General features: G+C 30.8%; 3 protein-coding genes across 3 annotated transcripts in view; all 3 read right to left on the bottom strand.

The window, feature by feature from the left end:
* Positions 1 to 3,769: 3,769 nt before the first annotated feature.
* LOC131847128 (uncharacterized) lies at positions 3,770 to 43,682 on the bottom strand. The gene is made up of 5 exons (XM_059196594.1): positions 43,574 to 43,682; positions 33,519 to 34,002; positions 7,692 to 7,810; positions 4,970 to 5,063; positions 3,770 to 4,554 (listed from the first exon to the last, which is right to left on the bottom strand). Exons 2-5 carry the CDS (start codon positions 33,669 to 33,671, stop codon positions 4,393 to 4,395), a joined length of 528 nt encoding a protein of 175 aa, XP_059052577.1. The 5' UTR covers positions 33,672 to 34,002; positions 43,574 to 43,682; the 3' UTR covers positions 3,770 to 4,392.
* A 2,636-nt stretch (positions 43,683 to 46,318) lies between these two features.
* LOC131847203 (uncharacterized) lies at positions 46,319 to 48,397 on the bottom strand. The gene is made up of 3 exons (XM_059196690.1): positions 48,240 to 48,397; positions 47,583 to 47,687; positions 46,319 to 46,606 (listed from the first exon to the last, which is right to left on the bottom strand). Exons 1-3 carry the CDS (start codon positions 48,384 to 48,386, stop codon positions 46,508 to 46,510), a joined length of 351 nt encoding a protein of 116 aa, XP_059052673.1. The 5' UTR covers positions 48,387 to 48,397; the 3' UTR covers positions 46,319 to 46,507.
* Positions 48,398 to 62,412: 14,015 nt separating this feature from the next.
* The window catches only part of LOC131847141 (cytochrome P450 4c3-like), an 11,379-nt gene continuing 1,702 nt past the window's right edge, over positions 62,413 to 72,089 (bottom strand). Inside the window, exons 3-10 of the mRNA XM_059196610.1 lie at positions 71,734 to 71,844; positions 69,327 to 69,512; positions 68,489 to 68,685; positions 67,292 to 67,358; positions 65,336 to 65,507; positions 64,840 to 64,991; positions 63,128 to 63,316; positions 62,413 to 62,561 (exon numbers count right to left, since the gene is read on the bottom strand). Coding sequence (XP_059052593.1) covers positions 62,413 to 62,561; positions 63,128 to 63,316; positions 64,840 to 64,991; positions 65,336 to 65,507; positions 67,292 to 67,358; positions 68,489 to 68,685; positions 69,327 to 69,512; positions 71,734 to 71,844 — 1,223 coding nt within the window. The remainder of the gene's footprint in view (positions 62,562 to 63,127; positions 63,317 to 64,839; positions 64,992 to 65,335; positions 65,508 to 67,291; positions 67,359 to 68,488; positions 68,686 to 69,326; positions 69,513 to 71,733; positions 71,845 to 72,089) is intronic.

The raw sequence follows: 72,089 nt of genomic DNA on the forward strand, positions 1-72,089 counted from the left end.
AAATATGTAAACTTACACACCTTTGCTCAGGAACCGATGTGTAGTACTGTTTAGTGGCCACGCACTCTAGAGTGTATATTTTCATCAAAAACAATTAAATTGTGTTAAATAATTCCTTAATTATCTTGTTATATATAGATAAAAATACGGAGCGTCCTTTTAATTCCAGTTCTTATTTTCAATTGTTTTATTATTCTTTTTTTGAAATTTAAGTGGCCACATGTTTTTATATGTGGCCAGTATTACCGAGCGCCCTTTGCTTCAGTAAGCAAGCCGGTGATACAACCTGCTTAGACTGAGGAGTTTCGGAATACGGAACAAGGAGTATACATCTTAGAAATATGTAATATGTAACAAAAAAAACTATACTTTTGTTTATATAAAATAAGGTATTCGTGTATTAATTGTTTCTGCATTAAGTAATTAGATGACTGGCTAATCATGTGTTATGTATATAGATGTGAGAGTATGTTTACAATTACTTATAATAATTTTATGCACTGAAATTGATCCTCGGCTCTATAACAAGGCGCCATTAAATCACCTGCACCTAAACTAATTATTTTGAGTATATTTATTGAAATAAGTAAACTTTGAGTATTATATCTTATCTCTGTATTTATAGCAAATACAGAGATAAGATACATTACATTTACTAACTATAGAATTTTTCTTATTAGTTTTTAAATTTGTTGTCTATTATTTTACGAAATGAATCTTTCAAAGAACATTTTTAGAAGGCGGAAAATCTAATTATTTGATTAATGTATTAAAATTAATCAGGTATTAAACAAAATTCTTATCATCCTATTAAGGTCGTTAACCTAATTACAACGAACAGAGTTTAAGGAAAGTATGAAAGAGATAAATAAAATAAACTTATTTTGTATAATACAATTTATTTAGTCATCTTATACGAAAGACAACATTTATATTTGAAGCGATTATTTACATCACATAATTATGTAAAAAAATGACATCATAAATTTAAAACTTATAATAAAAGCTCCCTAAATTGTTTTTGGCACTTGTATTACATAAATACTTTTATTTCAATTGAGTATCTAAATACGTATATAAATTGGAATATACTCATTTTAAATGCTTATAGATAGGTGGTAGGTCCACCGAAGGAAGAAAATGACTGATAAACAACGAGGTAAGGTTTTAAGAGTCAATCGCTTTGGAAAACTATCTATTATCCCTAGTTATACGTAGACTATAGAACAATGTGTTTACATTTGTATAATAAATAGATTACAACACAAATTGTTTTCCTTTATTTTGAGTTATAAGGTACGAATTTCCTTATTCAATATTGACAAGAGCTTCTGTCGAGGCCATGACAACAAAACATTATGAAAATTGTTTCTTTGAAGGTACCTTGATAGTTCTCGCAATTACTGTTACTCGGTTTAATTAGACAGTAATATTAACGGTCATTGCTTAGTTGGAAAAATTAACTGTAAGATTGGTTGGATTTGAAATTTGCTGGAACAGGAGTCACATGCATCTACAAGTTTTCAAAGCAACTGTAACAGTTTAAGCACTCAGTCACCTGTAGACGTTAACGATAGCTATAAAAAGAAAGAAAAATTAAACATAGTGATAGCCTCTTCATTTTCTTATTATTATTGAATTATAGTATTTTTTAAGTACACACAGTTTTATAGCAATAGTTAGTAATAGTAGTAATGTAAGTGATATACATAAAATATTTCTATAAAATTGATTACTGAATTTGCAATAAAATAGCATGAATACTTTATTATTAGTAGTAGAGGTGTAACAATATACCTAACTTACATAAAAAGAAACAAACATGTAAGTAAGAATTCATTATTTTTTTAAAACCTCATACCAAAAATATCCTTTTCTATATAAAAATCAATTACATACAATCAATTAATTACACGGAGAAGCTTCTTTATGAAATACTTACTTCGATTAAACCCTGATTTAAGTTCGGATATATGTATATTTATTTATGAATAGATATTATATATTCAATTTAATTAAAAAATCAATAAGTGTAAATTCATAATTGAACTAAGAATTGACACAATTAAGACAAATTATGGAAATTGACCTGTATTGGAAATATTAAGATAACTAAATAAAATCTTGGCAAACTAAAACTAAACTGAACCTCATTATTTTAACTAAAAGGATCGTAAATACGATAACTCAATATTAACTTTAAAAAATAAATTGATTTGTCTATTTTAATTCATATATCGAGAGTAGATTTAAACGGGCTTTTAAACTGTTGTTAGGTTATTTTTACTATTCGACATAAGTTACATTTAGATCAGTAGATCCTAAAATCTTATACGATCTATTAATCATTAATCTGTAATAAGTTAAACGATGAGATAAAAGAGATCGCACTACTAGTTACAGTCAAGCAGTAGAAGCCAATACAATATTCATAATTTTGTACATAAATGATGTGTGTAAACACTGGAGGGAGTGCGATACTGGACGTTTGTGTTTTTCGACCCTTTATATTTAATTCTTAGATCGAACCACTAACATACACAATCGTAGACGGCGCAAGAATATCAATCCACGTAAAAACTAAGTTATTAAGTATATTTTTTCTTTCATACTGACGAGGTTATGTTTTCGTAGTAATATGTATTTTTTACTATATAACCTACAGTTATCTTTTCGACTTTTCTTTAATATAATAGATAATTTGGGAATCAATCTGGATCAAATTTGACTGAAAAGCCGAAAGATATCATTTTAGTATTTCGTTGAGAACGTACAGAATGGGGTCAGTTACATGTATTAATTCATAAAAAAAGTCTAGTACCTAATTTATGAAATCATGATTTCCTTTTCTTCCTTTATGGATATAAACTATTTTGAACTGAAAATTTACCCTCCAATCTAAATTTTGCCTGTTTCCAAGTAAACTCTTTTGAGCTTATTTAAATGAATAAATGAGTACGCAAAGTAGATTGATGAAATTACGACATTTACGCCTATCAATGTATGTCTGTGGTTTAATCAACTTTTCAGAAATATGTTTAGATGTGCATTTGATTTTACAATTTCTGCGTAACTTTTCTCTACATATTTCTGTGAAGTTAGATCTTATTCTTAAATCTATTATATATATCTAGTTACTTATAATTATCATGAATGTAGTAAAGAACAATGAGTACACACTTTTTGTTAATTAAAGTTCTTTCGATTAGATTGCCTACAAGTTTGTTAGTTGTTGTTAACGCAAGTAAGGTAATTGATTAAGTACTACGTGAATGTGATACCTATCACAATTTACTTGTATTGTACTGTGTACAATAAAGCAAACCAACAAAACTGTATTAAAGCCACTAGATAAATAAGGCTGATCTGATTTATTGTACACATTTGGCTTCTGTAAACGAAAATTTGTTTTCATTTACGAGATATAGACTAGCAAGTCCGGCCACGATCGATATTAGGCGCTTGACCAATATATTATTATTTTGCTCAGTGGAACGTGAAGAAGCTCCACGAAAATATCTCGCTCACAGCCATTTTAAAATGAATTTCAATCCATTTATAATTTTTCGATGAGCAGATAAAATAATGAAAGTTACAATGCGATGTAAATATTATACAATGGTTTTGATTTATCTAAACGATGAGACCTAAGGCAGGTACGTTTGACTCCTGATTAATATCAAGTAGGCAGATACATTGTGATATATTTAAAACAGAAGCCTACTAATTAGTTTTCTACATCATTCCATAATTTTATTTACTATATATAAAATAAATACTTAAAATCTACTTAGGTAAGATACTGCCTAGTTGTTAGACGGTACGGCAATGATGTCAAAGTATGATAAATATATAAAAAATAATATTTCTAGGTTTGCCACTACACGGCCATGAAGCGCTGTACATATTACCGAAATTATTTACAAGATTATCCTACAGCTTCTGTTTATAGATAATACTATTAATAAAGAGACTGTTCGTAAAAACCTTATGGCAAATTTTCAGATGTCTGAGATCACAATATCGCTTGGCAATATACCCTTAAAAACTAAACTTATACTCGAAGTAGACTAGCAATTTCTATGAGATCAATCGTACTTCCTACCACTTATATGAAGAATTTTTGAAGCCAATACTTTACTACTAATTCAACTGGGATAGATACTCGGCTGATACTAATGTCATTTTGTTGCACTACCGGCACATGAATCCAACTTATTACAAAACATCTTACTTTTTTAATAATATTCGAAATTCATATGTACGTTTATTCAGCACCTAATTAGATTCAACATTCTGTCATACAAATTATTAATAAGACCTGTAGAAAAGCATATACTAATGGTTACTAGTAGAAGTATTTAACATAATATGCTACTCTAGTTAATGCAACTAGGAAGTCTTGAGGTGGTGCGTGTCGTGATCACAGCGGCGGAGTACGGCGAAGTGTGTCATTTGGAAGATATTGGTTGACCTGCTACCTCGTTCCAATGTTCCAGTCATGGTGTAACCCATGTTGAAGTCGGCTTGTGTCACATTTGTTGTTAGGTATAACTATTAGAAAATAATCATATTGCATCTGTTAAGTTATGACATTTATAAATATATTATTTTATATTAATTATAACCAGATCCAAAATCACAGCTATTGCATGGTATTTAGTTTCCTCGTTATTGAATTAGATATAGAATTATATCAGTTCCAAAAAAGAAAGGAATTCAAATAAATGTTGCATTTAAAAACTAACTTCCAACATTTCAGGCAATTTAACTCCATATACTTCAACAAATAAAGGTACTGCTACAAATAAATAAAAATTACATGTTTATGCTTAGTTAATACATAAATGCAAAACGGGGCAGACTAGTCTTATAAGACTAGTTGGAATGGAAAAAAGAACCCACAAACAATTTCATATTTAAGACTGATTGATTACACATATAATGAAATTATTATTATTAGTCTCACCTTAAAATCGGCATCGGTACCAAGGTGTTTGAACGTGCCTACGATGTACACAGCATTTCCACCACTGATCACCATCCGAGCGTGCGTGCTATGCCTGTGATCAATATAATAATTATAAAGTACCTATATAAGTAATATGAGTTGTCTAAGAAGTTTACCCAGGTAAATATACACAGGGATATACTTAAAGGAACTTGGTCAATCAATGATCTATCATAGATTTACCAATTACACAGTCTGAATTGATTTTCTACAGTATTTACAGCTACAGCAATTTTAAGATAGCTTTCTTTTATTAGCTTTCTAAGAACCCTTGTAAATTATTGTCTTGGAAAGGATATAAAATTTCCACCATTTCGGAGATTCTTAGATGTGGGTGTTTGTTTCAAGGTTTACATAATATTTACTTTTTATTTTATACATAATGTGTAATTTACATATTATTATTTAAAATAAGTATAACGATAAACCATAGGATGGATTAAGTAGAATTAGAAACTTTATATAATTGCTGCACCCTACCAATGGCCCTTACCTTCCCACCTGGTATTCTGTGTGCACATTATCTGTTTATTGCACCCCATTAGATAGTGTAGTTCACACAGATCTGTTTTATATATAGAAAAATATAACAAGTTACGTGGTGTTCAGTGCCGTGAGGATTTGTGACGTTCGGTGCATTTGTAGAGTTAGCCGGATAGTCCGCATGCCCGGCACGTCGTCCTCTTAGTAGGGCGCGAATCCAACACGTACCTACCGAAACCCTAACGGTCGATGTAATGGCAGCCGCCCTATAATGGCCCCGAACACCGCGCAACACGCTCTAGGGAACGCCTGAACAAATTAAAAACCTTTATGCGCACTTTCGCACTACTTTCTTCGGTGTTATCACCCGCTATAACGCGTCCTGAAATTTGGAATGAGCACTGAAATTAAATTGGTGTAGGAGTTGCAGGTAACCACCAACAGGGCGTTTAGGAGTAACAATGCTAGATCGTTTTTCTTCTTAATGGTTTGCTAAAGCGTAGTGCGAGATTGCCATGATAGTTTTAAAACTGCCACTGTCGGAATGAGACAATATACGCTTCCCTCAGGGAAGAGATCTCTGGGCTAGTGTTATCATGAAATAGGGGATCATTTGTGGAAAATAGTGAGGCGGGTGGCAATAATCGTTAACGCTAACGGTGCCCGTTTAGCTCCGGTGTCGTAGCATCGACATTTTTCCGCGGCAAAAGTTGTTTTTAATAGTTTTGTTAACATAGGGCAACTTTCATCAACCGACTATTACTGCAAAGCGAGAAGTTTTATGGTTGTCGCATACTTAAGTGACATGGAGACGACAGGGTTATTTAAAGTTTAAGTATAAATATAATAAGATTTTTTAGGTAGTAGATACTTATGTACATTACTATCTTTTTCAGTAAATACCTATACAATACATATTTACCTCTTCATATACAGGTAATTAACGTATCTCGATATCACAACATTGTAATAGTCTTATATTGGATTGTTTTAATATTGTGAGTAATATTCCTAATATCATAATGATCGTGTCGCCAAAATGAGAATACATATACGTAGGTAGGTATGTCTATTTTATTTGTTTTGTTTAATATTAATTGAAGGTCCTTATTGCTGTACGTAGGTGGTGGTTGGTGCCTGTCAGTCGTAGTAGTACTTTTTAGAAATATTTTTTATGCAACAAGAAAAATGTTATCGTTAATTAATACAAATAATTTTTTTTCTAATAAGTAAACAAAATATATTAAAATAAATTAGGCCATATATCAAAAACAGTTTTGTAATAACTAGCATCTTATCCGCATTAAGCCCTTTAGCGTCGGCCATATTTATTTGCGGCACGTTCGCGCCACTTTTCAGTGTTTCGCGGCAAAGCGCTACGATCTCACGATAGTGGCGCCCCCGGGCACTTCCGGCCGTTTGTCAACACCTGAGGATTGCGGGCTCAGCTCACCTGAATATGGTGTTAATTGCGAAAAGCGCCGTAACATAATGTAGAACAGAGATGATAAATATTTCCTTTACGACACCTTGAAACACTGTTTTAACTTTTTATCTATCTGTCTGCTAGTGTTAAATTATTATAGCTATTAAAATAACTCGAATGAAATAGTTATTATTCCGATGCGAGTGAACTCTTGTACTTCACTCCACTCTTTATTTATTAAAAAAATACAAAGCCCATGCACTACAGCCTAAAATTTTCAGCAATGACAGACAACATCTGAACGTAAAGTTATATTCAACCTGAATATGACGACTGACTAAAATCCAAAAATCCACCTCACTGCTTTGATTGAAATCGGGTTCAGATTTTCTATAAATATTATTGGTATATTTTTTTTATACTAGCGTAAGTTGTGTAAGATAGACTCACTTAATAAATACACTTTGAAAAATCTTTCTAAAATTATGCAACTATTACAATTAATTATTAATTTATAAAAACAAATACTATCACAGTATTAACTAGAAAAGGATGTACATGTGTTGTCATTAAAAAAAATTTTTAGGATTTTATCTTATTTTACATACCTGTCTATTGTTGTAACGGTATATATATATATGAACTATTATATAAATATTATATATGAACATAGTCTTCAATATTTTAAAATATCTTCTATGCACACATATACCTAATAATATGTTTTATTTGCATTTGATGACGTAAACTGAATAAATTTAATTTAATTACCTTCTAGTTCCAGCTACCTCGACAACTTTACACCGAGACCGCCGCCACCAACACGGTTGAAGGGTCCAGTATGAGGAAGATGCGCTCCGAGCCCAACCTTCTTCCGGAAACAGTAATACCTATAACGAAAGGCAATTTGTTTTTAAAACGATCATTAAGGTACTTATCTACAGAAAAAAAAAACATTTTCATGACGAATTTCTGTAAAATACATTAAATGATTCAATTGAAAAGTCCTAAAGCATACAATTCGTTCAATTTACAACGATAATATCTTAACAATTGCGGTGAAATTCAAGCCTCTTTATTTTATCAATATTGGTATCTTCAATTTAACAGACGGGGCTTCACGAAACGTTGAGTACGAATTAACTAAATTAGAAAACTTCACAAGACCTTTCGACGGCGGGTTGAAAAATAGCTTTTTGTCTAAAACTAATATTGCAGGCTAGGAACAAAACAGAACGGAGTTGTAACGAAGTTGTTTCAAGCGCCCGCGTTTACAACCGCGGGCGGTGGGAGTTTGTACCGTGCCGACACTCGTTTTCGTTACAAGCCGGTGCACATCCGGTCGGAGCTTCATCGATAACGTAAACGCAAGGTAGTATCGACGTCGAGACTCGTTCGCTAGATTGGCTTCTGGCGGTATTCGGTACGCATTTTCTTCGCCGTCACTTGAGAAACATTTTTTTCGTAAAGAGTTTTCCTGCTTTCGACAATATTGCGCCAGTTTCAAAGCGGCGGAATAGTCGGGGATGAAATCGCTTTCACATTGAGTGAGCACACTAATGATGGAGTTCCGTGGAGGACGGCGGCTACGTCTGGCATGGGGACACGACGCGCTCACTGTCGTCTGTCGGTGGCCTCCGACCTGTTCCGTCCCCAGCACCCGTCCCTGTCGAACTGTGACCCTTTGACGAATGTAACTACGGTTTAATGGATTTAAAAGCATTTCATTGTAGCTCTATTCAAATGGAAATGAAATAATTTTACTGGTTTAGTCCGGTGCACTAAATTTAATGTACCTACCTACCTACCTACCTTACTATGTAATGAGGATACACTTACAGATGATGCCTTATTAATAATGGCACGTTAATGTGGTATTTTTTCTTGTTAAATATTAGGGATAAAGTTATAGTGATTACAATAATCAAACATATTTAATATTTAATATTAATTATTATTATTTCTCTAATTCTCCTAAAAATTTTAAAATAGATATATATAACAATAGCATTTTTATTATATCATAAACCCTGTTGGATACAAGAACCTAAAAGAGAATATTACTGTTTACTCAGAATTTAAAATTCCTTTTAATTATGTGGCATTATATTGAGATTTAAAGCATTTATATTATGAAAAACCTTTGTGAATTACAAAAAACAAATGAGTTATGTATAATTACAAAAATAAAATCTCAATTCTGAACAATTTTTAGAATTACATATAGATGTTTTTTGTTGTATCAGAATTAGATTCAACAAAATTAAATGAAAATTCTAGTATTTTCAATAGAAATACCACCAATAATTACCTCAACTGCCTGTCCACCAAAATAGTTGCATATACTAACTACTAAGCTACTTGGATAGGTAAATTAATTCAGATGTACCTGGTACATAGGTTGCTAGGTGCTACATTAGTATATTGACTATGTGGTGTATGTAGTTAGGAATCGGAAAGTCACGTCTGTTCCCAACGGTACATGCCAAGTCGATGTAGTCCATTTCGAATTTTAGTAGCTTAAACTAACATCGTATATCAGAATTTAATGATGTTACGAGTAGTTTGTCTGGATATACCTATACCGAGGGAACGTCGATATGCAGTAATCGGCTAATAATACTACTTCTTAATACTAATCTATAAAATCATAACTACTGTCAAGTGGTTTGTTAGAAATTCAATGAATTAAGCAGCTATGGATTAATATTGCTAATATCTTAAGTTTATGTAAATATTACTAAACAAATAAGTTAAGGGTGGTTTGTTCGTATATAATTTATCTTTATTAATATTATTACTAGTATAAAACAAAGTGGCCGCCGCTCTCTGTTGACTTATATCTTTTAAATTACAAAGGGATTTTAATGCAGTTTTCAGCAATAGATAGAGTGATTTAAGTGCAAAGTTTATATGTATAATACATGGATGTTATAATAGTTAAGAAGCCGAGAAATTCATAGATTTGTAATGCATCGCTGCGAAGCCGGGATGGGCCGCTGGTAATTATTATTAAATATACTAATTTTATTCGAAGCTATGATTATAAAGTGGGTACATGCAGATAATTGTTAAAGTTTAATGTCATTTAATACTTTATTTTTTAACTGAAATGTATTTTGGAAGATATTACCACGAATGTCGTTGAGGCCAATCTTAGAACTTTACAAGCTGCACAAAGAAGAAATCATTATCTTGGGTCATTCATTTATCATCATTATATTAAACCACTCTGCACTGATTTCATTTTGTTACCACTACACTCGGCACATACGTAATAAAATTTGGCAAACATGAAATGTATGTAATGAATAAATTATTACAGAACTTGAATTTACAATAGAACGAGTAAACATTTGAATTGAATTCTAGTTAAATATTTGAATTGAATTTTATTATATTTATTCGAGTGGTTGTGCCAAAACGTTCGCAAATCACGTCGCATCGATGGATGCACAGACTTCAGTTAAATATAGTCGTGCATTGATGTATTATGTACTGGAAGAAACACTGCCTCGTGCGTGCAAAATGTAAAAGGTAAAATTTGAAAGGTTGTTTCTGATAAAAGTGATTAAAAAATACGTTTTTACATATTGACCACTTTGTAAATATCATAGCTTACTTATTAGTTCGTCTTGTGTGTAACAAGTGAAGCGTCGCGTCGCACCCCTTTAGGTTGGTAGGGCGGCAGCAAATACGGTGAATTCGTTCAAATCAGATGAGATCAGATACCGAATTCATTAGTACAGTCACGTGTATTAATGTATACATATTTGAGTACTGACTCATAGTACCATCATGTAATGTACCTATATGTATATAACCATAATATGATCCATCATAATATGTGGTGACAGGTTTTAAAAGTTATACACGTTATTGCATGCGACTGTACGTAATACCTCAATGCAGTTGACGTCCCGAGCTGTCAATGAGAGCTCTCCAACGCCTACCATTAATATTCAATAGACAGCTCTTGTATCCGCCCTATCAATACCTTTTTTACGAAGCAATCAGTTTATGTAAGAGTGTCATCAAATTAGATTTCGTTCACAGAACCTGTAAAACGACGGTTTGTTAATTGCTTTATAGACAGCATTTGAATTCCATTTTATTTCCATAAAAAATAAAATGTACAACCAATTATAATATAGTTACCACATATACGGTGTTTAATGGATATACACATTATTTTCTGCTATCTTACTACTTGAATTCTATTAAATTGCAAACAGATAACTGGTATGAGTTATTAAATCAAAGAATAACAAATAATAGGCATAGCATAAAATAAATCTTAAATATTCATAGGTATTTAAGAGAAGACAACTTCTATTAAATACATATGAATACGTAAAGCAATTTCCAAGTACAAGACATTTACAGTTACTAACTGTTATTTTACTAAAATTAATTTTTTCTTTGTAATGTAGACTTGGAATTATAAGTGAAATTAGGTATTTCATATTCCCGGACTTTATAATTATTTTTTATTTATTATATCAATTATTTGGTAGTTTATGAACAGTGAGTGAAGTCCAAATATTCAATGAAATGAAAATAATATTGTTTAATTAAACCACAGATAAGATATGATTGAACCAAAACAAAAAGAAATCCCCAGTAGGTATATTGAATTAAATTTTTTGTATTCCATATTTTCGTTTCTAGTTTGAACCAATGTAGATTACGTTGAGTCGAGTCGATAGTCACGTCCTGGCACTCGACGATACTTGACAGTTCGCTCGTGCCCGTTGCTAGCATTTAGCAGAGCCGCCTTAGGTACATTTTACATAGAAGTAGCGGTACTGGAAATGTAGCATCGAAATCACCGAAATTTAGATATTTAAACAATTCCGTGTTTTATACCTATTCTAATACAGAAAAAAGCTAACCATGCTTATTGCGATTTCTATTAACCAATTACGTATCAATTGCCGAACAAATTTTAATTTCCAATATAACAGGATATTATATATATATATATATCACAAAAAGTACTAAACATTTTTAATAAATAGAGATAGAAAATACTGAAATAGTCAATTTGGGATTGCCTAAATATAATTCTTAAAAACCTACCACTTTCTCATGTCAGTTGTAAATTTATTGCGACCGGTAGTCATTATATTTTATTCAAAGTGTAGTAAAGTGACATGCTATGTATCTGTTCTCGACAGTATATAAGTTAAGGTAATTCCAGCGCTGTAGCGCTACGATTCGCTGTAATTGGATTTAGTCTCGACTATGAGTATGACGTGAGGGTTACCGCTATAAAGGATTTGACTAATATTGTGATTTTAAGAGTAAGTTGTTAATAATAGTTATACTAGTGGTAACTATAGTAGTATTTGTTAAAGTATGAAACGATTATTTTGCAGATGAGATGAAAAAGGTAAAAGCTAAAGCTTTCGTTTTTCATCTCTACACTATACTTTATCTTTTCATCTCTATACTATATCTTTTATATCTCTATAAACAAATGGAATTAAGATACCGATAAAAAAATATTTTTCAAAAAAATATTTAATCGGTTTTATCGGTACCGATTAAAAGATTTTTTTCCAAAAAATCAATTATGACACTGCATTCACAGTTTTTTTTTTAAACAAATACCAATTAAGCTAGATTTGGAACCAAATTACACGTTTTTTTTATTTTAATCAATAGGGTTAACGCTAAATCTTTACAGTTTAAAGATGTTTTGTAGATAGATACAAAACATCTTTTCAAACGTTCGTGACATTTTGTGATTAGTTATGATATATTTAATTTTACATATAAACGTCTAGGTATTATATTATTACTAAGGTTATACCTTTCCAGTGTAGGCTAATAAAATTAAGTAAATTTGTCATTCCACAAAGACACTTATTATTATCGACGACTACGATTTTATCAAAACTCTTAGAAATATTAGTACTATACAGATGTATTTTATGTAGGTACAGTTTAAAAGTCTTTGGTGGCCGACACAAACTTTGTGTCTAGTTTTCTAAAAGTTCTCCGGCGATGGTAAACATCGTTAATTAATTTGTAGTACAGCCACAGGGTGACATATAGTGTATTATGTGGTACAGGCAAGCTAAAATAATATACACACAACAGTGTTATACTTTAAAATATTTAATTGTGACAAGTAATTTCATAGTCTGCCAATGCCTTATTTACTGAAATTTTCTGTTTCAAATAAATAAAACAATAACGACGACAAAAATAAGACAATAATGACGCCAAATGTTATAGTTATATTATTTAGTTATACATATAATATTTATGTATGTGGTTAGGTGTGTGTATGTACTATTATAACTACATATAACATTACTCGGTGACATCGTCAGTGATAAGGGACGAGAGGTTGTCCGAATATTATCACTACTTTTCTATTACCGATCTGTTTGTTCGATTAAAGAGGTTTGGTTAGGCCATGTGCTTGTATAAAATTGATTTATGTATATATACTTCGGTAGCTAAGGACCGTTTGCCAGAAATGTACGGGTTCATATTCATATTGTTTAAGTATTTATAATAACCGCATTAAATAATTATAAAAATACCATTTTATAATATGGTATATATATTTTATATGAGTAATAATAATATAATGGATATAATAATAGATAAATAACAATTAATAGTCTGTTAAATAATTATAAAAATATACATTTTATAATATTGATTATATCTATTGGTCTAGTATTTAAAATTTTGAATTATATTTGGGCAAGTATTCATCCGATTCATGTCGCACTGGGTTTATGTCAGAATTTAATTAACTGGCACGGCAGTTAGCTCGAATGTGGCACTATGTATCCTACGCAAATGCTTTTCAATATACAGAGCATGTCAAATTTGTATCATAATAAAATTTTGTGAAGTACGTGAGTTGTATTAGTGACATTTGGGGACAAAATAAAAAATACATAACAAAGAAGATTAAACCCTATATTTATGTTAATAATACGTATATTACTAGGTATTTCTTGTAGTCGTCCCTTATCACAAGAAGTATTAATAAACTTATTAGTAGAAACGAGTTTAGTCTTTGTTCTTACCAAAACTTTCCGATTGTGTTGATAATTGTGAGTTTAATGTTTCTAAGATAAATTATAAGGCCGTTGTTGTTGATGAACATGTCGTGATATAATTGCCTTTATCTTATCGAATGAACCGCCAGGAACATCGAGGAAAATTCCTTTCCCAACTCAGCTCTATAATTTTAAATAGACAAGACAATAGAAATAAATTTATAACTAATAAAGAATAAATAAAATACACTTTATTTAAAAAAATAGATACATTGAAAATATCAGTCAAACAGCTACTTTTTGTCGGCTGTGTTAAGAATGGTATATTTGAATAGACTGTATAATATTTTTATTCAATCCAAGTTGAGATATTTCGTACATTATTATTTTCACAAATGTGAAAACTGTAAATTTTAGTCCACAAAGGCTGGTGTGAAAATTGCCTGCGGTGTTTGAGTACGGCGACCGCCTAAACTGCTGTATCTACCTACTACCAATTTGCAGTTTGATGACGCGACAAAGGGTGTTGTTGCAGTACACGCGTCGCCCCATTATTAGATTGTCCACTCGTAATTTTTATAAAGAACTTCGCATTTGTTTATTTTGAGCTCGTGTTAAATCACAATTTCATTTTAGTACATTTTGAAATAATTATTACAGAAAGAACGAGAAAATACGTATTATAAAAAGAGAAGAAAGAGGAAAACCGAGTGACTAATCAATGATCTAATGTACAGGCTGGCCTCTTATATGATATAATTTGCCGATATAGCTCGGCGGAATATTTGGATAGAACCGTTGGTTGGAATCTATTCAGATGGACAAGTTAACTTTTTAAAATTCCAATAGAATCCAGATCCTACACAAAAATATTACAACAGGACTGCTAAAAAGTTATGTAATAAACAAGCATCTCGACAAAACCTATTTTATGCCTATGCATCAATATTCAAAAACAAATTGAATTTATTTACACGATTGTCAATATAATCTATCTATCTTGATCTCTTTATTTCAATTAGATTATCAACTGCTATGTCAGATCTTTCATATTTCAAATATTGACCTTTACATAGGAACAGGAATGAAAAGTTCGCAATAAATATTTCACATAATTGATATAGTTTTAACCACAGTAAGCAGGTCTTATAAAATATTTATAGATATTATTTTATAAAAATGGCAAGAGAAAATAGCTACAACAAGTAGCGCAAACACAATCACCATCTAAATAAGTATTTATATACAATTCGTTTTATTTACTATCGCGTGCGATAGTACAATTTTATTTTAAGGGAGCCAAGCGGAAATTTCCCATTACTCGAACAGAAGCATCTTATTTCACTTTATCTTGCCCACAACACACAAGGAAATTAAAACCCTCTAGACATTGGCTGCGCAGACAATTGAGTTATCAACAATAGATTTTGACAATAAATCAATTTTATACAACCAAGAGTTTTAACGACGGTACAAAGGAAACAAGTTGATAGAAATCAACGTAGTCGTATTAGTTGGCTGAATCAGAGGAAATATAAAAGTTATTTTGCTAGAATTGAGAATATGGTATCAATTGCTGTTTGATTGGATGTTTTCAGACAGCGTTACCATGGCTACGGGGTTGACAACACCGCTGTTTGTGTAGGCACGTCCAGACGAAGGGGTGAAACGTCTTATCAGATAATTGACTGCAACATGAAAGGAATCACATGAAATACTTGTTCGTGTACTGAATGTAATAAACACGTGTTAGTGTTTCTAGTAGGTACCGTGTTAGTACGTAACTCTTTTTTGTATTAAACTGATGTTTTGAGAACGAGAGGGATGATGACGGAATTTTATTGTTATAATTGTATCTGCTATGTAATGATTTATGTAATGTTCTGGTTATTATACTATCGCATAATATATACATTTTAATACCGCCAAAAGCGTGGTGGAGAATGTATTGTATATGGAAAATATACGTCTCTGTTATTATTTCCTATTACAATAAGTCAGAAAAAATATTCTTGGCAATAGTAAGCCTTATTTTAAGAAAACTTGGCTTAGTTTTATGTATAGTGAATTCATAGATCACATATTTTATTATAGGTTTATGACAATATTTGGGACATGGCAGATTTTATTGTGCTCTTGTGGTTTGATTTAGGATTTATACAGGGTACACAATTCAAATACAGTATTAAATAAATAACAATAACGTTTACGGATTAAGTAATAATTTAGAATGACTAACTAACATGAAGATACTTCTGTTAACATTTTGTATAGTTTAATTAATTAATAAAATGACTATCATATGTACTTACATCCACTTCTAAATTCATTGAATAAATGCTATAAATATTACAATCGGTTGTCTTTTTTAATATTTAGCTTTCAAACCTTAGTAGTTTTTAATTTATATTGGAACTAGATACCTTTAAAATAAAACTCATTAGTAATGATACTGTGTTGTCTTTATTCTCATTGCTGATGATGAAATTTTTTGTGTTTAAATATAAGTTTAAAAAGTTACAAACTACTACCAGATTATGTAGATTACTCTAGTAGTAATCTACTTCATTTCGATATTTATAGCTATCCTATTTCAAATACATATCGATTTACTATAATTTTCTAATATATATTTCAGTACCAATATATGTGTATATTATGCAAACTAAATATCATATCAAATAGGCAGGAAGTATCGGCATATCAGAAAATTTATAATGACAGTACAAAGCTATGTTAAACAAGAGAGTTCTGAAACTAATATCGGTTCATCATGCATGCATAAACTTGGTAATCGCAATCGCAAGCGTGGCGAGGGGCAAACTCGTGCTTCAATGCTAGTTTTGTACACAAAGACAACCAGTCAACCTTTATTACTATATTTGATACAAGTAATAGGAATGCAAATTTCTATTGCCATGGGACTCGCAAGACGATCCCAGTCGGCTGTCGTGTATAACTCTGTGATGATAACGTTTTATGTTGTCACATGTTTGTTTCATGAAGGATTCATTATAATATTGGTGTGAGCGTTGTCAGCGTTAATAGCTTCCTATCCCGTCATACAGATCCCAAATGCCGTGAAGTTGAACTTACAGGGAGAATTTTGCATAATTGTGTAATGAGAACTGTAATAGAGCTGAAAAGTTAGTTATTAAATATTCAAATGCATTCTCAAATACGTTCAATTCGAAAACAATAAACTATATGTATATATATGAATAATATTTTAAAAAATACTACAAAAATTTATATGTAGTTACAATGTTCCCTTTATATTATCAATAAAATAGGGTTTATTAATTCCTTTATGCTATTCGCTCTATGCTCTATGTACTCGTGATGCAATCTATCTGTATGTTAAGTTTCGTTAGAATCTGTTAAGGCGTTTAATTGCTGGAATGCACTCATTTAAAATATTTGAGAAATATGTGTTCTTGTCATACGAAACAAGAAATTCGACATTTAAAACTAACCTTATAATTCTGTACATATATTTGCTATTTGATGATAACAAAAGTATTAATAAATATGATCTTAATGAACATTTGTATCACAACAAATTCCAATCACGTCAAACCCATAACACAGGAATTTAAAAAATATTCTCACATAAAGCGTGCTACTGTATTTTTGCTTTTGTATTTTCACATATTTTTTATTGGCCTCGGGCTGCTACCCATCAGCTGTCGGATTAACGGCGAAAAGCAGTTCGTTATCATGGCATAACTGTTTCAACTTTCAACGGTTGGTGTAATACAGCTACCCTGGGGTGTGAGGGTGCCACAGGCGTACTTCAACACGAGATACTAATGCACAAAGGCGATATATAACCGTGTTTCATTGATGGAACAAAGGCAATGAATCATACATTACCTTTGTAATATTAGTTAGCGTTAGCGTAAATAAACTTTTAATAAAAGTGTTTTAAACTTTACAATTGCTATCACAAGTAAGGAAAACCTTCTCTGTGTATTAATTAAAACGAAAAATTATATTTTTTACTCTAAATACTGTCAAACAAAATTGTAATGTAAAATATTAAATATGAAGTAATGTATAAGTTTAAAACAGATAATGTAGACTGTTTACATACTCTGTATTAAATATATCTTGAACAATTGGAATTCTTTGTTCCAAGTTGTATGTAAATCTTGCTGTTGTATGTAAATTGTAGGTAATTTGTTTCATTCGCAATTTTCCTCACACTTCAGCGCTGTCAAATAGAAGACATCAAATGTCAATTTGCGTGACAGTCATAGTCTACCGAAATACAAAAAGCTACGGTTAAATGGAGCTTAAAAGTCCTTGTAGTCTATTTCTTATTTGCATTTCTTCCCTAAAATTAAGTTAATTCCTACTAAAAATGTTCATATTTATAAAGTCGTATAGATAAAATACTAAAGTAATTTTGATAGAGAATGCATATTTTATAACCTTGTATTGAATTTGTATTACTATGGAAGATTGCTAGTAACCTATTATAAATATTATTTCCAATTTGAGCCAGTCATTATTTTAAATAGACTGAAATAATGAACCTCTTAATAAAGATTGTGTATTATATTATATATTTAAATATACATACGGAATAATAGTCTTCGCCCTGATTAAATTTGTTATGTGTTATGGTAATTTTGTACTGTATGTATTATAATTTATAATACACACAGTTATATTTAAAAATATAATGAATTTAAAATATTTATAATAATGAAACTTTAACAAGCAAATTTATCTGAAGGGGGATATTATTGAATGCATAAGCTGTAGTGTATCGGGGTGGATTTAATAGCTGAGCATAATTCAATTGTTCCGGACTGCCGGCCTGTGAAACTGCGTTCCTTTTGCCTCGTGGATCGCGCTCGCTGTTTCTATCTGTTCGTATGTGCTTTTTTATTTGTGTATAGCCGGATAAACCCATCCATAAATAGATGGACGGGTTTGAATATTCATAATAACAGCGCCTGTATATTCTTATGGTATGCATTTCTGATGGCTTTATGGAATACAGTCTGATTTTTATGAAATAACAAAGAGCCCATTGTTTCTTAAAATTTTGCAAGATATATTGCGCCGTATACAAGTAGTAAAGAAATAGACATATAGTTTTGGTTTAAAATTGGAATATAAATTTTGAGTAGGTACAGAATCTAAAACTACAACATATTTGTATTTTACACTAAATGTACTTAATACAGATTTTAGTAATTTACTATTACGGGTTATTATTCTCAATCAATATGATTCCATATCTTCAATATCTAATTGAATCAATGATAATACTTTTGCGGGATATCTAGTACTATTTGATTCTTTGAGATGACCCATTATTTCATTAAGTTTTACAGAAATAATAAAACTAGCATGTCGTAGTTCGGTAACAGTAACGTGCAATACACAATTTAGCACCTTTTTTTTATAGGTAAACATAACGGGAAACTAGGGTCTTGGACCATAGAATCAGCAATACGTAGACTTCAAATTCATTAATCTTAACGTAAACCATTACATGTACCTAATAATAAAGTGGCAGTTAGATCTTATTGTATTGATGCACAAATAAACTATAACAAATAAAAATGGTGATTTCAAATCTCATTCGTGTAAGCTATACACGTAGATACAATATCATTATGACAGTCATCAAAACAAAATTGGAAATGAATGAGCGCCATGCGGGGTTCATATTACCAATATTGGATACGACGTCTGCTATGAGGGAATGAAACAAATATACGCTCATTTCGTAATATTACCAAGTAATGTCTCGCGAAACGAAATAGGTTTATTGAGATTCGAAGATGAAATTGCCGAGATAAATGATTGCCAAATTTCAGCGGCCCACTTGCCATTTAATTTTGTAGATACTTTACTAATTTTGCATATATTTTATAGAAATTTAGTGGTCCGTTTTGAGTTTGTTACGCATAATGTGTATATATATATATATATATGTATATACACATTATAATAATTAATAACACTAGTTATAATTTTATATGACTTCAGCTCAATGTTGGAATCATATAAAATTATAACTACTATTTAGGAAATTTGCAAAAAACTATCTAACAGATAGACATTGTTATCTACGTGGAGTATGTACGTATGTAAATAAATAAACAGTCAGACAAGAACAGACTCTGGTTTATATTATTCAGAAGTATTGATAATTATACGATATCTTGTATATATGTATATGTAACAAGCAAATAATAAGTGTGTTATCATGTTTATTAAATATCACGTTTTTTTCTTAATTCTTAAATAATAAAGTAATTTCAAGAATGTCACACGTCTCTGTCTGTGATGACGTTTTAGTTTCGGTGGTAAAGGTTAGATAACAATATCATTGGATCACTGAAACTTACAATATCGCTGTCTTTCGACTTCTAAAGAGGGTCAAATACATTTGCAGCGTCAGCGAACAATCACTCTCGTTAAATCCCCGCAGAGCGCCAATTACTGGACGGTATTGGTTTGATTGTACGAAAAATAACTACTGGCGAAGCGAGATTAAGTAAAGAAACTATATTATAAATTTGTATTATAAAAATATGTGATAACACTAGATATTTTGGAATCAAAGGTGAATAAAAAAGTGAGTACTGTTCACAGTTTTTAAGATTTTTATATTTTTTTGTTATATAGTTCTACTTTATTGCCTTTCTTGCCCTACAAACGTCTATATAGTTTTTCAATGTAATTATTGAGTATTCAGTCTTCTCCATTTTTTTCCTTTCAAATTCATATTATATCGTGCATAATAGGTATTTATTGATTTTTCCAATTTAATATACTATTATTCAGTTAAAAAATAATTTGAATGAATATTCTGAAATTTCATTATACATAGACAATAAACACAACATTTTTACAAAAAAATTGATTTACGGACCAACTGTTGAATATTTTAAGGCAACCTGCTTTCTACATACGCGTGGGGATAGTACCTAGTATATACATACTAGCATAATGTATTTCATGAAAATAGTGATAAAAATAGGTCGAATCTATATTCTCATCTAGGTTACAATTATACGGGGCTAATTACCAGTTAAAGTATAGACTTATTAAATAGTTATTGTAATTGTGTTATCTTCTTGTTGTATATTGTGTATTTAAAGATTTATAGTAACAAGAAAAATTAAAAAGAATTGAGATATATATGTATGTGTACGAATTAAAAATGATTTATTTACGTGTGAGCCTTTCATTCATCAAACGGGACGAGCATTCAACATGCCGTGTAACCCCACACCAGTGGCGCGAGGTGTAACGAGTAATGTCCAATTTACAATTCACGCGTGTCGGTAATGTGATTTATCCAACCCTTTGTGACTCGGCTGCCAGGGATACCAACCGTACAAGAATCCTCGTACAAGTACGGGATTTTTGGCCTTCATTACGAGGACATTTTCAGCCTCTTTCAAATTCGTAGGAGTTTTTGTCCATACGAAATAGGTCAAAATACGGCGATGTACGAGGTTAGACAGCCAGGATACAATATTTTATCGGAAAATATTTAATTTTTTGATATGAGGCTAAATAAAGAGAAGGCGTACACAGAAAATGTGGCACAGCACCGACAGGCCCAACCTTCTTGTTGCATGCCGCAGCACCACGGTTATGTACCTGTGTACGTCATCAAGGAACAGACACTATATCGTCGACTATATCCACACCAAAATAAATCTGACATTGAGCGTGAGCTTCAAACTATTCGTGGCTGATTGCCGTCATCAGTGCAGTGACCATAAAAACAATTTGAATTTACATTTTATTATTATTTCTTATGTATATTTGTCTATAAGGTATTTATAAAGTGGGCCATGTAGCCTGAATTAAATAAAATATTCAAAGGTTGGCAACCCTGTCGGGTATAGAACTGAACGCTACAATTGGATAAATTACTAGGGTCAAAGTATGCAAAATTCATGCTATTCTTTCACTTCTCACTATAAATCGTTGACGTGCACTTGTTCTTATTTGCCCAATATTATTGAATTTTAATAAGTAGGCGACAACCACAGATAACATAATATTACATACTACAACTATAGCAACTCTTAGATCCGATCAATCTATATTTACACTTACTGGTAGCTACGATAATTATAATATTTAGGGCAATAAAGAATATTTCTATATCTCAATAATTTGCAAATAGTTGACCGATATGAAATAAGGAAAGCGCTCAAATTTTAATTAAGAATTCAATGTTTTTTAGAGTTTGAAGGTTAACAGAATGGTATTATGTCATTGTTAAAAATTAAAGTTTTGTTTTAGTCTATAGATAATTTGTTTACTCATGAAATAATGATTTAGTCTATTAATACCGCTCAGGCCACGTTTATTTCGAGTTTTCCTTTATTGCATCTGTGTATTTGTGGATTGTTCCCATAGTTACCTTTTACGATATCCTAAAATAGTAGCGAGCCATTGTATTATTACTCCGTTACATATTTCGATATTTGTTAGTTGATAAAGTTATACTTAGTGGATAGTGTTAATATTTATAGTGATTTCTGTATTTTATATAACGAAACTGGCTAGTATGCTGAGAGATCTATTTATATTTTATTTATAGGACAATAATAAAGTGGTTATTTGAAATTAAAATCTTCGTGAAGTTGAATACCCTTTTCACTCTGAGTAGGGTAATATTGTAATTTAATTATAACAATAGCAATGATATATACATAATATTGCAGAAAAAGGATGACATGGCACCGATGCAGCGATGTGGAGTCTTTTTTAACATTACTGTTTCAAAATTTCAATTATAAATATTTCAAGATTATTTTTCGTATTTTTTTTGGAAAAAAAAATTTATAACTAGGTACTAGGAATTTAATAAACTTAGTATAATTTCATCTTTCGCATTAATTGAACAGTAAATTAACGTACACGGCTAAAATATGTTAGTGCAAGGTGTAACATAACATAAACTTTAAAAACAATTTATCTTTAAAAAATATTTAAATACCATAGCTAAAAAGTCATCATCGTATTGGATAATTTCTACTTATTGGATATATCTATGTACGTACAATAAATTTTAATTTACATTCAGCAAACAAAAAGCATAGCATTAAGCTAAACGATTCATGGAAGTTTATATCGAAAATTATATGTAAAATAGACTTTTGACCCGACTTCTGCGCAAAAGTAACGATAGGAATTCGATTTAGTCCCTCCGTGCCCAACGTCCTTCCTGAATGTAAATCGAGGGTAAATTCTTGTCCCACTAAATTTTCTCCCAATGTTTTAAATTGTAAAAATTGGAACTGTCTCATCGTCCAACGAATTTCAATTCGAAAATAGCTGAACTGGAGCAGTTTTATCACACAGTTGCAATTACTTGAAAAATATAAAAAGTTACGAATATAAATAAATAATACTATTACCTTTTACTAATAAAGAAATATAAATATTATTGAAAATTCCTATGTTAAATAGAATTTTATAATTTCATGTGCAAAATGGTACTCATGTTTGTATATGCAAAGATCGATACACTTTAGATTATGTTATATATTCCATGCAAATTAATGGGGCACACAGATTAATTATCCCCTTAACCCTTGATGATTGCCTTCCCATGTAATTTGTGGATATCTAATGACATAGAGGCTCTCTGTAATATTATAGACTTCAACCTTCATCATCTTATAAATGAGAGGTTCAGATTGGAGGTATTTAACCGTAATTAACCAACAACCAATTGACAGAGTAGGAGGATAGAGGGAGGGAGTGAGAAGGAATGTTTTTGTTAATGTACAAAATCATTTTTTATCGTATATAAATAAAGACATGTAACACAAATCAAAAAATTATTTCCTTACGATAATCTTACTAAATTTCCTGTGGGTGTAACCACGAACACAGTTAGTTAACAATATATGTATGTATATCAATAAATATTTCAATAGACTTTATTTCTAACTAAGTTAAATACTGTAATTATTACAGCAGTTATATACTATTATAAGATTTAACATTTTTATGGTTAGCGGTTAGTAATAAAACAGAGAAGAGAAATTGACAAATATTACATTTTTTTTATAGTTTTCATTTGGTCGGTGGCCGCGGTCGTGTAATAGCGTTCTTTGTCGCGGAATTAGCAATCAGCCAGTGGCGCGCACAGGCCGCCTGAAAAAAATAGGCCTCCGAGCCACCGAGGTTTTCTTAATTGCCACGCGGACAAGCTTTACAGCAGCCCTTGCCACACAAATTACTATTATTTATTTAACGAGTCTACTGAATGAAAAAATAAAATATGGTGTACCATTTCTAGAAAAAAGAACCATCCGCGTACAAGAGTCAAATTAGAAGCTATTAAAGAATGAAACTCACTTAGAAAAATTTAAACAAGCTCTCCCGAATCCTTTTAACCGCCACATCTCGTTATAAAAGACGTAAAACTTAACATTCCCTTCAACAAAAAATGAAGACGGTCGAACTTTTCCACTTTGCCGACGTCAAAATGAACTTCGTTTAAGGACGAATTGTATTTGCAACTTGTTAATTCCAGTCTCTGACGTTGCTTAAGTAAGTCTTTCATTAGTGTCCGTCACGCGCGCTGAATTATAAATTAGTGAATTTTAAAGATCGGAAAAATATGAAGACACCGCAATTCAAGTCTCGATGGCAACCCTTCTAGTGGTTCCCTTCTGAATACCAATGATCTATTTGGAGTATATTTTATAATTTTTTCTATACAACTATGTAATTTTCATTGTGACTACATTACAGTATGAATAATTTTTAGAGCAACATTCTATTTGGATTTGTTTGTCTGATATTATTTTCGGAAATTTACTATTATAAATCTTATGTTCTACTAGTTCACGTCTACTAGTCTACAAGTCCTAATATTATATAAATATGAAATATAATATTATTATATATAGTAGCAATAATGACAACATCATTTTCTTAACCTGTTTAAGAAAATCATGTTTTCCTAGAAATCTTTAAATAACAATCTTGTGTGATGAGTCAAAAAGTAAGAAAAAGTATTTTAAGACGGCAAATGCTAATACTTCTAGTAGATTGAACTCAAACTTTCTACGAACAAACAATAGCTAGACTATAATTATAAAACAAATTTATAAACTGTAAATATTATAGTACAAGTGGAAGGAAATATATTATTTTAATATTTTTTTATTTTCTCTCGACTCGATACATTTTATACGAGTAGTTATCACAACAGTTTCTGCAAAAAGGGGAAAAAAGCACAACACGTGAAACTTTGGGGTTGCGGTTCCGAAAAGAACCTAACCTCCGTCTGTCTGTCACTAATGTCACGACGAAGGGGGTAGTGTCAGGACAATGAAAAACACTTCCAGCCTACCGTGCGTGAATGCAAAATAGGGTAAGCCGTTACGAACATACCGACTATGCGCTCACATTTTTATTACCATGTAAAGATTTTATAGAGGCCCACACTTGTTTATATTTTATCGAGGGCTACACTTGTTTATTAAATAAAAAAGTTGCGCACAAAGCACTTTGTGACGAGGAACAAAGACATACCGTACAAAAAATATCATTGACCCGAACGAGATGGAATGGAGATATTATTGTATTAATATCTACATTGTAGGTACCCATGCTGAAAAAATAGAAAGCTTTTTATTGCTATATGTAATATAACTTTGTGACTGTCTCTATATACTACAGTATTTGCATTTTATCAACACTAACTCGTAAGTTCGTCGTAACTAATATGTAATTGCAACACAAAATATATGTATTTTGTTTTTATTTTTTCATTTGTTTCTAACGGAAGACAATAACTCAATATTTTTTATATTTATATTTAACTAACTATTATATGTGACATTGTCTTAAAAAGAATAGAATAGAATAGAAAATCATTTATTCAAATAAACTTACATTGAAGCACTTTTGAATAGTCATAACATTTTTTTTTTTTTAATCTACCGCTCATTCGGAATGCTGTCTCATCACAAGAAGAACAAGCAAGAAACTTGTGTGTTGCTCTTTTAAATAATTTATTCTTACTTACAATTTAAGTTTAAGTGTGTGAATACAAACCACCGATTAGCACTAATTCAATTAAATACTCAAAAAGAAAAAAATATTGAATACATAACCAACTGGTTAAACAATTAATAAGAGGAAATCAGTCATAGTGATTAGAGCAGACCAGTCCCTACAAGCAGCACCCGTTCACGAGTATGACGGATGAGCCAGCCATCACTGCGCTCGACCATATTTTAGGGAGCCCAATGACCCGGCCCACCACGCCGCCACAAGCCTGGACATTTTAGTGAGCATGACTACTCAAAACACCAGACCACGTCATAGCTACTCACAATTGCCATCTGATGTTTATAGTATTCACATTTCACATAAGAATGCATGCGGCAATTAATACAAAACCCGCTGCTTTCATATTTCTAAAATAATTGAATCAAGAAAGCAATGAGATAAACAAATTATAACGTTGTATGCTAATAAACTAATTATTTACTTGATATGTTGTCTTCTATGAATTCGTCTATCCTGTAATAGGCTTTCTTAAAAAAATTTGATCTCCTATGTCACCTCCTTACAAATTATTTTACAAATAAAGTACCACCGTCATCTGCTTATAAATTTTAGCGTTAGGCTAGATTGTTTTGTCGCCACTTATTCCAAATTTGTTGAAAAGTACAGTAATGTAATACACTTTTAATACCTAATCGCTACGCTGTTTAGTCTTTACAAAGTGACAAACAGACAGACTATCGTATTAATAAAATTAGTACAGATAAGTTAATACCGAACAAAGAAAAAAGTTGGAGTCATGTCGTATCGATAACTAAAGCGATTGATGGAAATTCGTGGAAAATGGTAAGAGCTCCGACAAGAAACCGGCTTAAATTATTAAGGAATAAAGTTAAATACAATATATAAAGAAACCAACTATGATTCGCGATCAAATTAATTAATAACGGACCGAACACAAGTAAACTCCTTCAAAACAAATCATCAAAATCGATTAAATTTAAAACGATATTGCTATATATATATAAGGTTAAGGAATTGTGAACGCTCCTGAAGACGAACAATAATATTAAAATGTACTAAAACACGGAACGTTTTATAAATAACTGTTGGATATTATTCAAAACTGATTTCGATAATTTCTTGAACTTTGAAACATATCATTAAATTAACTTATCAGAACCTTTCTTTATCCTAAATACTGTGACTTAGCTATTTGCATGATAATTTGGGTTTTAATTATTTAAAAAAAGTAATATCTAGTCGGTATAGCCCTATAGTATTAAATGTAAATACTACAAATGTTAATATGTATGATTTTTTATACAACAGTGAAAATTTAATAACAATAGAGAAAGATATGTCCTGTATTAACGTTATTAAATCCGGTACTACTATTGAGCAAGGGTTCCGGCGTCCCAACAGTAGATTGCCTCATCTGTAATTACTCCGATTGATCCACAGCTTTCAGGCGAATTAATTACTCCGAAGACGGAGGATGGTAGAAATGTAACATAAATGAATATTTTTGAAAAAACGTTCAAATGTCCAGAACTGGATACATGGCATATAGTTTTTTTTATACCACTATGGTGGCAAACAAGCAGAGGTCCCATTTGATGGTAAATGGTCATAATAGTCTATGAATACTTGTGTTTCAATGGGTGTGTTCTTATATTAAGATTAATAAGTAAATTCTAAGAAAGTTCCTATTCCTATAAGATACGGGAACTAAATTTTTACGCAAGGGCAAGTCGCCAGAAAAATCGCTAACAATATAATAATAATAATTCTTTTTGTCCGATGGGATCGATAGAACTTTAATAAGAGATACCTAAAAGTAAAATTATACAGTTAAAATCTTATTATATTGTAATAACGGAACTTATTTTTTGCGACCTAGTTATTATACTTGTACTATCTTTAAACAAACAATTTGGGACATATATATATTATAGAATAGTGTAACGGAAAAAAAGTCGGATTGAGAATATAATCTTTTTTGGAGTTGGTTGACAAAATCTTGGCAACAATACTTGGTATAGTGAATTTGAAGACGTAATAAGCATCGTATAGAGGCGAAGTGTACACCAGCGAGAGAGGGGTGACGGCGGTGAGTGTTTGCTTTGCACCCATCGACGTCCGATGGGATAATGGCGCCGTTCGCTGTCACCGAGAACTGAGATTTCGTTTCGATTTAACTTAATGAATTCAGTATGTACGTGATCGGTATTTCTATCTGAATTTAGTGAGATTGAAGCACCTTTTAGTGGATACACATATATCTGAATAATATACTAAGATGTTTCAATTATATTCGGACACAAAATAACTATATCTAATGAATACAATACTTATTGTATATGGTATTTACTTATAATATATATATATACGATAGTGGATAAGGAACCAAAGCCTAGTGTAAATTTTGCATTAAATTAAGAAAAATCAATCCAACATTTAAGTTAGTTTAGCTTTACACATTTTGTCGGTTTAATCAAACCTAGAATGGAACATAGGTTTCTTATTATTTACTTAAGTAGTTATTATAACATTTCTATAATATTTGTATAACAGACTCTAAAGATTTTTTATAATAATTTAAAAGTACAAAGATTCTTTTAACAGTTAGAAATTCTATATTTTTAGTGTTTTATATACAATTATGTAATATGTTTAAGTAAGTATACTTTTAAATAAATCAGTAACAATTAACGAGTATTCATTATGTGTAACTACTTCATTACATAATGCATTTTTCGAAGCCGGTGCGATACCAACGTATGTATTATGTTGATTCATTTTATGGAATCCGTTTTTATAGTGGCATGATCTACAAATTGGAACCTTCTTCAAAGGTGAAATAAATAAAGACCGCACAAAGATTTTGATATCGAACACAACAAAACACGAGGGAATATATACCAATTTTCACCTCAAAGGCACCGATCTATGAAGAAGGAACCGACAATCGAAAAGCTATCGCAAGGTAAATATTATTTTGAAATAGCTTTGAACACTGGACGGGTTTAAAGTCACGTACTAGCCAATGATTTCAATTTCTCGCAAAGAGTTCTACGACTTGTTTAAGATGGTACTCCATAGAGCATGAAGTGCTAGTTATATGACGAGAATAACTAATGTCTTCTCGCTTAATACCTACATATAAATAAAAGATATTGGTATAAAAGTAAAGAAATGTATAAAATCTGATTACAGATTAGAGACCGGCGGCCGACACAAGTATAAAAGTAGTTTACATAATTTCAGTACCTTCATAAAACAAATAATCGATAACATTACACTTAACTTCTGTTTAAACGTTTTAAAGTTTTCACAGATGTATAGCTAAAGTTTAATTTCGGGCGAGTCACTAGTAAATAATATACCTAATAGTTAATATTTCTGAACGACAATCGAAACCATCCAACATGGTCCTGAAAGCCATTTGAGGAAAGTATAAAAAGATTATGTTTGTAGTGAACGTTACAAAAATAACTGTAGAGTTATTACTATATGAGGGGCGACACACAGTTTGAGATTGTAGTTTATTGAAATATATCAACTTACTTTTTAATTGGAATTATATTAATATAAAGTTTATAAAATCTTGAGCTGTAATTTACCTCTATATGACGTATTAGATTTACAGTTGAAGTTATTATTGCAATCAAACTTACATAATTGACTAAAAAATAATAGACCAAAACTTATATTAACTCTCCAGAGCAAAATGCTGTTACCAGATAGATATCATTTTAAGGACAGAGTTTTCTCACAATCTTCCGAGTTGCGTGTCTTAGGGGAATGCAACGGGGTTATATTAAATCCCACATCTCGTGTTCTGAACACCCGCGCAGTCTTTAAAATGTTCCACCACCGCTCATTGATATTGGAATTGTTTAGATAACTGGTGGGAACAGTTTTTATACATTAATGTGCTACATAAAATATGTAATTATACTTTTAAACGTAAATACTAAAAATTATAATTAACAAGCTGTTGGCCGCGACTTAATCTGCCTTTATATATATTAAATATGAAATATAAACATATTATTGTCTATTATTTTTATGAACAAGTAGTTTTTAAATCTAAGAACATTATAATGTAATAAGTAAGAATTTCTTTTAAATGGAAGAAGATTCAATATGTTGAATAAAATAGAGAAACTTTCTTGTTGAAATAAAAAGCTGTGAGTGAGACAGCTGTGGATAACGGATTGGTTCTCAAACTATTCGAGGCGGCCCTGTAAGTTTCATATTTGAACTAACATCGAGGCCCGGCGTTGGCTGCGTTGCATTACAAAATGTTCAAAGAGTTATAAAGTTCGAAACTTATATAAAAGTAGTTAGTGTAGTAGTAAGTAATCGATCGAATAAATGAATATTATGTATATTTGAGACGTTTAGAAATTCTGTAATAGTAATGTTATATTATGTTATCTGTGGTACTACTTTATATATGTTAGGAAAAATGTCTCACATACTTAGTGACTCAATCTTATTTATAATAGAATTTCATATATTGTTGCGTACCTTGATAGAGGCGGAATACTTTATAGTAATTTCAGTATAAACACGGATTCAACTCTTAGGACATAAAATCTTTTATATCCTCAACTCTTCGAGGTTCCGAGAATTAACACCCGTTCAGACAGATAAACCGTGAACGGATCGTTTAAATGCCGCTCAGGACAGTAAATTATTACTCTCAACGCCGCTGTTTTGTCCGCAATTTGTTACAAGTTCATCCTACGAAAATCATCGCCCAGACCTTCTAAGTATCAAGATGTAAGTATATTAAAAGGTTAAAAATGTTATTATTATTGAGGTCTTTAGAAATAAATAAACAAAAATCACATATAATTTTATTCTTTCCAGTGTTACAAAATGAATATTTATTTTTATAACTGTTTCATTTTAAATATCTATTTTATTTTTTAAGGTGCTGTTAAACTTAAACAACGGTGTAACAAAAAATTGTAGTTGTCCTGGAAATAATTTATCATTACTACAATACTTATTTTAGAAGTTTAGATAATAAGAAACTAATACAGATATAACAGATCGTCTAAAAGGTCTAATCCCCTGATTATGTTAATATGACTCTACTTGTCCGAAGTTTGAGTGTTTTTACGGACACACGCCTAAGAAAAGACATTAAAAGTAAAAAGTATGCAAAATAAAGATATAGTAACTCGCCCAGTAGTAGTATTATTTACTTGTTGGAAATAGGTTTAAGAACATTAGGAACTTGATATATTTCAATGTCTGTTTTCTTAGCCTATTCTGATATTTAAAAAAATGTACTGGTGTAATTATTACTAATGAACTCGCTTTGATGCTGTTATATTCCCGCTTCATCAGCATCTACGTCAACAAAAAATTTCAAACAATTTTAATTACAAATTTGTAGACTTGGCACTTTTGAAAGGACGAATCAGTATTTTTTATTATAAATTATGCAAATCTTAATTAACTGGAAGAAAAATTCTCAATAAAATATAGGTTAAATTTATGTAGTATGCACAATGCACATATTATGTAGCCTATATTACAGTTGTATAATAATGTATTAGACAAAAATGCGTATTATTTTATAACATGTTTTAAATAAAAATTGTCTGTGGTTTTGTATAATATTTTATTGATGGGATAGATATTCATTACAATTAAAAATATTCGAGAATAATACTGGAATATTTTTTCAAAATGCACTTTACATAGTATTGAGTATCTACTCAATACTAGACTACTACTGGTACAGACGGTCTACATTAAATTGTAAGTATACGTCGACACATTAGTGAGATTGAATCCTCTTTGGTAAGTTTAGAATTGCAAAATAGTGCGTCCTCTTTCCAATGCTGTTTCATTCGGAAGAAAATAATATATATTTTCTTTTTCAATCTAAATTGAATTTAGGGTACCTCGTTGCGACGAAACTATATAACTTTAGATCTCTTTATCTCAAAAGTTTTAATATATTTTGTAAATAAAATAAATGTAAGATATATTTAAAATACTGCATTAAACTTAATTAATGCTCACGGTAGGTACATATCCTCTTTTAGTAAATTGATATCAGACAACTATTTTAGTCTCTGAGGATTAGATATGACTTCAGTCTATACCTATGACTAAATATGATGTAATCATTACCTACTATATACAGTAGATATTATATATGTAAAGCAAAATATTATGTGAAAGACAATATTTCATCAAAATTTTTATACGTGGATACAAATATATATTAGATGTAATACTGTATATTGCTTGTGATAAGTATAAATATTTCCATTGTGAGTGGACAAGAAATTAATTGGGTACCTATGTATAAAAACATTGACTCGAATTACAGCAGAAGACTTTAAGATAGAATGATATATATGAAGATACTCATATTTTATAGTAAGATACAGAAAACGAAGTCGATGCGCTTTCATTTGTTTCCCTCGGGGAAGATAATCAAACTGGAAGAGGAGCGACGTCAGCGAAAACTAATTTGATCTAAAGTTGGCGGTTCCACGGCCAAGCTATTTGCCTTAGTAGTTACCATCCTTAATACAATGTACATAATATCCCGCCATTGTTTGAAACTTCGATAATAAGGCTGGATATGTCTTAGAATAACTTCAGCCGAGGTGTGCTTATGAAAGATGTATTTGGTAAGTACGGTATGAGTCAACCGCCCGTGGCGAGAAGTTACGAACTTCAATTGTGGCACCTACATATATTACCTACTCGTACACTCGGATTGGCCGTTCTTTGAAATATGGCAAGATGTCATGTGCGTGACGAGACAACCATGCTAATTATATTTTACACTAGCTATATCCCTAGGCTTTGGTCGCGTAATTTAGTTACAAAAAGTATCAAATTTATACATATCTTACAAATCCATGTTTGAACCCTATTCAAACAGTTCTGATATATATCTATATATATATCTACTTATATCTGCTTAAGAATCGATTTTGTTTTGAGGAAAGTAAACTCCAGAACCACTGCACCTATTTGAGAAATTCTTTCACAGTTTGAAAGGAACATTATTCCAGAGTAACTTAGACTATGTATTATGTTAATATATACAAAACTCACAAAGTTATAAGAACCCAGCCGAAACATAGGCGAGCCTCTCTGTGTATTATGAAATTATTAATAGCACCGTATGTAGGTACTCACATAGCATATAATAATGTCGAAATATATTTATGTATAACTAATACAGCAGATGTTATCCTGTCCGTCCTGTTAATATACTATGGGGTCTAATTGTATTTAGAAACCAAACAGAATCTAGTCACAAGCTGAGCAAAGCTTGTGTTATGAATACTAGACAACTAACATAAAAACTTAAATATATATTTTTTGTAAATACATACATTATAAATATATAATACACCTTGACCGATACAAATAATCATACCTATAAATACAAATATTTGCACCGTGCGAGGAATCGAAGCTGCTACCATCGGAAGTAAAGCGATGTGTTGAACAGAAAGACCTGTTTAAGAGAGGTTATAATTACCTTCTTCGGCTTCCCATTCTTTCGAAGTAGCTTGGCGCAGCATAGTCCTCTTGTGTCAGGCAACGGCGCCGGCGGACGTCGGGACCAACACAAGCGTTGTGGACTTGCCGCCGCCGCCGCCTCGCTCCGACCCTCCTCCTTATCTTCACACATCACCGTTCCCCAGCCCTCTTATCCTATGCTACCCACGAAAAATCACAACCTACAAGATATCGATGCTTTATGAGAACCTCTGGCATTGTTTTCGCCTATAAAACTACGTCCACTGCTCGATAAAGCTATCGGGAAAATGTATTATAGAGAATGGCGTCGATTTGGTAAAACATGTGTTCATTTACTTTCTGAGTGTGAGGTACAATTTCAAATAAATAAAAGCTTCAAAAGTGGGTAAGTTCGATATTTTGTACTATTTGGTCATATAAGAAAAAATATATAAAATTTATGCTATTACTATCATAAAATCGCACAACGTCCGATTCAGCATCTGAAACAAAGAAAATAGTGTTTTTTTTAATTTCACATATTTAGGACGTTTTTCATTTGTATTTATGGATAGAGTCATATTTAGGTACGTTTTTCAAAAACGGTTTATTTGTCATTTATACTTAGTGCAACTTTTTCACTGTCCGCCGGTGAACCATTTTGTTTCCGTAAGTGAGTATTGTTTTTTGCTTGAAATATTGCGATTTTTGTCTTAAATGAGAGACTCATTCCTTTGTAATATATTTATATTTTGAAATCATGCTTTATACCAACAGTACATTTTATGTAATATAAGCCGTGTTTAATCTTTTGGTGATGACGATTACGTAATATTGCTCAGTTCTGGTTAAATTTTATGTTGATGGTTACGAATGTCGGGTAAGTGTGCGCATGCGAATACTTACCCCGCTCCGCTTTGGCTTTGTATTTATGATGCAATTTGTTATTTCAGAGTTTAATTATACATAAAAAATGCCGATTATAAAAGAAATGCCGGATAGAAGTGTTGTCACAGAGGAACAGCTAGAAGCTGTTAAAAGATTAAGATAGCAAACGACAGTGTGGCACCCGCAATAATGAGTGTACCTTCGTCTGAATAACTGTCATCCATCCAAGAAATAAAGTTGGCCTTAGGCATTTCTTGGATGAATGACTGTGATTCAAAATTGAAAAAAATATTGATTGGTCCTTATAAAATTGGAAAAACAAAAAACAAGAGGAAGAATAAATTGCCAAAAAAGAAGATACGACTTGATCTGAAAATAAATAAAATGATGAGCAGGAATTATTTTGCCCACTGTGTGGAGAAAAATACATATTTCCACCGAATGAAGACTGGATCCAATACAGCATCATATATACATATTTTTTGATATAAATTATATTGTAGTTACATGTTGCGTAGTTGTAGTGTGCGCATTTAAACAGTTTTGATTTTGTTGATTTCCAAAGAATTTGTGTAAATGATAATTATTTATATTGCGTTTAAGTTGTTGATTATTAAATATTTTATATAATAAACCTTGTTTTGTTCCAGTTAACTTCAAATATTTTATTATATGATACTTCAAACCTTAAGTGCGCACACTTGCCCCACGTGACTCTATGTTTTTATTATGGTTTCACAAAATTCAAAGATTACTAGTGAAATAAATAGTTGAAAAAAATATTTTGGAAGCGTCCGAGGAAAGTAAGTACATATATACATATTTTTTGATATAAATTATATTTAGTACTAGTTGTACCCGCGACTTCGTCCGCGTGGAATTTATCTTTCTTCTACTAAAATAAAATAAATTTTCTAAAATAAAAGTAGCCAAAGTTACTCCTTATTACATCAGCTACCTGCCAAAAAAGTCCCCTTAAAATCGGTCTAGCCATTTCAGATATTAGCCGGAACAAACAGACAGACAGACAGACAAAAATTGTAAAAATGTTATTTTGGTGTATGTAGCGTATACATGCAATAAAAAACGGTTATTTCATATAAACGGTTATAACATATTACAAACATGTGTATGTTTGTAATATGTTATAACGTTGTAAAATGTTGTTTCCAATTTTATTTATATCATAGATATAAATGAAATTAGATAAGGTATAGATAAGGTAAATACAAATAAGAACTGTGTATAGATAAGATAAAAACAAATACGCACAATAGATTTTAAATAGTTTTTAATACCTTATAACATTATATTGGAGTTCAAAAGAGATTGACAGCCAAAATGAGCGTTACTTTGTGAACAATGAGTAACTTCGTAACTTTGCGATCGCATCCAACTGAGTAATGACGCCCTACTCAAAACGAACTTAGCCTAATTTCCATGTAATTTGTGTTTGCAAGGATTTGACGAATCGTGAAGTAAAAATGTTACTTGTAGACCGCACCCTGATGAATATTAAACAAAACAACGACTAATGAATGCGCGAACTTACTCGACATAATTACATCAAACTCATTGAATTTTTGTCGAACTCCTTGACTAGAGTCACTCGTTAAATATTCTTGTCAAGTATTTTATGGAGTAGGAAGTGTGAGGAGAGGGGAACATAATCAGTAATCGATGGATTAGTCATTTAAAATTTTGTTTAGCAAAAAATAACTTCAATCATGATGTAAAATTATAATGAATCAATCAAATGAATATAAGTATAAAATCTGAACCAATAATTTTCTTTATCCAAACTACTAATATACAATAAAATACAGTTAAATTAAGTATCCACTTTATTAGATTATGCCTTCAAATGAATATTTTAGTAGTTATTTATGTGCCTTTTCAACTGTGTTGATTTTGCCTGACATAATCGTAGAAAATTGATAACATTATTATGTTTTAAATTATAACTTGGAAATATATAACTAACTGTATATAAATATTATAATTCAATATGATTTGAAATAACTTTATCAAATCTTTATAACGCCCTAAGGAACCGCCTGATGGTAAGTGATAACGGTCTCCTATACCTATATATGGACAGTACTACGAACATAAACCTATCATATAACTCATGCGTTGTAATTCAAGAGGACTAAGATGCTTCTATCCTGTAATTTCATTGCCTTATTGCCGTCTTCCAAAAATCCTATTCAAAAGCCAAAATAAAGGCAGGTGAACAGATGTCAGCTCTTAATTTGTATAAAGTACCCGTAGTTCGCATAGCAATTTTGGATTCATTCCAACAGCTAATATCCCATTCTGTTTGTCTTTCGAAGCAATAAAATGACTTTTATGCAAATCATACGAATTCTATACATTTTTGATGAGCCGCTCCCCGACGCATTGCCTCGTTTAATTAATACATTTTTCGTCCAAACTTTCATAATTTTTGTTCAAATGATGGATCTCTTATTTTAATATTTGTAGTAGAAATATCCTGAATAAAGATATGTAAGGTAACGTTTGTTTTTCATTAATTTCATCAGTTAGTTAATAAATTCTTTTTAATTTACCCCCGTAATTCCAGTATGAAAACTATCATGTCTTCTACCTTACAGTTATCCACAGGTTGGCACTTCATTCCTACTTTATAATAATTATTATAAAATTGTATTTTTTTTAATTAAGTCATTTAGTGTCACAGTATACATAATCAAGATACTAATGTTATTTTATCCTGCTGTTTTCCCTATGTGAATTTAGACATAGATATGTATACAAAATATCTAAACTTCATAATAATATTTAACTTTTACCTATATAATATTAGCCAAATTACTACGTAGTTACTAATTATAAAAAGCGTTTTAAAAGCTGCTTTACATTTCCAAAGATAACACACAGACTAACAAAATTTCTCAAATTTCTCCGCCGTGTCTTCTATTAATGAATGAGCGAATTTTGTATGAAATGAATATTTACTGCTTGAAATATTAGGTGTTTTCAAATAATTATTTTATTTCACGCATTTTGTCACTTCAGACATGTAATAGACGAATAATTGTCAATTTTAGATATTCTTATAATATAATTATTATATGAACTTTTTATACTTGCCAATATCGAGAGTCCAAATTATTTATAAAATAAGCATATTAATTATTTTAATTTTGTAAATTCTCCTACATACTATGGAAAGATTTACTTATGTATTAAGCATCTATGTAAGTTTTTTAACTTATTTCGGTTTAAGATTATCTCACTTGGGTAACATAATAAATATTTTAATCGCCATAGCGCGACAGTTTGAGCTGCATAATGACGTTGTAATATATATTAACAACAATTTGTCTGATTGTCTTAAGATTTATTTATCTTGTGGAAATACGTTGTTTACATTTGAAATTCAGGATGTAACCTTACAAATTGGGAAATTTCATAGAAATATATACAAGACAAAGTCAATATGGTGAGATTTCACAACTTGTTCCGAACGAGCGGTAGATTAAAAAAATGTAATGACTATTCAAAAATGTTATATTCTATTCTATTCTATTCTATTCTACATATACGTTTATTAGGGAAGTAAACTCTGGAACCACTAATGTAAACTTCTGTCATTATTATTATGTGGTGTTATAAAACGGTATACAAATACAATTTTTTATTAAAGTAAATTTTATCACGACTGATATCTAAGACTAAATATATTAAATTAGAAATAGAAGAAGAGCTCTACACTTCTGAGATTCTTCATTATGAGCAGCGTGTAGTCGACAAGCAGCTTGTTACCTATTAGGTTTTTCATTTATATGCTTATCACGCAGTTGGCTGAACTTACATGACGCTATCGCACACACGACTGCTCAAACGAGATACTCCATGGTTTAAACAACTTTATAAATTTTACTCTCATTACATACTGATAAACCCTCAGTATATGAAAGACAAAGAAAACTTTGCCGACATGAAACCCCAGAGATTTTTTCGTTTTACCAGAAATGAATGGAATTCTCATTTATAGAGTGAGTAAACTGCTTTATAAAATCAAGTGCCTTTTAGACTAAAGGGATATGCTTGTCGGGCGTTTCAACTGAGAAAATGTGGAGTGGGAGGGTAAAAAGTGAAGTATGTGATTTAATATGCATAATACCGACATTGCTACGTAAACACTTTACAAAATAACATCATATTGCTATATAGTTAATTATTATGATTATTTCTAGATTTAATAAGATTCTTTTCAAAATTAGATCTACTTTTGTCAGGAACAGAGTAAACTCCAAAATCACTACAATGATTAGAAAAATTCTTTTACTATTTGAAGCATTGTTACCAGCTCTGCCGAAGCGGGATAGTGATAAGAAAGAAAAAAAAGTTGGTTGAGCAGTCAATATACTTGGTCGATCATTAGTATATGTTTTGATATTTGTTTACTCTTATTAGTTTTTATTGTTAGCTATGTTGTAGCTGGCGTACTGTTCGCATACGTAAATAAAAAATGAATAACTGCTATATCACTCTAAATGTTAAAATTTACTATTGTAGAGTCTAATTAGAACTATTTTACTAGATCATCAATTAACATAGCACAAATACATTAGTGCAAAAAAAGAAAATCATAATAATCCCGATCGATCCAACTAGAAAAGAAGACCAAAAATCTCCTTTTTATATCCGCACCCAGAAGCGGGACAATAAATATAAATAATTATGTACCGAGGAAATATTACAATTATTATTTAACATTATAATAATATAATTATCTACCTATTACAAATATTTAAATTTTATATAGACATGTTCTATGGAATAAGGGTGACTTAGAAATGTTTTATACTTATTTTTAATTTACTTAAACTGCTAAAACAAATAAGTAATATTAATAATAAAATTACAATTAAATAGCATACAAAAGTACCTACATCTATGTACAATTTTATGTAAATGATATCAATTAAACTGCAATCAGGAATATAATAGCATAAATCCATGGTTTGGCTGAAATCTAGTTAATCACATATAAACTGGAACACAAAAATAAAAATAATGAAAACAAGAATATACCTTACTATCTTATATTACTAAATAATGAGACAAACCTGCATTCATCGCCTAAGAAATACTCTGAAGTATTGTACACCGGAATAGATAAGTAAAAATAGAAAAGTTCAGAGAAAGTTTTTCGTAGCACGGCTACGGCTACGCGGGAATGTAAGAGTTGACGCTACAGGCGCGACGGCCGCTACCTCTCTGAGTCGGCAACGAACTGACGCGCGCCTTATATTCAGGGTTCGACCATCGCCCACCCTTTCCCAAATACCCCTTCCTTCATATATAAATATTCACATAGTAATTCACGAACAGAACCGCCACGAAAAGCATTCTGAAACTAGTATCGACAAGCATGACATAAACAAAAAATAAGACAAACGATGCATTAGGTTATTTGGTGTTTACAAATGCCCGCTAAGGTATAACTAATGTATTAAAAATATATATAGGTAATAAATATATGCTTAAATAACATACAGTTGATGACTGAATTATAATTTAATTGTTAATACTGCCATAATCAATATAGTATGTATGTTATTGGATAGGTAGGTAGTTGTAATAAATTTTCTATGATATTACATTTTATTGTACTTTAACTATTAATAACTTAAAAATATTTTTCTAGAATGAAGAGAATATAACTAACACAAGCCAACTTTTTTTAGCTTCGCCTGCGATTAGAAACTTTAAATTTTTTTTATTTCGGGGGCGCACTGCTTGTCCTGTCCTTTGCTCCCTAAGAATCTATAATTAATAACCAAACTCAGCTTTACAATATTAAAATAGATAAGGAAATCGTCTCTATGTGATAACGAACAATGTAAGTATGATGCCCTATAAGGTCCTAATTAATACTATGTGAAGGAAATGTTCCAAATTTTTGCCTTAAGGCACATTTTGTCTACTCCTTCAGACTTAAATTCTAATCTATGTGCTTATTTTGATTCTCTCTTATTTATGACGGTATGCAAACCCGTGGCTTTAACTTTATATACGAATAATTAAACACCCATATTTTATACGGTAGACATGTAGATCATGCCTCGTATAAGTCTTTGTAAACGTGAGTACCTCAAACTCGCCTATTTCAGCCGCCAAGCACCAAGCTTTGTAAGCTGTGATTTTCACTTATAAAGTGGAGATATCTAAGGCTGATAAATTACAGGATATGAAGACAGGAATAAGATCTTAGTCCTTTGGAATGGCAACGCATGATAATGTGATATCCGTGGTGATATTCTTACATACAGGCGATGCGGTTACCGCTTTCCATTAGGTAGGTTGTTGGGTTCTTTGCTTTTCAAATTACTATACTATACTATAAAATATATAGACTAGACATATTTTATAGTGGATAAAACAAAGTAAAAAACGAGACGATTTTCGTAGCGTCATATTTGTTTAACTTTGCCACTGTTTTGAGTATGGTATGGCAAAATCTAATTTGGACATTATCGAGTCTTTTCTATGTAAGATTGTATGTTATGTGCAGTGTTAGCCGATCATAAACAGATTCGAATACCATCTTCAATTCATGAGACTTATTTCACAATGATCTAAGTTCAGTGACGAGCTACTTGCTAAGTATGCTTTTTCTCGAGTCACATATATTTTTTATCTCTCATGACTCGCCCAACAGTCGTTGTCTAGCAGAACAATAACAGCTACATGGTTGCCTGTCGGTATATCAGTATCTAATTAATTCCGCAAAAAAGACTTTGGAAAGAAATGATAGGAAAGAATGTATGGTCTACAAAGAAACTCATAAAAACTGTTTATTTTTTGTTATATTTATTAATATACACAAAAAATACGGTTTATAAAAGGTTTGAACTTTATGAATGATAATCTTTCCTTGCAAATTTTCTAAAAGTAAATAGAGCCCTTATATTACCTTCGTAAAGAGCCGGTAATATGACAAATTATTGCAGTTTTTAAATATGAAAAATTTTATGAGTCTCATAAAAAGCTGTTAGGAACCTTTACAATTTTTAAAAAATTAAATTATTTCTTTGTTCGTAAATAACTGATAAGAGCTTAACCGCAGATTGTATTCATGTACCACATATATTCCACATATAGAAAAGTATATTGCTCTTAATTTAATAGTTTGACGTACTGATTTATTTTACCGCATATAACAATAAAATATCCATAAAATGTTTAACCAAAATTAATAATGACCTCAAATACAAAAATAGAAGTTATCAGGACCACATCTACAACAGAAATTTGGAAAAGATTAGTAGATATAATATTAGTTTCACAGCCTCGGTGGTACAGCGATTTAGCACACGACCTTACTTCCGATGGTCTCAGGTTCCATTCTTCGCATGCAAACATTTATGAGTATGATAGTTTGTATTGGTCTTGGTATTTTTTATATATAGTACAAAAATATGCATTTGAGTATTTATATTAGTTGTCTTGTACCCATAACACAAGCTCAGGACTAGATGAAACTATGTGGACTATTGGATAGCCCACATAGTGTCATCTAGTCACTAGTCAAGGTTATTATTATTACTTTATATTTGAGAGCATTGTGGTTTAGTAAGGCGGCTTAGACCGAAAGGTCGTGATTTCAAATTTATCCGACAGCAATAAGCTTTTGTGAGTAATATATGTATATAACAATTGAAACTTATTTATATTTCAGATGACACTCTAACGTGGTGATGATCTGTCATGGAAACACCTATAAGAAAGAAAGAAAGAAAAATATTTTATTCAATGCTTTTCAACAATGTAAAAAAATTACAATACAATATAAAAACAAACAAAAAAAGATCAAATAAAATGTACGTATAATTAAACTTAAATGTAGATAATTAAAAATTAACATAAAAAAACATAAAAGAATATTTTTTTACATCCATATATTCACTGAAATGGCTCCACTCAGCTTTAATGTGTGTCCTATTTGAACATACAGCTGGTTTTCAGTGGCACCAAAACGAGGAAAAAAATATATATATATAAAAGGGTGAGACAGAGAGGTCACTATTTAAAATATTAATGATAATAATTAAAACAAAATTACAACTAATAAATACAAACCAATTACATATACAAGAAATAATAAAATAACATGAATAAATATAAACATTAAACATATATATACTACTTTGCCGTAAGATTTTTAAGTTAAATAGTACATAGATAAAACTTGAATAGTTTTTTAAGGTGAATAATGATTAATAATCAAACTAATCCAGAAGGCGGCGGTAAATTCGCCCGACTATGTCGGAATAAAACATTAATGAAATGTGGTCATGTCAAGTTTTTGACTACGACAGTCGCGACAGTTGACAAACCTCTGAACTCTGAATTCCTCATCTAGGATAACCATCGTGAGGGTACATTCGTATATTTATATTATCTATTGCTTCGGGTAGTTATATTTAATAAAATAAACTCCTTCCACTATGCATAAAATGAATTAATGTAATACGTAGTATGGAATTGAACCAAGGTTAAAATCTATATTCTGAATTCTGAAGAATATGAATATGTCATAAACAATAATCAACTAAAACTAATAAAACGACAAACTCTAACTTCTAAAATAAATATACACAGGGAACAAAATATTCATTTCACTGTCATTCAATCAATCAAAAGGGAAATAATGATCTTGTGAGCCTGTTTGTACATATAGACGAAAACCGAAATAATTACAATTTTTAAGAATAGTATTTTTAAGTTTAGTAACTATGAACTAGTAAAGAAAGTAAAAGACTAGTTTAATTAAAGTTCTGATACTTCTGTTTTTTATATGATTTTCAACAAAGTTGCAAAATTACTTTTAAGATACTTTATTATATTATACTGATTTTCGCAGTTTCTTATTAGTATACAGAAAGAACAAATAGTAACAAAAAAATTAAAGATGGATTTAAATGATCGTTACCTACAACACGACAACATGAACAACAATTATCAGATTAAAAAAATATTTGTTTTGACAGTTTTTTTAAATAAGCATTAGTTTTTTAATTATTCGGTCTATATCTATAAATAGTATGTATATACCCGCACAATAAACTGTTTGTACAAATTCCTATATGAATGTTTTGTAGATAAATATAATATTACAAAAACAAAAGAGCGTGAACGTGAACTCACCTTAAGCTCTGTCACTTGTATCACATGATGCTTTTAATTATGAAATTAAGAATTATTTTGTATTCGTTCTCAATACACAAATACACAAAATATAAACAATAAGTAAATATAATTTAATTCACAATTACTAGTTTGTTTACATGTATCTGTACAGTATAAGAAATAATATCATGTTGTGCTTGGGCGGGCTCGTAGCGCCGACTAGCGGCGGCCGCGTGAAGCAGTCGCTAGGGCGGCGGCGTCTGGGGTCGCAAGGGTGCCCTGTCCTCTCTTCTCTCGCTCTCTCTCCCGTGTACTACACCTTAATTGACAGAATTCTCCAAAGCGTTACGCGAAAACGACACTTTTATCAATGACATACGAGATATAATATTGCAACGTGCGTAGAGGGTACGTCGTATCTGTCGCCCCACGGAAGCCTGCCCGTAGTGGCCTTGAGTGGGCCCTGATGTTTTCATCCCGTGTGCGTAATAAAGCGTTTAGAAAGGGGACAAGTGACTTTAGCTGAAGGATTTATAGAGAAATCTCTAGAATTAATTCGACTCGATTGTGGCTCTATTGCTTTTTAAGGGGTGACAAGTTTCAAGTCAGATTAAGAGTATTATAGCCATTTGCATAACAGTGATAAAAGGTACTTATAATTGATGTGAATATAGAAAGTAACTGATAGGGTGTCCAAATTTTCTCGAGGGGCATGAGTAAATATATAATATATTTATAAATTATTCTTTGACAACAAGTATAATACGTGTCTGAATGTCTTATTTGATTAAATGATATTGTCTTTTACTCTATGTACGTATATTTATATATATTTTATGTATAATACATTGAACTTTTCAATAGATGTATTGAAAAACAAAGTATTGTAAGAGTACCGATACCTATTAATGACGTTATGTGCTTAGTATTGTCATTTACTTATCTAATGTCAATATATGTATGTACCTACTTAAGGAGAGTGGATTATTAATAAAGGCGACTTGGCTACAAGTACTGTCAACAATGTCAACTACGTCGACGAACTCTCAATTTTCTTTGAAAACCATACGTGATAATTTGGCCTTAATGAAATAACATACCCGATTTCGTCTGCATCTTACCATTCTCTACTGATGCCATACTAGTGCATACTTTTGGGATTCTATTTATGCAGAGGGTAAATAAGGAAACACCATTTTATTCACAGTAGTCTTTTTTATTAATATGTTTTCTCTTTTTTATATACAATGATATATGTCAATAATACAAAGGAGTTTTATATCTAACACATACCATTAGCTCAGTATGAACACAGCGCAGTACAGAGTGCAGCTCATTGTATACACCGGTATACTATAAGATATTCATCCAATATAAATTAAACTTAATCGCAAACTAGATGGCGTTTTCGTGAATTTTTAAACTAACAAAATTGTGTTTTATGTATGTAACGTACTATATAATTTATATATTATACCTACACCAATAATAATAGTAAAGAAACTAAATAGTAGAGACTTTCTTAACAGTCCATGGATCCATTAGCCGAGAGGTAAACCCCGAGCAGTCGCCGGGACTTGTGACACGGGTGTAGGTTTAAGTTTGTGAAGGGGGCCACCTTTGCCAAAGTACATCAATACTTACCATCTCATGTTTCTCTCCCTGCGCAACCAAATCTGGTAGGAGCCTGCTATTGCAGCTTTAAATACACGATCTAGTATAGAACTTACTGAATTCTAGACAGACCAAGATCTTTTAGAAGATCTTGTAGAGACTTCGCTGGTATACCTCTCGCTCGCCAGCCGCATAGCCAATTTTCGATAATTCGTTTATTAGATCGTAATATTTGTTTTTATTGCATAGTCTTTAGGTATATTTGTTTCTTATGGTACAGCAAGCTTTAACAGTATTAAACGTTTAATTTTTTTGGAATATATGAATATGTCTGGACGATGAAACACCTACATCCTCTAGGATCCTATTTGTAGTAAATCCTACGGGGTAAATGCATACATTTACCCCGTAATTTTGTTATGACATATTTGTTCTTCGGAATGGCAATGCACAAGGGTAGGTACATTACTATTAAATGATGAGGTGCTATTCATGTATATAGGCAACGATTGCCACTTACCCTCAGGTGGTTGATAGGATAGGTGATTGATAGAAAATACTGTTACAATGTGACGTTCACAGAAGAAGGTAACAGCTAAAGTTGCTTTTTGCAATCCTCTCGGAGGACTACTTTTTTGTCAATACTCAATAATTTCAGGACCTTCTTTCGCATCACTTTATTCATCATCTCGGCTAATACAACTTGATAAAATCTTTTGCATAGCTAGAGCTGCGAATTTCTTTACGTGATTAATTTCAATTAGTAATATGTATTAGCAGAAAAACCGACTATTATAGAAGCGGAAGTTGAGGTGAATCACAGCATACAGAAATAGAAGATGACCTATGTGGTCAACCAACTAACAATTAATACGGAAATATAGTTTATCAAGTGACAGCAACCATAATTGCTGATATCATACATCATTGCTCATTAATGATAAACAATTTTTTACGATAATTCTAATGCTGTGGGCGTTCGGGTCTACATGAAAATGTACACAAATGTTTATACTCTTACAGATTATCGATTTTTTAATTACCTTGAATTAAATAAATAAAAATATATTTTCGTGCATGAGAAGCAAAATCAGCAATAAATTACAAATTAATATACAATAGGTAATTTATTAAAAACTTTATTAATTATTTCATTATATTAATTATTTGCAACTATAAATGAAATTGTTTATTTTAGTGTATAAAGATATACCATATTAAAGGCATTTACCTTATTGTACCCCATAACGCAAATTTTATGACTTTTTAATAACAATGCATTACTTTTAAAAGCATAACAAATATTTATATAATATTGTGTTGTAAATTAATTTAAAGTTATCCAATCAGCATGGGTTGTAATTTACCGGAATTGTATAATTTGTCTACATCAGAGCCTCCACCAACACAATTTCCATTAATGAATACCTGAGGTACCTGTAAATAATGTAATAAAAATATTAATAATTTATTATTACAATCCACAAGTTTATAAAATGATGTATATATATAGATATATAATATAAGATGTATAATATAAGATATTATATTAAATAAAAGTTATTGATTTACTATGTATTTGTAAAATGTGATTGTTATGTATGTGTGGTGTTGTGCTTAATTTAACATATAACTAACAAAATCTAAAATACAAAAATTGCAATAAAATATATTTATATATTATGTTATTTCCTAAAAGTTATTGGAAAAAATAGTTTGTAATCTTTTTGTTTGACTATTCATTAAATTCACATTGGAATAAATCATTTCAAATTTTCTTTCTTATAATATATATAAAATACCAGAATATCTAAAGAGATATTCTGGTATTGTACACTGGTACATAATAATTTTAAGCATATAATGCTTAGTAATAAACTGTACTGGTTAAATTTATGACATCACTTAGTGAGACACTACCTATTTATAGTTATAAATATATTTTGCTGCTATGCAAAATTGTTTTGTATTAAATGAGACACAGGATCTAATAATGAATGTGTGAAAGTGCAATGATGTATACTAATATCTACTATTAAAACTAATTTCAATTGCAAACATATACATTTTATTAAAATCATAGATTACCTAAGTTAATACTGTTGCCCTGCAAGGGAAATTATGAGTATGTAGAATAAATCAATTCTCACTGGTGTTTGTTTTTCATAAATAACACTATTTATTAAAAAAAAACTTATATAATGCCATACTTGGTGTGTCAAATGTTATGTTATGGATGTCTCTAGATTTAGTATTTACGATATTTGAAAACAGCATGCTGTATTTAGTTACTGTAGTATAGAAATTTAAACAATTTAAAAAGTATTTGCAAAGTTATAAATTATTTAACATTTACAATAATTCCCTTTCCTTGTTGATTTTAAAATAAATACTTAGTAATGTTATCACTTACTGTTCTAAATCCAGTAATTTGTTGCAAATTATTCTGAATGACATCACCATCATCACGGTGGTCAAGTTCATAGACCTTGATAGGCTGCTTCACTTTATTGAAAACCTGGAAATGAGAAAATAAAATGTAAGAAATAATAATTATTGCAAGCTCACAATGTGGTCTAAAGTAAGACTATAGATATGATCTTGGAACCAGAGAATTTTTAGTTTTAATATTATGTACATGAACTGTCTAGTTCAGTTAGCCCATCAGGTTGATTCACCAGGAACGATAACAAAAGAAACAGTGATGGTTTGATAATGTGAATATTGATGTGACATAAGCCATTGCAAGCAATGCAGTCAATGGTGACCATTATTAAAAATCCTTTCCCTCCATGATGCCTACAGTGTATTAAATATTAACCATAACTTGTATATGGTTAGCAAAATGCACATGACAACCCTGGTGTTGCGGGATTTGATAGTATCCTTAAAAGGATTTGCTATCAGACGGACCATCATGTAATCAGTGTAAATTTACACTAGCCTATAGAAATGTTATAATATCTGAGATTATTCAATGAGATAAAAATTTTTATGTATATTTTTAAGATTGGGAGCCTATCGATGTGACAGCAATAAAAAATATTTGAAACGTATTATAAAAATTTACATCCTTAGCCAGTTTGCAATATGGACAATAAGATTTCGAGAACACCACAACTTTATCTTGGGAAATAGCAGTTTTGATGAACTGTTGTACGTCTGGAGAGCTCGCCATTTTAGATACACTAAAAATTTTTGTTAATGATGATCCCATAACATTCACAACAGGAAAATATTAAAATAGTGACAAGACAATTTTTTTTTTTATCCTTAATGGAAAGGCAAAGAGTCTAAGCCCATACAGCCGTAGTGATAAGACAATACAATATGACAATTTATTGTAATGACAGCCCTCAGACAAATTGACTGACAGTAAACTGTGCTGTACTGTCAGTCAATATCACAGCGTCTTTATGTGAGAGCGCGGGAAGCTTTAAACTGAATAGGCGCATGGCTGTATGTGCTGAGTCCTTTTGCCTTTCCCTATAAAGGGAAAAACCGAACCAAAAAAAAAAACTGAATAGGCGCCTTTTTTTATTATCAATTTCAAATAATCCAAATTTATTTAATTTGTTGACTGTTAATACATATTCACACTTAAAGTTCAGATTTAATTCTTACTAAGATGGGAAGATGTGGAAGAAAGAGGAAAAAAGAAATAGCTCAAGATGATGAAGACACCTTCAGTAAAACTTCATCTTCCTCGGAAACTGATATGGAAATAGAACTTAAGAGGCCTATTACAAAATGATGCCGCTCAACTTTAGGTTTAATCGCATGGATTTACGCACACACACAGTAATACACGCACACAGACGCAAATAACCGTGTAGCTCAATCGGTGTGGATTTAGTATGAACCATTTTGATCCTTGTAATATTTTAATTAATAATGTGATATATTTCTACTTAACTGAGTAACATAAACTACTTATTGATTTTTTTAAATAACGTTTTTTATCTTAATTATCAAAATGCTAATAATGACCATATTTTTTTATTATATTATTTCTAGAGGGTTGATGTCAGGATGCTGGCCGATTGTACAACTAAAAGCCAAAACCTTAAGTAATATGAGTAACAAATAATTGGGATAAGGACAGGAAGATGAAATACTATAACATAAATTTACTAATTAATTCTTCTTACATATTAATTCAGTTTATTTATTAATAGATACAATATAATTTATTATAAGAGTCGGATACATTATTGCCATATTCACTTGTTCTAAATATTATACTTAGCAAATAATTATTTTATTTATATATAATAGTTGTGTTTTCAAGGCTTTGTTTTGATTTAAAGGTCCCATCCTTATATGTATATTAGGTGTGTCCGCGACTTCGTCAGCGTGGTATAATGAAATTGACCAAATAAAGAAATATATTTAGATTATAACCTAAAAAAGTTTCATTGTTTCACTTAAACAATGACGATACTTTTATACAACCTTTCATCTCCGCTTTTAATCCCTTACAATACTTTTTTCGCACTATAAAGTAGTCTATGACCTTTCTCAGGGTATACTATCTGTTTATATGTATATCTATCTATATAGACTACCTGTGTATATATATGGTAGTGAATTTACAAGGTACAGGGGAATAACACCCGAGTTTTCAGGAATGGCAACGCATGAGGGAAACAATGTGCTGATATGAACATGTCAGGTACTGCTCATGTATATAGGCGACGGTTACCCCTTTCCATCAGGAGAGCCGTCAGCTTATTTGCCATTCTAAGTTGTAAAAAAAAGCTTCAACTGCTATCATTGCTGTTCCTGCATCATTGACGTCCCCGCATGATATTGGCTGATATTGCAGCTTCTCGTTCTTGGTTGGCCGATTCTTGATTCTTGATAAATAATTAATTGTTAATGTCAAACCTTTTTATAAATTATTATAAGACGCCTCATTGATTATATGTAATGAAATCACCATGAGCTATAGAGATTTTGGACAGAACCTTAAAAGACCTTAGAAACACCTCTACTCTCATTAGCGGGATTACTTTTATACTTTTGCTGGAGATTTCTGAAAGACTCTCTGTGACATTAACATAACTCCCTTATGGACTTTAATTGAAAGTTAAAAACTACTCACAAATATGAGAGCTCATTTTTATGGAAGCACATATAGTGATTTCCCACACTAAATGCTCAAACTTGAGGAAGGAATTTCTCAAAAGCATGATCCAGTCATGAAATTTAAGCCCGCCGAACATGTGCAATGGCGTCCCATTGGATATATTGCTTACTAAAGAATTGAAAGACAATTTAATTGTAGACCATTATAACCGGTACGTTAGCTGGGCAACCAGCTTATATACCAAGAATACCGATGATTCCAACTGATCTGCCAATACCATTTTAACGGCTTCAATTTCCGGTTAAAATATCATCTACACATGTAATAGATCTATGTATGTTTTGATCTTAAAAAACTACGCAGATTTTGATTCGTTGTTATTTAATAGACAGAATAGATAGACTCAAGAGGAAGGTTTATATATAACGTCCCAATACTGTACACGGATCTTTAAACGCGCGATAACCTATATATCCCATATTCATGCGGGCGAAGCCGCGAGCTAAAAGCTAGTCTCTAAATAAAAACATTTATAATGTTGTTGACTTTTCACCCAAACACGCATAATTATTTGACATAACTGTACAGTAATGAAAGTCCAACGAGTATAATAACAGAATAGCTGCAATTTAGAAATATCTGTATTGTGTAAAATAAAATAAAATTGGATAAAATATCTCTAAACATTAAGGAATATAATTTATATATAATTTTGTAATTTATTTACAATCCACATTGCATACTAGATGATATACACTATATAACACAAGACAAATGTACGTAAAAATAATAATGGTATTTTTATAAACAATAACCCTATTTTAATTTAGAAAAAAACTACAAAATAAACATAGAGTAAAATTGGTTTACATTTTCTTACATTTTTTTCTCGGATAAGCGTTATTTTAAAAAATACTAAAATGTTCTCTTTTTTAATTTTAACAATTAATTGCCATTAGTGTGACGAAATACCATGCTCTTGTGCTTTTCATAGTCCAGCAGGGTAGGTAGGTTTTATTTGTAGCATAACTGTACTTTTGTCTTGGCATGCTAAAATAAATATTATATATAATAATAAATATATATATTTAACAACAACTTTAAATTAATATTCGTAGAAATAAGTATATATTAGCAAAATTAATTAAATATTATTTAAATTATCAAAATTGTTTAGTCGCTGTATACTAATGTTCACTGACGAATGTCTTATCGTAGCGGTGTTGTAAAAAATGGCATAGATCCTCCCTCGACGAGCGCTAGCGCAGCACTGAGAATTTACTTTTGGCGCAACGGAATTTATACAACTTTAAATTATTATTATTGTTTATTTCTTTCTTAGAAACTTATATTTTTTTCATATTTCTAATTTACAAGTATATTAACTTTATTATTATGTTTTTTTTATGCAAAAATTTCGTTGTATTTATGAGAAAATTAGAAATGATTATGGCAAAGTTTTGTTGAAATTTCGGGTTTAATTATGATCAATTTTTTAGATATTTAAGTTGAAAATGAAAAAAAGGACGATGCTGTCTCAATTTATAAAGTAATTATCAAGTTTTAGTAAAGATATCATATCAATTTATGTTTGTTTATTAATGAACGACGACCCCAAACTTCTGTCATTTAGCGTTTTTGAATAAACTATTTTAGAAATTAGGAAGACTAACAAAGAGAAAATTAACATTTCAAAGATGTTGTTTTTAAGATTAGATATCTATCTATATAATTCAGGAATCAAAATGTATATCCGACTCTTAATTTCTTAGAACCAGAACCCCAAAGACCCTGCTTTTAGGCCAAAAAATGTGAAAGGCCTCTTAAGGATTTATATAAACCTTATTTTGTATCAGACTATTCGTGTAGGTCCAGAAGATTCGCCTGCAACGGAATTCGTAGTATTTGTAAAGTCAATAAATCCTAAAAATCTTCTAAAACATCTAGTAGAATATTTTATTGAATCACACTCTTTTATCTAATAATCAATTTGGCTTCCGGCGCGGATTTTCCGCTCGGGAAAGTTTAGGACACCTCTATTTAGTTATAAATAGAGCTTTTGCTAAAAATAATCATTTGTGATGTGTTTTTCTTGATATTATAGGTGGATTTAATAATGTTAATCATACAATACTTTGTAATATTTTACATTCTGTAGGTCTTTCTAATAAATTAGTTTACTGGATATATAATTTCCTCAATAGACGTCAAGATTATGTTAAATTATCGAATAAAACTTTATTAGGTCCACGTCTGTCACTTTTAGGTGTTTGTCAAGGTGGAATATTATGCCCAATTCTTTATATACAAGGTTTGAATGAAGTAATACGTAACGAAGTCTCTACAATTCGCAGACGATTTAGCTATTTATAGCGTTGGTGAAAATATTTCTGATACAGTTAATAAAGTTAACAAAGCATTAGATGGTTTAAATATTTAAATATTTTTTCCTCATTAAATTTAGAAATTAGTCCTAATAAAAGTAAAACGGTAATCTGTGCTGAATACCAAAATTTTGCAGTTCCAGCAGTTATGTATAAAGAACAAGTCATACTATATACAAATGAAGTAAAATTTTTAGGTGTAATATTCCATAATACATTTAACTGGAAAATGTACGTGGACAGGATTACAGAGAGCTATGAATGCAACGAATCTTACGATTCCTGGTTGGATGTCATTGGGGATCAGATCCAAAAAGATTATTAATCCTTACTAATATTATAAATGCGAAAGTAACTCTGTCTGTCTGTCTGTCTGTCTCGCTTTCACGCCAAAACTACTGAACCGATTTAAATGAAATTTAGTACGCAGATAGTCTAGACGCAGAGGAAGGACATAGGCTACTTTTTAATGCGTAAAAAGGGTTGTAAGGGGTTCAAAATGGAAATACAAGGTTATCTTTATGCGGTTGAATCCTTATTCGTCATCTTTTCATTTCACTTGCTAACAACCAATCAACACATCGCGTGCGTTTGCGCCATTCGCCATCTTTTCATTTCACTAGCTCACAACCAATCAACACATCGCGTGCGTTTACGCCAATAAGGTATCCATCACAGAGAACAAAACCACAGATAACATAATGTAAAACGAAAGATCTTGCCGGAAACATGACGTTGACGTTTAGTGAAAATATTGTTTTTTGACACTTTTTTTTTGATAAAATCGTATATCGAGTGTATGTGTTTTTTCTTAAAACCTGAAATTGGCCGATTGCGAGACAAATTTGGCGATTTTTTTTATTAATTTGTTTTACGGCTCTGGATACAAGCCCAGTTTAGCCCAACTTAAAGTTTTACAATATAAATTACAAAAATTAAAGTCAATGTCCAATGTTAAATAATAATAAATGTCAAATGTTGTTTCCCTGTTCTGACAAACTTAAAAAAAAACTTAATAACAATCACAATTTCTTCACATTTTATTATTTACATTTTTTAAAGAATGTTGTGGTGTGGCACTATCCGAAATTAAATTATTCACCCATTTTTGTAGGTTATCCAGAAATAATGTGTGGGTGTTTATTTAAAAAGCATTAACACAAAATTAATAAAGTATAGGTATTAATAAATATATGGTTGTTGTATCAAAATAGAGTTTTCTTATTTTTCACTAAAATAAAAACTAACTGTCTTTTTTATAAAATAAATGACCTTTTCATTGTGCCATATATTATGGAACTATTTAAATTATTTAGCTGATTGTAAGAAACAAAATGTTGGTTTGTAGATTAATACTGTAAAATTATTATTTGTACTGAAACGATAAAAATATATTTTTGTGCTGCGACAAAAACTAATATTATAAATGAGAAAGTAACTCTGTCTGTCTGTCTGTCTCGCTTTTACGCCAAAACTACTGAACCGATTTGAATGAAATTTGGTATACAGATAGTCTAGACCCTGAGAACGGACATAGGCTACTTTTTAATGCGAAAAAAGGGTTGTAAGGGGTTAAAAGGGGGGATGAAATATTGTATGGAAGAATCGTCATTTTTGAAGCTAGAAGCTTGAAACTTATTTTTGAGGCTGTTGATTAAATATAAATACATATGACATTCATTGTTTGTAAAAAAAATACCCTTAAGGGGGTAAAATAAAATAGGGGATGCAAGTTTTTATGTAAAATCGTCATTTTTGTAGCTAGAAGCTTGAAACTTATTTTTGAGGCTGTTGATTAAATATAAATACATATGACATTCATTGTTTGTAAAAAAATTACCCTTAAGGGGGTAAAATAAAATAGGGGATGCAAGTTTTTATGTAAACACGTCATTTTTGAAGCTAGAAGCTTGAATCTTATTGTTGAGACTGTTGATTAAATATAAATACATATGACATTCATTGTTTGTAAAAATACCCTTAAGGGGGTAAAATAAAATAGGGGATACAAGTTTTTATGTAAAATCGACATTTTTGTAGCTAGAAGCTTGAAACTTATTTTTGAGGCTGTTGATTAAATATAAATACATATGACATTCATTGTTTGTAAAAAAATTACCCTTAAGGGGGTAAAATAAAATTGGGGATGCAAGTTTTTATGTAAACACGTCATTTTTGAAGCTAGAAGCTTGAATCTTATTGTTGAGACTGTTGATTAAATATAAATACATATGACATTCATTGTTTGTAAAAAAAAATACCCTTAAGGGGGTAAAATAAAATAGGGGATGCAAGTTTTTATGTAAAATCGTCATTTTTGTAGCTAGAAGCTTGAAACTTATTTTTGAGGCTGTTGATTAAATATAAATACATATGACATTCATTGTTTGTAAAAAAATTACCCTTAAGGGGGTAAAATAAAATTGGGGATGCAAGTTTTTATGTAAACACGTCATTTTTGAAGCTAGAAGCTTGAATCTTATTGTTGAGACTGTTGATTAAATATAAATACATATGACATTCATTGTTTGTAAAAAAATTACCCTTAAGGGGGTAAAATAAAATAGAGGATGCAAGTTTTTATGTAAAATCGTCATTTTTGAAGCTAGAAGCTTGAAACTTATTTTTGAGGCTGTTGATTAAATATAAATACACATGACATTCATTGTTTGTAAAAAAATTACCCTTAAGGGGGTAAAATAAAATAGGGGATGATAGTTATTATGTATATTCGTAATTTTTTAAACTAGAACGATGAAACTATTTTCATTGGTTCTTTTGGGGTAGATTTTTAAATACCCCACTAATGTTATAACTGTGAAAGTAACTCTGTTTGTCTTTCTGTCAGTCTTACGCTCCAAAACAAAATAAAAATTTAAATGAAATTTGGTACACAGTTAGTTTACACCCGGACAAAGAATATAGGGTACTTTTGAATGTGAAAAAAGGATTGTAAGGGGGTTGCAATGGTACGCTGTATGGAAGAATCGTCATTTTTTTAAACTAGAAGTTTGAGACTCATTTTTAGGATGTTGTTTAAATATCCATAAATATGACATTCAATGTTTGTAAAATTTTTATTCTTAGGGGGAGGGGGGTAGTAAATTAAAATAGGGAATGAAAGATATTGTGGAAATTTTCTGTTTGTGTGGTTGTGGAAGTTAGAACGATTAAACTTTTTTCTTTGTCTTTTTAGAGTTAGGTTATTAAATACCTTACTGATATTATAAATGTGAAAGTAACTTTGTCTGTTTGTCTCGCTTACACGCCAAAAATACTGAACCGATTTAAATTGAAATTTGAAACAGACATAGATAGACTAGATCCTGAGAAACGACATAGGTTACTTTTTAATGTGAAAAAGGGTTGCAAGAGGATTGAAAGGTTATATAGAGTATAGTTTTTTGTTATAGTAGTGAATCTAAATTTATTGAACAACTTAATAAAATTCAAAACATGAATATGCGATTAATTCTAGGAGCTATGAAAACATCTCCAATAAATTCTATGCAAGTTGAATGCAATCTACCACCATTGATACATCGGTTAGAATTTTTAAAATTAATATTTTGCTTAAACTTATTCCAAAGACAGATAATTCACTGTTTCGTAAAATTTTAGATCCTCTTCATTCAGACTGTTTTCTCTGTAAAAATCTTTTACAAACTTTTACCAATCTTCTTCTTTATCTTGCTATAATTTTTTTTACGAGAATATTTTCTTATATATCCCAATAATAATAAATAAAAACCTTTCATCTAAAAATGAAGTTTATGAATACCTATCACAATGGAACGACTATAGTCAGATATATACAGATGGAGCAAAAAATAATCATAGTTTTTCTATGGCTATTTACGATGCTTCGAAAAAAACTGCTTCCGGTTTAAAATTGGACAAGAACGCTAGTATATTTACTGCAGAGGCATATGCAATTTTAATGGCTCTTGAATATATTGAAACAAATAATAATAACAATAAATGGATTATCATATCTGACAGCATGAGTGTACTTTTGGCAATATCGAATGTTCCACTTAATTCTAAGAACTCCTTTATAACATACTAGCTGTACCCGCGACTTCGTCCGCGTAAATAATGAAAAAATATTTAACTCAATTAACACAATATAAGTCAAATAAATAAGTTTCATCGTTTTAGCTTCAAAAATGAGAAAAAGTAAAAATAAATATTGAATCAATAGGCTAAAAAATAAATTTCAGGCTTCTAGCTTTAAACATGACGATACATCTATATAACCTTTCAATCCTCTTGCAACCCTTTTTCACATTAAAAAGTAACCTATGTCGTTTCTCAGGATCTAGTCTATCTATGTCTGTTTCAAATTTCAATTTAAATCGGTTCAGTATTTTTGGCGTGTAAGCGAGACAAACAGACAAAGTTACTTTCACATTTATAATATCAGTAAGGTATTTAATAACCTAACTCTAAAAAGACAAAGAAAAAAGTTTAATCGTTCTAACTTCCACAACCACACAAACAGAAAATTTCCACAATATCTTTCATTCCCTATTTTATTTTACTACCCCCCCTCCCCCTAAGAGTAAAAATTTTACAAACATTGAATGTCATATTTATGGATATTTAAACAACATCCTAAAAATGAGTCTCAAACTTCTAGTTTAAAAAAATGACGATTCTTCCATACAGCGTACCATTGCAACCCCCTTACAATCCTTTTTTCACATTCAAAAGTACCCTATATTCTTTGTCCGGGTGTAAACTAACTGTGTACCAAATTTCATTTAAATTTTTATTTTGTTTTGGAGCGTAAGACTGACAGAAAGACAAACAGAGTTACTTTCACAGTTATAACATTAGTGGGGTATTTAAAAATCTACCCCAAAAGAACCAATGAAAATAGTTTCATCGTTCTAGTTTAAAAAATTACGAATATACATAATAACTATCATCCCCTATTTTATTTTACCCCCTTAAGGGTAATTTTTTTACAAACAATGAATGTCATGTGTATTTATATTTAATCAACAGCCTCAAAAATAAGTTTCAAGCTTCTAGCTTCAAAAATGACGATTTTACATAAAAACTTGCATCCTCTATTTTATTTTACCCCTTAAGGGTATTTTTTTACAAACAATGAATGTCATATGTATTTATATTTAATCAACAGTCTCAACAATAAGATTCAAGCTTCTAGCTTCAAAAATGACGTGTTTACATAAAAACTTGCATCCCCTGTTTTATTTTACCCCCTTAAGGGTAATTTTTTTACAAACAATGAATGTCATATGTATTTATATTTAATCAACAGCCTCAAAAATAAGTTTCAAGCTTCTAGCTACAAAAATGACGATTTTACATAAAAACTTGCATCCCCTATTTTATTTTACCCCCTTAAGGGTATTTTTTTTTACAAACAATGAATGTCATATGTATTTATATTTAATCAACAGTCTCAACAATAAGATTCAAGCTTCTAGCTTCAAAAATGACGATTCTTCCATACAATCTTTCATCCCCCCTTTTAACCCCTTACAACCCTTTTTTCGCATTAAAAAGTAGCCTATGTCCGTTCTCAGGGTCTAGACTATCTGTATACCAAATTTCATTCAAATCGGTTCAGTAGTTTTGGCGTGAAAGCGAGACAGACAGACAGAGTTACTTTCACATTTATAATATTAGTTTTTGTCGCAGCACAAAAATATATTTTTATCGTTTCCATACAAATAATAATTTTACAGTATTAATCTACAAACCAACATTTTGTTTCTTACAATCAGCTAAATAATTTAAATAGTTCCATAATATATGGCACAATGAAAAGGTCATTTATTTTATAAAAAAGACAGTTAGTTTTTATTTTAGTGAAAAATAAGAAAACTCTATTTTGATACAACAACCATATATTTATTAATACCTATACTTTATTAATTTTGTGTTAATGCTTTTTAAATAAACACCCACACATTATTTCTGGATAACCTACAAAAATGGGTGAATAATTTAATTTCGGATAGTGCCACACCACAACATTCTTTAAAAAATGTAAATAATAGAATGTGAAGAAATTGTGATTGTTATTAAGTTTTTTTTTTAAGTTTGTCAGAACAGGGAAACAACATTTGACATTTATTATTATTTAACATTGGACATTGACTTTAATTTTTGTAATTTATATTGTAAAACTTTAAGTTGGGCTAAACTGGGCTTGTATCCAGAGCCGTAAAACAAATTAATAAAAAAAATCGCCAAATTTGTCTCGCAATCGGCCAATTTCAGGTTTTAAGAAAAAACACATACACTCGATATACGATTTTATCAAAAAAAAGTGTCAAAAAACAATATTTTCACTAAACGTCAACGTCATGTTTCCGGCAAGATCTTTCGTTTTACATTATGTTATCTGTGGTTTTGTTCTCTGTGATGGATACCTTATTGGCGTAAACGCACGCGATGTGTTGATTGGTTGTGAGCTAGTGAAATGAAAAGATGGCGAATGGCGCAAACGCACGCGATGTGTTGATTGGTTGTTAGCAAGTGAAATGAAAAGATGACGAATAAGGATTCAACCGCATAAAGATAACCTTGTATTTCCATTTTGAACCCCTTACAACCCTTTTTACGCATTAAAAAGTAGCCTATGTCCTTCCTCTGCGTCTAGACTATCTGCGTACTAAATTTCATTTAAATCGGTTCAGTAGTTTTGGCGTGAAAGCGAGACAGACAGACAGACAGACAGACAGACAGACAGACAGAGTTACTTTCGCATTTATAATATTAGTAAGGATAAAATTAGACAGAAAATTTACATTCTGAAGCTATTTTTTTCTATGAATATCCTTTTTTATTGGCCTCGATCACATATTGGAGTAAAAGGAAATGAAAAAGCCGATGAATTAGCTAAACTTATAATTTCATGTAATGTTCACAATGAAGAAAAAAACTACCATTGCCATGCTTAGACTTAGTTGTACCTTTTAAATATATAAGGAGTAAATGGAAACAAGAATGGGAATTGACTCTACAACATAAAGGAAAATGGTATGGAAATACAGAATATTCCGCGTACTCTCCAAGAAATATTAAGAAATTCAAGAACATTTTTTACACTGTATGAATACATAACTTCAACAATTCAAGATATTTAAAAACAAATATATATAAGAATATCAAGAAATTCAAACAATATGAAGACATGGCTGTATGGGCGCAGTTCCCTTAGCCTTTCCTATAAAGGATAAACAGAACCAAAAAAAAAGCGTCTTTATTGTGATCAAAAAATACAGTTCAGTCAATATTGCAAAGAGGTTTTTATATATTTATATTTCATGTATATGACTCAAATTTTACAAATTTATTAATCCTACATTTCTTATGTATATAAATGAAGTAGAAAGAAAAAGAAAAATCTATTGTAATTAAGTCTATCGTAATAAACAAAAATCCCGAAAATAAGACCAAACATGTATGTACGTTAAATTTCTTCGTGGGCGTAAATAGCCATGTAGCTACCATTGTAACACCGTCAATAGTTTATTTATGAGATCAAAGTTAAATACACGATTTATATGTAATTTAAATAATTTTCTATAGTGATAAAATGAATTTTTATAAATTATAACATACAGCTACTACTTTTGTAGTAGGTACCTACACAAAAAAATGTCTTAATATAAAAAGTATCTAGTAGAAAAATTTCAAAAATTAAATTACCTCGTAGATTAATATAATACAGGTTTTTAGACAAAAAGTTATTTTATTTTTCAACGTAGTCTCCTTTGAGCTCACACTTAGCCCAACGTTTGGAAATATGATTTGTCGATGTTTTCGAAATTCAGCATTTGTTTGTGAATGACTTCGTCGTTGGAGGCAAATCACTTTCTGCCGAGCCGTTTCTTCATATTTGACAACAAACAAGAAATAGTCATACGTGGATCGAAAGAATAGGCCGGATGAAGGAGCAATTCGTAGCCCAATTCATGGATTTTTGGCTAGATGAATGCACGGGGCATTGTCCTGGTGCAAAAGGACTTTTTTATTGGCCAAGTGTGGTCGCTTTTTTTTCAATGCCTTATTGAATCAACCCAATAAGTTGTTGTAATATTCGCCATTGATTATTTTTCCTTTGTCAATGTGGATAATACCGCGTGCATCCCAAAAAACAGTCGCCATTACTTTATTGGCTGCCTAACCCCACCTTTGCCTTCTTTGGCACTGATTCACCCCGAGAAACCCACTGTTTTGACTGCTGTTTGGTATCCGGTGGATTCACGTTTCGTCCTCGGTTACGAAACGGCGCTAAAACTCGTCCATATCGAACAACAACGATTGAACAATGCCAAACACTCCTGCGAAATTGTCACACGGTTGAGTTTGTGGTCGATTGTGAGTAAATGCGGCACCCATCTTGCGGAAAGCTTTCTCCTACTAATGATTATTATGATATATATATCATTATATAAGCTACCCTTATAATGATTAGTCAAAATTGAAACCACTGAGCCATGTGAGATGCCTATGGTTTTCACAATCTCTGTCACTTTTAATTGCCGATCAGCTAAAACCATATCGTGGATTTTTTCAATTGTTTCGGATGTAGAGACCTCAACTAGGCGTCCGGAACCTTCGACGTCTTCCAACCTTGTACGGCTACATCTAAATACAATAAACCACTTTTTTGGAATGGATGGTGCGGAGTCCCCATAATATTTATCAAGGTTAGCCTTGGTTTGCGTAATGTATTTTTTTCGTAAAAAATAATGCTTAATGAGCACACGAAATTCAGTTTCTTCCATTTTCTTCTCTGTCAACACGGTAATCTGATATTAACGGCTGTCAAAAACGAACTAAATGTCGCAGCTCGTTCAATTTTTGACAAGAGTCAACTGAGAGATGACTGTTAACAAGAGCAGTGTTGCCATTACAATTAAGAGGCGGGAAATTCAAAAAGTCACGGGCTTATTAACCCGCCCTACTACTATCACGCAAAATATCTACTTATGTTATGTTCAAGCTAAAATAATAGGTACAATGTAGCTCTAAACTTATTAAGTGACAACAAGTTAAAAAACACAATTTTACGAACGCATTAAGTAAATAATTACAGATACAACTCAAATAAAACAAGTGAACAAAGTATTGACACGTCTATAAATTGTATAGTACGTTTACCTACATATTTAATATTTATACATGAACGTATAGTATAGACATACCTATATTATTGTTATCTAATTATGCCCACATTATTAATATCATCAACAGGTGTATTGGAAATCCTAAAGTTTTATTGGATCAAGATCTTTTAATTGAATATTGAAGTTTCTTAATGTTTCAGTTCCTGTGAATACCTACTTAACTAATTGAAAAAGTATTCTTCTATGCAGAAAATTATATTTTGTTTTGATTAAACGAATATTTACATCATTATTACCGCAGAACATATCGCTTACCATATAAGTACTCTACATAAAACTTGAATTAGGAGTCTGCTTTTTTTCAGCGTAGTTATAATTAATCATTATTATTATGTATTATTAAATTCCATTAAGCAACAATGATGCACATTTATTTTAATGTTAATATTATCTTCTCGTACAGATTACAGTACAATCGAACGATAACGAAAAGTTCGTATTTTGTGGTATTGATCAGAATAATAATTGCAGTGAGGATGGCAATAGGTCTAATTACCGATAATTAAAGTATAACGAAACAAACATATAAAAAAACTCATTTAATAAATATCCTTTAAAGCGAGCTTTTATAGATGTTCAGTAATATATTCATCTTTTTGAAATTTTAATTTGATGACCCTCCGTGGGAAAGAGCAACATTTCCATTTTAAGTCCTTCAATTGGTTGCGCTTCGATATGGTATGATCTCATAACACTCGATAATATGCTCTTTATAATCATCATGCCGAAATTTCGCCCTGAAAATAAATTTTAGTTATAGCCACTATGAAAAATATGAGTAAGTCTAACATTGTTTGATTACAACGAATTACACAATAACTTTATTGAAATAATAGCACGCTTCTAAATTTAGCATATTGAGACTTCGTACAAAGTCATTTAAGTGGGAACCTCAATCTCATCTATTTCTTTCTGCATGCCTGTTGCAGGAAGTTATGTTCCGGTCTAAGAATATTTATTATTTACCTTTTTATAGACAGTGAAATTAGTGGATACTTATAGAACAATAAGACACAAGTCAAGTAGTAGGTACCACGAGGAATAGGTACCATGGACGTGAAAATCTATTTTTAATTTCCTGTTCGTCATGTCTGTAGGTAATGGTTATTAAACTTACTCTATTTTATATGGAGTTTTCAGTTTGCCATTGCATTCACATAAAAAATATAGTATTCGCATTATTATATTTTTACTTGTGATGATACAAATATAATGTATACTGTACTATACTGTTTATGTCTTCATACAATAAGTAAATAGGTAGTATAAGTTTATATAATTAGTAGGGGAATATGTTTACTACCTATACAGTTTCTTGTTCCGTAACTAAATGGTACAAATGCAGCGGGATGGCGCCCAACTGATCGTTCTGGGAGAAAACGATCAGGGTCGAACTCGTTAGCTGTAGGCCCCCATATCGCTTCTGATCGGTGCATAGCGAAAGCAGCAACCACTGCTCCCGTGCCAGCCGGCAATGTTGCACCACAACCCGCTATGTAAACATTATAAAAATCGTTTCATTTTCAGTTACTATTTAAGTATTGTATATGGATGTTCCAAGTAGGTAGCTATTAGATTCCGTAAAAGTGCTAAAACCTGCAATCGTGATAATATTAGTATGCGCTCAACACGACAATAGAAAGAAAAACTACAAGTTTTGTTTTAACGTACTATATCATTATAATGTATTTTTTCTCCTATATTTTTTATCATTCAGTTGATAGACGAACATACTTTTAATTGTTTCAAATATTTTGAAAGTTTATAGTAAAGTACTAATTTAATAAAATTAACTAAATCCTCATAAACATTCTCAGACTATGCCCCAAGAAAACTGACGAGATATACTTCTGATGAAATACATCCGTCTTACAGAAAACCATGTATAAATTGCACTATTTAGTACAGCTACGTTATTCGATAGTATTTTTATAGCGAATATTGGGAATGATTTTAAGTGACGACGTAAATTTTCAATCACTTTTTTGTATAATTAAATCAGTTAATATTAGTATAAAAACAAAGAAATTAATAGTACTAAAAATTAAGGTGTTATACCAGTAACAACCTGGATCAAATCCCCCGCATGACATGGTTTGCCTGTGATAAATGTGAGATTCGAATCAGTACACAAAGGCGGTCAAAGATACATTATACGGAAGATGTGACCTTGACTTGTGATCACATCTAAGCAAATGTGTTTGCTAACATACGTAGTAATCACTTAAGCATACACGTACTATATCTTGATTGGATTATTCCAACAATCTTTGACAACAACTTTACGGTAAACCAAAATGAAATTAGTGTCGATCAAAAAGACAGCACACAACGACAAGTTGAACAACGAAATGATATTCAATATAAATGATATATAATAAATGATATATATTCAAGAGTTCCGACATTCTTTATCAAAAATTTAAGCTTCTTTAGTACAAAAAATATATTTCAATTTAAATTATTGACGCTAATATACAGGGGTAATGGTCGAAATTAAAAAAATCATTATACAATTAAACAACTGTCCAGGAAAATTCAATCTAAATTTGAAATGCCTAATATTGAAATAATATGTGCATTGGTTTGGGTATAACAAGCTGAAACCCATTAATAATATTCAGAATTGTGCTCTTTGAGGAACTGTTTTCAATGTATGAGAATATTGCTGAATGTTTCATACAAAATTAATCAAGTGACAACATATATTTCAATCCATACTTATAGAGATTCTTCAAGACATGCAGTACAATTAAATGAATACGAATTTCGGCATTTTTATACACATAAATAAAGTATAATTATACTTAAACAGATCAATTATAATTATACTTTATTTGCGTCTAATTATTTTATGAGTCTAATACGCTTAAAATAATTAGACGTACATTAGGTACCCAGGTTACCTCGTTATAACAATCTTTTGTAGGCGATGCCAATATTTAACAATGAATAATGTATGCCTAATAATTTGTGGTATTAGTATGTAATATATAAAATAGTATGCAAACTTACGAAGATGTATATTCTCATGTACATTTCTAGCAATTAAAGGAACAACAGTGTAGAGCCTCATGCTCTCCTTCACAACACGTTCCAAGAAGTGCATTCTTTGGAGATCTCCTTTGTTTACTCCTCGTTTTGATTTATCAAAGATTTCTTCCTGTCTGAGTAATAATAGATAATAAGTAATAATAATAATAAATATAGAGATGCTTAATAATGCTTACATTAAATAATTTCATCAATTATCAAACATGGTTTAAAAAAATTTACAATTTCGATGACTCTACATCTCTAGTAAGGTGATTGTGACTTATGATGTGAACGAGAATTTATACATTACGTACTAGTATTATATAGGAGTATTACATCTTAATTAAAAATAAAATTATTTACCATAAAAATCGGCAAAATTATGATCGCTAAATAATCATCAAAATTTTTAAAGAACTGAGTCTAACATAACATAAACAATAACTTAAACAGTCGCGTGAATAACTTTACTCACTCCTGTAATACTCTCTGTTGTGCATCTTGATGGACGCCTAACAACACCAAAGTATACGCGATGACCAACGCCGTAGTATCGTTCCCGGCAATGGTAATGGAATCTATGTGTTCGCGAAGTTCTTCATTACTAAAGTCTATCTCTCTTCCAAACAGCAAGTCCAGAACAGCGTCTAATTGACCTTTTAACACAATTTTTATCAAATATTCAATTTACGAACAAAATAATCTATTAATATTTAAAAATAATTATTCTTTTTTACTATACAAGGCAAATAAATGCATATTCTATAATCATATATCTATCTATATCAAATATATCTATAATCAAAGAAATAATAAGGTATATGTAATTTTTCAGTCTTACTGATAATAAACTTTTGGAAGTAAAGGGAGGGGACGCCCTAAGAAAAGATGGATGGATTGTGTGAAAGATGATATGACTAAAAGAAGAGTATGTTTAGATATGACGACCGATAGAGAGCAGTGGAAGAGAATGACATACTGCGCCGGCCCCAAATAATGGGATAAAGGCAAGGCAATGATGACAGATAATAAACTTTTCTGAAAACTGAAATCAATCTGTATAATCTTTTGGTATCATATGTAATCTAGATAATACCAGAGCTTTTTCTAGGGCAATTATATGTATAATAACATAGATTTCCGTATTATCAAACTTATAGCAGTTAACTAGAGTTATTTCTTTGGTAGACAGAAAATATGATAAATAAAATATCGAAGGAGAGTCATAGCTTATAACCATAGTAAATAGCCGCTATGCTATACTTACTACGTCTTTTATGCCATTTGCAAGTTGTAAGTTGTAGGAAGTTCAAAGGAACTTCCTACAACTTACAACAAACTACTCATAAACCATCTTAGTATGCCTGCTCTTCAAAAATAGAATGAAAGAGTTGTAAAATTGTATACAAGGTAATGCAATTAGATTTTAATAAAAAAATAAAATAAGACCGAAGAGTAAAAGTACTCAAAGTAGAAGTTCAATATCAACCCTACGATTAGCATAAGCATTTAACCATCTTTTGGAGAGCCTAGCCCTACAAACCGAGGGCAGCTTAATTGTAAACCTACGTATACATCCGTATAGGTAAACAGAAACAAGATGTTTGCGTCATCTTCATATTTATCTACTCCACGGCTACTATTAACATAGAATACACGAGTTCGGAAGTCTACTTTATTATTTGGCGTCAATGTTTTATTTGAATAACTACAGTGTGAGGATTTTTTTGTAACAAGTCCCATACAATCTAACTTATTTCACGTCCAAGCACAGGTTACTAATATAACCTCAGAACAATTCGTCATTCAAAAATTTACAAAATAAAGAGATCATATCCTTACTTTAGCGCTTCTGTGAACTAAGGTTATCATTGTATCTAATATCAAATATGTACCAAGCTCATTATCAATAATATGTGAGCATTACTAATTCATTACATCAGGTATACGTAGGTGTACACTAGTACCTCTACGGCGAATCACGTACAGTACCTGCTTATATTCACTGATATTTATAAACATTTCTTGCAGTATATTTAATTTTTTTGATGAATAATCATGGAATGGTTCTCCAGCTTCCCCTTTAGTGCAGGCTGGTATGGTATGGTATGACAGGCTGGTTAGTATACGCTGATGCAAGGATGCTGCGATGTCTTCACCACGAATTAATCATGACGTTAAAACAGTGTAACCAGATATATTCGTAATGTAGCCACTAGTCATAACTACGAACAACCCTATTCTAACGCCCCCCTCCCCCCCCATCACCGGCTCTTTTTGCAATATCTTAAAATGTGTTTATTTACAGTATAGAAGGAATATATGCTTCTTCTATACATGTACCTAATAAAATAAAAAGTTATAATTACGAACAACCTCATTCCACCCCTTCTCCTTCACTTTCTCTTTTAAAAAGTAATATAAATTATACCTGGCGTCTGTTCTCCATTTTTATTGTCCCTTTTATTTTCATAGTCGAAACGTTTTTTTTGGACAACCTGAAACAAGTATGTGATAGTTTAAAGTTTTAAGTAGTTAAATGGGGAGTTAGTATTAATAATACTAATAACCTTGGACAATTCATACTACGCAATCTAATCATAAGCTACTTACTACAACTGATATTAATATTTAAACACGTTTTTTTAAATGTACACAGAAAACACGCAAACAAGTACAATCATACTTACAAATACAAATATAATATTTATACCGTTCGAGGTATCCAACCTGCGATCATCGCAAGTAAGGCGGTGTGCTCAACCGCTAGATCACTAGTGCTGTCAAACTACGTATTATGTACACTTATGATGCATTATTTACTATTCTTTATTTGATTCTAATTATCAATCACTTCCAATACAAATTCTTACATCAATTTTACACTTGTATTGATACTTCTATGGATGTTTTCGAAATTTTAACTAAACACCGTCTAATTAATTGACTACTATTGACTTAATAAAATATTGCTAGTTAAAAAAGTCATATTTAGAGCAACAAAACAAGAGTTTCTTCTTCTATAACCCGATTTTAAATTAGTGGTATATTTGATAATTTATTTATAGTTGACACATTTTTAAGTACATGTGTATACAAATATCATAGAGGTATTATGTATGTAGCTCTTAATGCGTTAGTACACAGTATCTCAATGACATAACACTTAGTTTACGAAGTAACTATTATATCAATCTATGGTTATAAATCTACACAAGGTGATATTCGTAGTATCCTTATGATAACGTCATATAAGTAGGTACCTACCTACCTACTTATCCAATTTCAATACTATAGTGTACCAATTTCTATTGATAATTATATATAGAATTTTACAGTTATGAGCATATTATTACTCATATGGGTACATATTAATTTGGAAATGTTACTATCCTGTCAATTGTGCAGATACTGAATGTAAATGTCATTATTGCAAATTATTAAAGTAATTTTAAGAATAAGGAAAACCCAAGAAAATTACATTTAGGATATATTGATTAAAGAATGATGTACTTATAAGTAAATATAACTTTTATTACTGTGCTTAGGTTATGTACGCAATTAGTTGCGTAATGACAAAACGCACCTAATGATGTTTTAAACAAATAAGCGATAAATGCGTCCCTACCTCGTCCGTGAACTTGTGCGTGAGGTCAATATTTTCTTTCTGTTGTTTGGCATATGAGGTGAGATTGAAAAGACAATCAGGTTGTAGCCACACTTTAAATAGCCTCATATTCATAATTGTTATGACCGTTTCTCTCGCTTGCAAATATGGTGTATCTGGTTTGTGTTGTACGTCCATGCGCTCACCCATGGCTGTCTCTGTCGGAAATTATAGTTTGTTATTAAATAGTAAATAAATATTTACAACGGTATATTATGATTCACAAATGTACACTTTAAATCCAATATAGTCATACAAAACCCTACTGGTGACTAAAATAGAAAATATGGAATAAAAACAGGAGTAAATTGTACCGCCTGATAAATTATCTACAAAATCTGTACTGAATTGACGAAGATATTGAGCAACTTGCAGGGAAAATACAATTAATTAGACGCGTTTTTTATGTAATTATAAACATGTGAACTATGTCTATAGCCCTTTTTAAAACTTTTTATTTCATTGCAACTATATGGTATAGCAATTACAAGTTTAATTGACCACTTGTAATAATTTGGAATGGAGTTTGAATATTGGTGTGTTGATGAATTGAGTTGCCATTGTAGTTACATATGTAGGTAGGCAGTCTGAATAGATAGTTACCGTGCTATAAAAATGAATATAGATGTAATATAAGCGCGGGGAAGAGACCCAGCGCTTACATCTATATTCATTTTTAATAGCCGTAGACATACTCGTATTTAAATACACAAGCAATGTATGTTGAGCGAATGTTTTAACGCTATATGATATAGCAAAGGTATAATGAAACTTCATAAAAAATATATGTAAATAATACCAAACACAATGTCCAAAGTACACGCAGTGATGTATTTCAAGACGTCGAAATCTTCTCTATCCACTTTTTCTTCAAGTCTTTCTAGCAAAACGTTAGCTTGGTCACTGACGACATTCAAATATTCTTCTATTATTTTATTTCTAAATATTGGCAACAAAACTTTTCTGTGCATTTTCCACAGACCCACTGTAAAAACAATTATAAATAGGTACCTAGGTACTATAATATTGAATCATCAATATAATCAAATAGTAGTGTCATCAAATAGATAAATATAATGTATTATTTAGCGTTTGCTCTTTATTGGTAATATCCTAATGTTTGTTTCAAATATTTCTTGTTTGCATTTTTTATAAAATATATCGTTACATTTCGCTTTGAATCTATATAGGCTATGTTATACATATATTGCTCAACCAGTTTGTATCATAAAAGCTTCACTGCAGATTGAGTTAATATTTTGTGATGTACGTACTTATAATTAAGTTTACGCAGTAGAACAATTTGTTAAATTAATAATAAATTAAATAACTATAGATTATTTATGCCGGAACCACAATTAATTTATACCCAGTGTACAACACTGGATATATATTAATTGTGATTCCGTGGAATGGTCGAGAAGTGAAAAAAAAACATTAAATCATATTAATCATCATCATCAATCAGTATTTATGATTTTTATTTTGTTCCAATATTCCATACGTGACGTTCTATTTTCAGATTGTATATCTAATTTTATTTTTAAATAAATTATAAGGCCATATGCGGTCGGAAACAGATATTTAACTGTTTATTGTGTAATTGGTATTATATACGTCTTATAGACGATATAAATAATTAAGAATTAGTACAATAATGAATTACGTACATGACGATAATATAATTTCTAATATAACCAGTCTGAAGTACCCATAAGTTTATCTACACCATAACATTTATATGTAGGTATGTCTTAGTATGTCACCTCTTAATAAAATATCAGACAACTATTTCTAAAACAAATAAGTATCTAGTTACTTATTTGTTTTATCTCATTATGGTTTCTGATATATGGACGACGAATACATAATTCATGGTGTATTTGTTTCATAATTTGCTAATAAGTTATTATGTTTAAACATACATTTATTTACATTTTAATACTAAGCACTACTCTGGTAGTCTGTATACTACAAATATTTACTACTTATCCTACATGAAAACACATTGAGAAGAGGAATAATTGGAATGGCAAATAACTTAGCGGCCCACCTGATGGTAAGTGGTAACTGTCTCCTATGCATAAACGATATCACGTTATCATGTGATGATATTACCCATGTGTTACCATTCAGGAGGACTAAGACATTATGCACTCATAACAAATTTGTTGAAGGCAGAAATAAGTGAAATTGAAAACCCACGCAGACGATGCAAATCATTAGACTTGATAATTTTAATGTATAACATATAAATAAAATTGGAGTGTCTATTTGTAATATCGAAATAACCGTTTTTTACTACATATGCGTACATTGTCAAGGCAATTATCTAATACTACATGCATATAAATATAAACACAGTACATACACAAAATAACATTTTTTGTCTGTCTGTCTGTTTGTTCCGGCTAATCTCTGAAATGGCTAGGCCGATTTGGGAGCCTAAGTTATTAGGCTACTTTTATTTTAGAAAAATAAAGTGAAATTCTACGCGGACGTAGTCGCGGAAACAGCTCTTGTAATGTTAATAAAAATGTAATAATAATTTACAATAAATATAATACTGACCACTCTATATACTCTACCTATTATATATATGTATTCAACTGTATTATCCGCTATAGGCAGCAGGCAGTATAATGATGTATAACTACTTGAAGGCCTTTAAGGTATATTATCGGAGGATGGATCATTTCAAATTTACTTAACAAATATTTACCTTCGGTATTTTTGCAGTAGGTACTTTTCTATTCGCGTCTTGTCATAAAATGTCTTTAGTTTTAACAGAAACGAAAAATCTATTAAAAGATATAAGTTTCATTGTAAATTTTCTCTGAATTACATACAAATTTGTACATAATCGTGACCGGGCGCGAGTCTACCGCGTCTCTCGGTCATCCGAGTAAGTACCTAATCTTACATTGTTTGTTAATGATGTGTCCATCACTATAAATTGACACAAAATTTTTTGGTATCGCTCAAATTGGAACTCATTTAATCAGGTCAGTCTCGGTCCAAATCAGGGTAGTAAACTACTAAACCATTGCATTCCCGAGAACTAAAGAACATTTCCTCATTTTGTATTCTGTATTTGATTTGTATAAACCGCGCAATAAAAATAACATTAAGTATAATATAATACACAAAATGTATAAAATATTGTATATTAGTATACTTTATGAATTTAACAGTTTAGCACTCACCTGGTGCAATAAAGAGGCCGTGCCCCAACCAAGGTCTCAGGAAACGGTATACAGTATCTTTGTCAAGGCAATTATCTAATACTACTTGTGCGTCTTCTGGATTAACGATAGCTGCAATTGAATATTATGATTATATTCATCATCATCATTTCAGTCATTCGCGATAGACTGTTTAAAAGCTACATCTGTCTATTTCAGCTGACAAATTGCTATACTGCAAACAGTTTGACAGCGATTGCATCGTATAACATATACTGTGGGTATCACACGGGGACGTGACATCCATGATCCTGTTCATGCACGGATTTGCCAATAAGTTCTACAATACGTTTGGCAGTTTGCGTATGGTATCGCCA

This window comes from Achroia grisella, unplaced genomic scaffold (assembly GCF_030625045.1).
Source record: "Achroia grisella isolate CSIRO2021 unplaced genomic scaffold, CSIRO_AGI_Agris_v1 utg516, whole genome shotgun sequence".
Taxonomy (NCBI): Eukaryota; Metazoa; Arthropoda; class Insecta; order Lepidoptera; family Pyralidae; genus Achroia; species Achroia grisella.

Excerpts from the sequence above, each read along its gene's own strand:
- LOC131847128 (XM_059196594.1), bottom strand. The coding sequence starts at position 33,671 with ATGTGTGAAGATAAGGAGGAGGGTCGGAGCGAGGCGGCGGCGGCGGCA. Across the intron at positions 5,064-7,691 it reads GAGGTAGCTGGAACTAGAAG|GCATAGCACGCACGCTCGGA; the intron begins GTAATTAAATTA and ends TATTGATCACAG. Across the intron at positions 4,555-4,969 it reads GTACCGATGCCGATTTTAAG|TTATACCTAACAACAAATGT; the intron begins GTGAGACTAATA and ends ATTTTCTAATAG.
- LOC131847203 (XM_059196690.1), bottom strand. The coding sequence starts at position 48,386 with ATGGGATCATCATTAACAAAAATTTTTAGTGTATCTAAAATGGCGAGC. Across the intron at positions 47,688-48,239 it reads ATTGCAAACTGGCTAAGGAT|GTTTTCAATAAAGTGAAGCA; the intron begins GTAAATTTTTAT and ends TCTCATTTCCAG. Across the intron at positions 46,607-47,582 it reads AAATTACTGGATTTAGAACA|GTACCTCAGGTATTCATTAA; the intron begins GTAAGTGATAAC and ends CATTATTTACAG.